The sequence below is a fragment of the Cupressus sempervirens genome, chromosome 4, assembly GCF_028749045.1.
Source record: "Cupressus sempervirens isolate cs-2001-9-10 chromosome 4, ASM2874904v1, whole genome shotgun sequence".
Classification (NCBI taxonomy): Eukaryota; Viridiplantae; Streptophyta; class Pinopsida; order Cupressales; family Cupressaceae; genus Cupressus; species Cupressus sempervirens.
Genome location: NC_143121.1, coordinates 637,465,068 through 637,537,156, shown reverse-complemented (window position 1 = coordinate 637,537,156; position 72,089 = coordinate 637,465,068). Strand labels below are relative to the sequence as shown.

General features: G+C 34.3%; 1 protein-coding gene across 2 annotated transcripts; it reads left to right on the top strand.

Annotated features, from left to right (window-relative positions):
• The first annotated feature begins 50,801 nt into the window (after positions 1-50,801).
• LOC149562854 (very-long-chain aldehyde decarbonylase GL1-1-like) lies at positions 50,802-70,882 on the top strand. 2 transcript variants are annotated; one of them, XM_089823931.1, is made up of 11 exons: positions 50,802-50,917; positions 51,268-51,356; positions 51,917-52,152; positions 52,728-52,947; positions 53,706-53,833; positions 53,983-54,245; positions 54,446-54,553; positions 54,808-55,014; positions 55,106-55,216; positions 70,376-70,549; positions 70,635-70,882. In XM_089823931.1, the coding sequence occupies exons 1-11, from the start codon at positions 50,858-50,860 to the stop codon at positions 70,806-70,808; spliced, it is 1,770 nt and encodes a 589-aa protein (XP_089680057.1). In that variant the 5' UTR covers positions 50,802-50,857; the 3' UTR covers positions 70,809-70,882. The 2 variants fall into 2 exon arrangements, with proteins under 2 accessions (XP_089680057.1, XP_089680056.1); XM_089823930.1 differs by having other exon boundaries at positions 51,139-51,356.
• The last annotated feature ends 1,207 nt before the right edge of the window (positions 70,883-72,089 follow it).

The following is a 72,089-nucleotide window of genomic DNA, read 5'->3' as shown; positions in this document are numbered from 1 at the left end:
GTCATCAAGAGAGAAGAATTTGAGAATTTCAAATTCCACCATTACTCATTGTTAATGCATATGATTTTATACAAGAAAATTTCCTACTTCCATCTAGATTTCATTGATCAAACTTTTGACCTTAATGAAGACTTTCTAGTTTAGGTTTGGACCCAAGTATGGGATAGAAATTATCCTTATTCTAGTTTTGTGTCATTTTTCAATAATTTTAGTTTTTTTGTTATGAATATGTTAGGTACCCCACTAATTAGGTTTCTAGAAACTTTGAAGAGATTTTTGAGGCTTGTCATGTGAGATGATACCAAATTAGATCATGACTAGGGGGATGTGTTTTTGTTCCAAAAATAATAATTTATGGGATATTTTTCTTTTCCTTAATCCCCACACATATTTCCAAGATACATATCTACTAGGCTGGGGATAATTGATTTCATGTGGTAGATCATTATGATGGATAGGGAATTTTCGAGCCCTAAGTTGCTTATGGGAACTTTTCTATGTAGATGTTTTAAGATTGGCAATTTCTTGATTGGAGGTTTCTTATCCTTTCAAACTAGAGAAATTATTTTAAAATTATTATCATATAATGTCTCAAATGCCACAAGACCCAATAGGAGAAGAGGAAAGTGTAAACTGAGATTCCCCTTTCCCAATGTAGCTCTGGAGGAAATATATAATCAGTGTGAAACATCCACCTGGATAGTAAAGGGTAACAAGAAGTAGAAACTTTTTCATATGCCTAAGAAGATCAAGGAAAGAACTTTGCAATTGATACCCAGAAAAAAATTGATATTTTGTTGATATGAGGCCAAATTTCTTGCAGGAAAGGATTAAAGAAACTAAAAGTTTTTTGATAGATTTACAACTAACTATTGCAACACTGGATGATAGGATTCATCAAGTCAAAAGAAATTTTCTTATATAAAGTTAAGCATGGTGAACTAACACTGACATTAAAACCAGAAGAGTCAGAACAAAAGGCTAAAGAACTCATTGAAAATTTACTAGCATATGACCCTGATAGTGAAACAATGAAAGTGGATGAGGCAAGAGACCTTGTGTGAAGAAGTGAGATGTTAGTTGTGTTGAGATGGGACTTGGGAACAACATTTTTGCTGGACCAAATCAAAATATAAGAAAATCCAATTTCATATGATTCATTTGGTATACAGGGCTTACAAAGAGGCATTGGTTAAGACATTAGTTGTGTGGAGCATTTCTCTTAAATTAAACAATCCTAGATTGATGGATGTGCAATACAACTCAAGGAAATGTAATACTATAGACATTGGACTCAACTATTGGTAAGGATATCTCAAGTTCTTTGAAGCATTTCTCTTTTATGAATGAGGCCAAGGTTGATCAAATTAAGGAACAACTTTCTCAAACATTTAGGGAACACATAGACACCAGAAAGCTATATGAAGAAGAGATCAAGAAAAGATATGTGATAGAATAGAGGATGAAGGAGATTGAAAATAAAATACAAGAACTAGAAAGTGAGGTTGATTCTTCTAAGGATAAACTAAAGGCTCAAGAGGATAATAGAGTTGAGATGAGCATTGAGGAACATGAAAGGGCAAATGAATTAACTACTCTTGTGCCTAAAGAAAGGCCAGTTGAGATTAAACAAACAATTTCTATGATGGAGACTGAAGCTCCAAGTCAAAGAAATCAACTAAAGGCAGATGCACTGAAGGAAATGTTATCTCATAGATCGGAGGTATTGAAGAAGGTATCCCAAAAAGTTCATAGTGTTTCCATTTCCTTTCAAAGTGTAGGGAATGTGTGTGATGAAGCTTTGACATGGATTTCCCCTATTTTTAATCAATGGGGACCATACATTCAATTTTTTGATAGATAATTATTTTGACAGCTAAGAAATTGGAACTACTTGATAAATTTTTTGCTATATAAGAAGCATTGAAAATGGTAAAAGAGTTAATTGGTTTCTTTACAATTAAGTTACAGATAATCCAAGGGAAGATGAAGATAATGAATGAGGGTATTGATAACTTTTTTCCTTCCATTTTTGATGAAGAAAATAAGTTAAAATATTAGCAAGAGTGGTCAACATCCTTTTATCATCTTCTAACATTAGAAAAAGTTACAACAATTTTTTATGGGGATGTTGATGAGGACTTGCTTATGATTTGATTGATGCCATGTTCAAAGTGGAAGTGGATATGAGTAGGTTTGTTATAGAATCAAAGGTCATTATAGGTTCTAGGTGGAGAAAATTTGTTAATGATTTGGAGGAAATTAGAGGCAACAAAATGTCAATAAAGAGAGAGATTTACGTATGGGAAGAAATTGGTGAGATCAAGGCTCTACCCATGGGAAGTAGTTAGAGGATAGCTAATGAGGAAAAATAAAAGACAAAATGGAGGAAGGATAGAAATTATATCAAGGTATCTTATCTTTTCATTTAACATGTTATGGATACACCTGCTCTACAAATTGAGACTATGCCTAAGCATAAAGATTCATCTATCAAACTTTAAGCTACTTCCTAAAAAAATTTCCTTGCAAAGGATATTTGTAAAACAACATTTTGTCTTCTTTGTAACTTATTTTTTGAGTCATGTAATGACATTAGTCCTCCCAAATATGAAGCTTGTTACTTTCCCTTCTCTATAAAAGGATTATCAAGATTGGGAAGAGAGGTTTGAAGTCCAATTATGTAAAGAATATTATCATCTGAGTTGGTCCAATTTTTGTGTTAAGTCCAAAGATGTTTCATCTTGTTTCTTTTCAAAGTTTGAAGTTAATAAGTGGCTAGTATCAATCTTATATTTTAACATAGTCTCATATCAGAAATATGTATAATTTTCAAGGAGATTAATACAAGGAATGTTCTAGGGTATCTATGTCTCAAAATTTTATCTCCATTTTCATGATTTTGTGATTTTCAGAATGAATGAACAAGTTTCAATTTATTAAAATGCAATTCAAGTGGGTTGTATATCATTTAATTATTGCTTATAATTCAAGGAATTGAATAAATGCTTCTATGGAATGACAGGGTCATTATAAGTGAGAGGGATATTGTAAGTAGAGAATTTGGAAGCCAATAGTTGATACATTTAATTGCAAGTCAATTAAATAGATTTAATGTTGATTAATGTGACTCTATTATGAAAATGGATTAAGTCACTAATCATTTAGTTCAAGAATAAAACAAATCAGTCTTAGATTTGCATGAATTAAATTTTACAAATCAAAACAATTAAATATTATTGTCAAAATAGGGTATAAAGTTGGTCATCACTTATTGCAATAGTTTGTCAAGTTTATTGTTGGCTACTATAATTTTTTTGTTAAATTGCAATTACAAGAATTTTCAAGACCAATATTCTATAGGGGATTTATGAGATAAAATATTATACATGAATTATGAAATCCTTAGGTTGACCCACCTTGGTTTAGTAGAGCCAAAAGAGTATAAAGCATCAATGCTTTGTTAGTTGGTCCAAAATCAAATAGGATGTACTAACAATGGGAAGTACCTAACCCCTAGGTATTATTTTATTTTTTATTTCCATTTTATTATCAAATTTGTTAAATCATAAACTATTAGAGTCAAAGGGTAAAGAGCTATTTGTTATGAAGCCTAAGGCAACCAAACACAATGAGATTGTAATTGTTGATCCTAAGGTGAAGAAGGATCTAAAGAAGAATGTGAAGAAGGTAGTTACACCCCCTAAACTTGAGCCTAAGAGGAGGATAATAAAAAGGTCTAAGAAAGCATAACCCCTAGCTTCTAAAACAAAAAAAATCTTAGCAAAGAGGGAACAAATAAAAGGAACTATACAAAATCTACCAAAAAGGCCAAGAAGAAAAATAATTGTCACACTTTATGATGGGAAGAAGGAAGAGGAGGAAACTGAGTCTAATGATTTGAGAAAGCTTTAGATTCTACCTAGATGACCTCCCATGAAAATATATTAGGTGTGTGAAAATTTTTGGAAGGTTAATTGGAAAATTGAGATACTTAGAGGGGGGGTTGAGATACTTAGAGGGGGGGGGGGGTTGGTTTGAATTAGGATCTATAAGAAATTTAACCTTCAAAAAAACTTTGCTACATTCACCACATTAACTATCTCATATCTAGTTTATGCATAACATAAGTTGAAAATATTGTAATAAATTTAACTATGCATGACTTCCATGAAATGCAAACACATAAAAAAATATATGGTAACCCAAAAATCCTCCAAGATGAAGGTAAAACTAGGGCGGGGATGACACCCACAAATCTTCACTACTATGGTAACAAAGGTACCCTATTAGGGTTACAATTCTAATCACTTTTGATGATCTACCTTTTGAGGAGTCTACCTTGTTAAAATATTTTAATATTGTTAGGTCTTACCTTGATTAAAGGATTTTACACTTATAATTAAGTAAGGACTTTGTTAGGATATTTACAAAGGTATATTAAAACCACTATGTTAAGAGATTTTCCCTAATTCAATCTATTGAAAATGACTCAATACCTAGTCCTTTGGTCTACACTTATAATTGTTGATTACATATCTCCTCCTTCTAATCTCTAATCTAATCTCCAATCTGATATGTCTTTATTCATTCCTTCACTACTTCATTATGTCATTAAACCTATTCTTCATAACTCTCTCTTGCAGCATCCAAAACTTAACTCTTTCACACAATACTTTTCTTCCTTAGTACACTTTGCACAATCTTCTATGATAACTCACTCCTCTCTATCATCCATGTTGTATATCAAAATAGGGTTTTTATCTTCCTATTTAAAAACATCTATAGAGTCTTCTATATACTTCCTTTTTTTTCCTTTTCATCTAATTGGTTGTTCTTTTCTCATAGGGATCGATGATCCATGTCAAAATGTGTAACAACCTCTATATAAAATTCTATTATTATTCAATTTTGAGTCCATGTTAGCTCAAAATGGTTTACCTCAAATTTTGTATCATCCTAGACTTTTATGTTCTCTTTGTATTAGTTGTCATGCATTGTCTTTAATGCTTGGTCATAACTATTCTTTCTTTTATTACTTGGCCTTAACTGTACTTGGCTCCTTCTATATAACTTGACATCTATGTGCTCTATCTACTCAGCATTAACTAATATTGGCTTACACTAAAAGTACTTGATAACCAAAGAATTACTCTTCTCCTATAGTGCTTTGCATATACATGATTATTTACAAGTCTTTACGTGACTCGGCCTATATAGAGTAGCTTAGTCATAGTGATGATTGATTAACTCTTCCTTATATATGACTAAGTGTTTGACACTAATAGACAACAAGGCTAAGAGATACCAATAGTCTTTCCCTTTGACATTAGTGGGAAAAACACTTTGTCGTGATTACATCTTTACAATGAAAGAATAAGAGTACCCCACCTAAGCCCATGACTTAGTTCTTATATAACTTCAAAACTTTTTCTTTACAATACAATATACAATAAATACTTGGCATGACTCAAAATAGTCTAATTGTTTCTTTGTCATACCTTGTCTTCTTTCTACATTTCTAAGCTCTAAATCTCTATATCTTTCAATTCTCACTTGTAACTCATCATTCTACCTTATTTTTTACACTTATATCTACTATTGGGGTGTTTATTGTTGGCATTGTTTGATGTTGGGGTTGTGTAGGTGGAATCAAACCATATTTTTCAATGAATGGTTTATGAGTTTGATTGATCATGGAAAGATCATGATCCCATACGATTCTTACTAAATTCAAAACATGAATCTTCAACTCCAAATTTTCTGCCAAGTCAATTAAGCTATTAGCAATTGAAATATTATGATCTTATTGAACTAGATCTTTTGTTGAAATTAGCTCTCATTGCATAACCTCAAAATGAGTTATCAACATTGACTAGATAGAGATAAATTTGGCCCTCATTTTGCTATCTTTTATTTGGAGCTTGACTAACCTCCCTTGTGCAAACAATAATCTATTATAATGCATTGAGCTTGATTTAGGTGATTGAGAGATAGAACTACATGATTGCTTCATGATAGCTTGAATCATCTGAATATTTTCCTAAAATTCATTTGTAAACCTTGGCACATCACAAAGTATATTGTATAGATCTTTTATCATTTTCACAAGTTCTAAATTTTGTACAAGTACCTACAACTCCACTTTTCTAATTGCAATGATAGTATAACTTTCTCTAATACTCTCTTTTCAAATTTCTTTTTAGATCAAACTAATAGTTTTTCATTTTCCTTAATATCTTCAGTATTAACTTTTTCAATAATTTGAACCATGTAAGAGATAATGTGGGTCTATTCATCAATGTTCTAAATATCAAATTCATCAACAAATATGTCATTTATATCATGCAACACTTTTTTTTTGTTGTTCTCTTTTCATTTCCTCTTCTTGTTTCTTTCTTGCTAGGATGTCTTGTAGGATGAAAATTTGCTCAAAAGTGAGATTGACCAGATCCTATTTTGGCATATCAATTACTTCATCTAGACTAATAGTATTATCTAGAGAACTATCTTGTTTATTATTTCCTTTAATTTTCTTAGGAGTGTTGTGTCTTAGCACTGCTAGAGTAAGAGTGGGTGATTGGGTGTCACCACTTAATCTTTCTTGTACTTTAGTTCTTGTAACAATAATGGCAGCACTTGAGATTACATTTTATTTTTATGTTTATTCTTTTTCCTATCTAGTCTACTTATTTCCCTCATTATGAGGTCCTAAGACATGTGGTCCTTTTTGACATATAGTATATACCTCTTCAATTGTCTCCTTTTTTTATTCCTTGGCTTCTAAGGTTTTCTTTTGTTGATCAACAAGAGTGTCAAGTGTAGTGGCATGAATAGGAGATATGTTGCCTTGTGAGCTTGGCACACCTAAAATTTCTTTATCACTTTGATCATATTCAATGGTTACTATATCCACTATTTCCTCACGTTCAACTCCTTTTGTGATTAATCAAAAAATTATCTTCCATAACAATTCATTTTGATGTATAACAACCTCAATCTTATTTTGTAGAATCATAAATGTTCTAAATTTAGGAACAAATCAATTCCTATGTTTCTCAAAAAATGTTGTTTTTTTCTTATTTGTCAACTCGGGTATAATCTTGGCCAATGTAACTTCTCTAATCTATTTCTCAACTACTATTTCACGTTACCACTTTTTGTCAAGTCTATTATACAAATCATTTGGAATCTTATTTTCAAATTCTATAGGGGCAAGCTTATTGTTATCCATCATTTCTATCATAGACTCTTCTACCTTGAATCTATCATCATTATTCAATGTATCATACTTCACATATCTAAATCCTAATAGGCTCGCATAGTTTCTAATGTTGGCACATACCTCATCAATATTTTTTGTCTTTGTAGGTACACTGACTCAATGATGTCCAGGTTCATCAAAATCATTCCTCTCTACATCTTCCTCTTCAATTTATTTCTTCTTCATTATCCTTTTTCTCTTTGTCTAACCCATAGTAGCTAGCACTTTTGTCCTCTTTTCACTTATGTCACTATGTTTTGTGATTTTAACCACTTCTTTCTTCATTGGTGGCTTAACACTAACTTTTGTTGCTTCCTTGGTTCTTGGTCTTTGTGGTGAAGGAGGAGAGAGAGGCTTGAATTTCATATTATTTATAATTTCCTCATCGTAGGCTTAGTGGATTTCACTATTTTAGCCTTCTTGACTAGTGGGATGACAAGTGCTAAGGCTTTTCCCTATTTCTCTGCACTTTCTTCCTCTTCCTCTTCCTCTTCCTCTTCCACTTCACCATGATCATTTTCATCATCTTCTCCAAGACCTTGTATAATCATCAAAGGTTCTTTTCCTTTGCCTTGTGTGCCTAGCTTCTCTTCTAGGTCTTCAATAATTTTCTTTCTTTTCTTATTTGTAGAAGAAATCTTGATGACTACTATATTTCTAGCTTTTTATTCTTCAAATTTTCCAAAGGGCTTGACCTTGGCATCAATTTCTTCCTTTAGTAGTATAGCAATACTTGCACTCACATGATCATCTCCAATTTCATAGCCAAAAGGTTTAAGCCAAGCTATCCTTGGCTTAACTTCATGTACAAATATGTTATCTGTATTAACTAGAAAATACATAATTGTAATATTTCTCTACTAAGGATGCAACAATCATTAATCTCTTTCTCATCTTTAGTTTGAACTCTTCAATATATCCATCTAGAATATCTTCAAAATTTTCTCCCAACTATGTTATGTATTCAATAATCTTCCTTGTAATAGGTTTCTTCAATTCCCATACAACATTCCTAATAGAAGGAAAATAAATCTGAATGTAAAATAAAGAACACATGATCAATTATCCAAACTTACATATTGAATTCTTCACTTTCCTAATTAATGTTAGGTTCTTTTCTAGTTGTAGCTATTGTAACTTGGCAAGATCATATTCATGATCCTTCATCATGATCTTCCATACCTAATCAACTACCACAAACAACACACTATTCAACTAGCTCAACCGATAAAACTTATGAAAGATTACTCTCACAAAAAAACTTAATTAATAGATTGGTTATGTTGGAAATAGACAGCTCGCGTCCATTCCACTTAGCTTTAGTATTTGTCTCAATAGCTTCATTGGTTTGGCACCACATTGTCTTCTTTTTGTCAAATTAAAGGTAACCAACAATAGCATGGATTAACTTATTTGTAATCTATTGGCATGGCTTTTCACCTTGGTAAAATTCTAAAATTTGTTGTGAAAAATCAAGTTTTTTATTTGAGCAGTTACGATTTGTAATTTTCATGTGCAAAGTTACCCTAGAAAAACCCTAAGTTCATTATTCCTAGCCTTGTTTCATTAGAAACCTTCTCTCTTTTAAAATGTGTTTTCATGCTTATAAAAGACCTTTGAAATTTTTTAAGGTGATCACATGGTCATTATGTGGTTAAGCTCCTAACATTTTTATGGTGTGATTATACAAAAATAGTTTAAAACTATATGATCGCTTGATCATAGTGGTTTATTGAAAAAGTTCATACTAGACACCAAATGTGCAAAAAAATTAAGAGAGCAACAGTTGCATAGCCATACAGTTAATTCTAAGATTAAATTTCAAGTCATAATTGCACAAAAAGGGGTTATCACTTAGTCATAACCATCTTAGCATTTTAAAGATTTGATATGTGGTGGCATCTAAGAACAAATGAGTTATTGTAATAATCAAATTATGGTGTGACTGTACGACTAAGGTTAACAAGCACCAATCAATGTTTTGTTACCTAAAGTTCAAAAGGTCAAAATGATGGAGCGACTCAGGAACTAGTTGTGATCACATTGTCGGAAGCATAAAGATATAGAGTTCAAAGATAGCCACAACCTAGCAAAACTATTGGTGCTAATAACAAAAATGCTTAACCACATTGTCATGAGGCTTAAAATATAACAAGGATTACGAGTTACGATCATGTGACATGGTTAAAATCTTGTTAAGTTTTTCTTGATTGCACAGTCGCACAGTTCGAAGATATGAGATGAATCAAAGTCGCGACCTAGTGAATCTTCTAAATAGGATACTAAAGATGCTTAGTCACATAGTTAAGTGGTAAAAGGAAAAATGTAGTTATGACCTAGAAAACTCTTTGATCACATAGTCACAAGTTGAAAAGGTAAAGTTAAATGAAAGATTGTAAATTGGCAAAAAAGTTTTATAACCTTTGAGGGATCCTTTGATCATGTGGTCACAGCATGAGAAACTTTAAGTTAAAAAGGAACTTGAGACTGAGAGACATAATTAAGATCATATTTTTAAAAACCCAACAATCACATGGTAATTCATATGAAGAAATAAAAGGAAGAGAAGATAGTGACAAAGCAATCACTCAAACCTAACAGGTTTGGCCTGGTCACAAGCCTTAAGAGTTTTTTTTAAAAAATTGAGTTGCATTCATATGATGCAATCAAAAAGATGTTAAAATTTATGTGGTCACCTAGTCACACGGTTAAGTACATGAAGAAGAAATGAAGTTGTGAAGTAGTGATAAGGCTTTTGAAACAAGTGATCATTGGGTCACAAGGTTAAGGGGTTAAACTCAAAGGTAAATAGCAAAGTAGTGACGAAGACATTTGCACAACTACAAGCATAAATATAAAGTGGAAAATAAGCCTTGTGAAGTCATGAGTAGCTAGAAGTAATTAGTGTCTGCATGGTCACAACATAAGATTTTAATGTTAAAGTGACAAAAAGATATGTTCTATCTAAAAAGGTGCAAAAATATTTTGAAAGCTAGCAGTACAAGCATCGTAAACCTAGATTGTGATGCTTTTGGAGATTTTGAGAGTTCTTATGCATGCTAACTTAAAGACACCATTAATGATTTTCTTTTTCTTAACTATGATTAAAAATATTATGTAGAAGATTTATAATTATAGCATTCACATATTCAAATAAAAGAAGATTGAGTGTGAAATTGCTTTTAGAGTTTTCAAAGTTTTTGAGTTGTAGAGAGAGTGCTTGAAGAAGTTAAATTAAGAGAAATGGCATAGGAAGAAGGAAAGGTGGCCACTCAAGTTAATGTGGAAGAAACCTCTCAAGGCATTAAGCAACCTAAAACTAAATTAGTCAATTTCTATGCTGAGGAATGGGTATATTTTCTCCCAAGATCATCCCATGTGCAAACAACAAATTCCTACATTTTCAAGAATACATATAGCATCTGTAGGGATGCCACCATTCCAAAAACCAAGGGAAATAAGTTGTTCTAGTATTTCTATAATAATAGAACTGAGAAACCACTAATCTACAACCCTTCAATTAGAAACCAAGAAAAATTAATCATGTCAAAGGTAATATTTGATGCAGACCTAGTACAAGTCTTGATAAAGTCCTATAATCCTACCACCCATGGATTTCATAGGAAAGATATGAGTATATTGTGAAAATTGGATAGAGAAACTTTAACTAAAGTTTTCAACCTTGGAAGACCAATGACAAGGCCTATTGAGTAGGAGAAAATGAATTATAAATTCAAAAAATTTAAAAGTTTATTTAGCAAGAAGGTTATGTGAGGGCATATCCCTAAGGCCAAGAAGGAGAAGGGTGAGCTACCAAAGAAGGTAGGAGGTTTCATGCCTCTGGAATTCTTTAGTGGATACTTCTAGTATATTATGTTTGGAGTGAATAAGTTGATTGGACTGGATGGTACAATGAATGCTCCTGGCTATATATACATCATGGTCCTAGATATCTAGGACTCACACCATAATGCAGGGTATGACTTTGTGGCACACATAATCAATGTGATGTACAATGAAATTGTTGCTACTCAGAGGGGAGGGATGGGGAACTTCAAGTTCTACCATTACTCATTATTGATGAACATCATCCTCTATAAGAATAGAAGGCACATTAGTTTTGATTTCATTGAGGTGACTGAGGAGAATGGAGAAAACTTGCCCATGCAGTTGTGGACAAGGTTATGGAAAAGGTTTTACCCTTATGCTAATGTTATTTCTTTTTATAATGATTTTGTTCTTCCTATTTCTAATATGATTTCTTATGTAATAGATAGAGTTCCCAATGGGGTTTAAATGCTAATAAGACATTCTACATGCCTTAATGGGTATAGAAGATTAGGCCATGATTGGGCTAGTTTGTTTATTTTTGACAATTTTTCCTTGATAAGGGTTTATGGATGCCCCCAACCCCCTCACGTCTTTCCCAAATATATTTTAGAAAGATTAGGGCAATTATAATTTTCCTAGTAGCTTATAATGATGAATAGGGAATACCTAGGTCTAATAGTAAAGAAGGGTTCCTTTGTCCCTAGAAATGTAAAGATGGGAAATTTTATCACTAGGAATGATGATTCAGAGGAGATAGATGCATATATGAGTGAATTCCAACTGCCCACTACTATTGCTAGGATGCATGATCCTAATGACCTAGTCAGGTATGCTCTAAAATAAATGAGGAAATACACTCTCCCAAATAGAAAATATTACTAGGAAGAGGATGTAATAATGAACTATTTAGAGATAGGATATTGTGAAAATAGGACCCTAAGATGGAGAGAGATCATGAGGGTAGAAGAGGAAATGAAGAGAGTAGATCCATCTTTCAAAGGATCTTACCATGAGGAAAGATACTTGGATAGATACAATAAGTACCTAAACAATTTTGATACAATAATGTCTCAATTACCTACTAAAATAAAAGATAGAGTAGAGCTTGAACCCCCAGACCAAAAGGATGTGATACAAATTGATGTAGAAGTTGATCAGCCAAAAATTTCATCGTGGGCCCAAGGAGGTAGGAAAAAGAAAAAATTAATAGAAATCCTAGATAAGGCTAGGGAGTAGGCATAGTCAATATTGCCAAGGAGCACAAAGTATTTTTATAACATTAGGCATAATTTCTTAATCAGATAGGCTAGCCCAACATGAAGGAATCCCTAATAAAACTAAGCTTCAAATAAGAATATTGGATGAAAGGATAGTCTAAACTCAGGAATTTATGAAGGATGATGACTTCATAAATTCAGAAGAATTCAAGTCATTCATGTTTAAGATTAAACAAAATGAACTTACCTTGCAACTGTAGCTAGGAGATTTACCAAAGAAGAAAGTTGAATTGGTGCAAAAGTTGCAAGAGTATGATTCTAATAGTGGAACTCTAACTATGGATGAGGCTAGGGAGATAGTACAAAGAAGTAGAATGTTACTTTTCCCAGGATGGGAGCTCAGCTCATCTTTCATGCTTGACTAGATTAGAAGATAAGACAAATATGTCTCATTTAAGGAGACAAACATTACAAGAGTTTTGTAGGGGTTAGGATTTAATATGGAATGATTATGGGCCCTGGGTTAGACAAACTAACTCTGACAGAGCTAAGAAACTCACCCCAAGGAAATGTGATATTGTGAAATGTCACTATTGTTTAAAGTGACTATATTCACAATTTTATGAATATTACATCATCAATGGGGAAGAGTAAAATGGATATGCTTGAAGAGAAATTGCACCATGCATACAACATATCCATTGATGAAAGGAAAAATATGAGGAAGAGCTTAAGAAAGCATATGTGCTAGAGCAAAGAATGGCTACCCTAAAGGATGAAGTGAGGAATCTAAGAAATGTTACTAGGCCTATTACAGAGGTCAAGGATCAAGAGACCCAATTTGAAGCTAATACAATAGATGTGAGTATGGATTAGTAGATGGAAGTGGATGAGCTAGATGTTAGGAAAGAGATAGAAGTCAGAACAATGGATAGCATACTCTCACATAATATCAATGTCCTTGAACAGGTTTCTCAAGGTATTCATAGAAATTATATTGCACTACAAGGAGCAGAATACCAATGTACAAAATCTCTATCCATTCTTTCCCCCTTGTTTACTAAATGGGGTCCTTATATACCATTCTTTGATAAAATATTTCCAATTTTGCCTCAAAAGAAGTAATTTCCTAAAGAAACCATTATTTCCACAAGGAAAATGGTAAATAGAGTAAAATATTCAAATGCATTCTTTTCTAGAATGTTGCAGTTAATAAGAAATAAAATGAAGACCATTTCCAATGGTAGACCTATTTTTATCTAGAAGATAATTGATGATGAAAGTAATATAAAGGGTTGGCAAGAATGGTCAGATTCTTTTGATTGTATTTTGAAGCATGAGAAGTTTGTTCCTTACAACAATGGAGGAATAGATATTGCAAAAGTATTTGATATTGTTGATATTCCATATAAGTTGGAGGTAGACATGAGAAAAATACTTGCAGAGGTTAGAGCTATAACTGATACAAAGTGGAATAAATTCCTCAATAAATTAAATGTAGTTAGGGGAGCCACTTGGCTAGATGAAGTTGATATTACCACCTAGGAGGTGATTGCTAACATAAGGCCTATTCCATTTGGAGATAGCAACTAAGCATGCAGAAAAGTCAAAAAACATCAGGAGGGAGGATAACTATCTGATAGAGACATCTTAGCTTTTTGGTTTACCTATTATGGATGTGCTCTAATTACAAATTATAGAGTTGATCCTAAACATCAGAACTAATAGCTACTCAAATTTTGGCTATCTCTAGTATTCTTTTTGTGACTATTTTTTGTCTCATTTGAAAAAGTTGTTGTAAATCAATTTTGAACATGTGTCCTCCCATCTAAAGATTTTTGCAATCCTTTTTTCCATGAAATGATTTCCAAGATGTGGAGTGAGGGTCTAAGTTTCATTCTGGCTGAACTAGGTTTTGTACAAGTTTTAAGTCAATCCATGTATACTGTAATTTTGTTCCAAAATTGAATAGAAAGTTAATAGTTGTTGGATTATTTGAGTTATTTTTTCTGATAGGGATGGTCATTGAATGTATACAATTTCAAAAAAGTTGATACAAATTTAGAAATTTGGATGTTCATCCCAAATCTTCTCTCTTCATTTATTTCTATTTTGTTCTTTGAGATTTGATGGAAAAGTTTATTAATTTTTTGTTGTAATTTTCTTTGGATTATATTTCAATTTTCTTTTGCTAATAATCTAATGGGTTATTTAAATGCTTAATGTAAATTGAAAGAACATTATGGTTTTCACTAAAGATATTGATAAGTATAAGATTTGGAAATGAATATTGATAATCTTTTCACAAAGTGTCAAGATAATATCAAGAAGTTGATGTCTAATTCATGTGAGTTTATATCCCAATAGATAAGACATTGGACATCCTTTGAAGTTGATCTAGTTGGAAAACCTTATAGTGTAGAAATTCATATAAAATCAATCATTTAATGTTTTATTATTGAAGTTTGAAAATGTCATCCTATTCTTGATTCATGGAGTTTATGGTCTAATAAAATAGCAATTTATCATCTCTTTACTATCTTTGAGTTAGAATAATTGGGGATAAATCATCTATTATTTGGGATTCATGTTGATAATCTAAGTTTTAAGTAAATAAAGAATGAATTCCTAGGTATACCTACCTAAATCTTGTAGAATTCAAAGTGGAAAAGACATCAGAAGTCTTGTTAGTTGGTCCTTTTATTTTTCATATTAGAACACCCATTATGGTATTTAGCTAATTTCTAGGTTTTCTAATCATCTAAAAGGTTGTTGAAATTCTATCAAATCAAAAGCCAACAAAATGGTGACTCTACTAGGGATGTGCAAAGAAATTCATTGTTTAAAATACTAAAGTCTCTAGTACAAATTATATATCTACAATTTTTTTCAATTATGTCTTGCACGTGCTTGTATTGATCTATTTTAAGTGACAAACCTTGAGAATCTAAAAAAATCCCAATACAACAAGAAGTACATGATGTGTGTTGTGTTTGAATAGTCTCTTATCTACAAAAGAGAGTCTCCATTTCTCAAGTGTGTCATATTGAATTCATTCTATGTTGGGCCCTTATGTCAGATTTGTGTTCAAACATACTTTTCCCATGATTTTTTCTATCTTCTGGCCATATTAATTTTTCCATTCATTGGGTGGCAGCTCAGTCAAAGGTTAAGTAAGCTAGTACTATATATTTTTAAAGTGTTTTTTTTAAATGGAAGATAGGAGAAAGAAAAAAAAATGTACGCAAAGGCAAATCTAGAAATTCCTTTGTATATTGATTTACCTGAAGATGATAGGAAAAATCAACCCAAGAAGAAAGGTGATCCTAACCACACATGGAGACCACGTGAAAATACCTCAGCCCGCTCCTAGTATCATCATGTGGTAGATAGATAATCTTCATTCTTAAATTCTAAATCTAAGAATACTAAGATTTTAGGTGAACTGTTCAATACCCCATTTCTAGAAGAAAGAATCTTCTAGGTTAAAATTGTCTCTTTTGTAGAAGATACCATTTTCAGACCCAATTTGTCTAAAGAAGTAAACCATTGGTGGGGGTATAAGAAGACCTTGAATGTTGGACTAAATATAGGTCAAGTCCCATATGTTGAAAGGAATCTCATAGATTTAGATGATCCAGTAGATTCAGAAACTACTATTGTAGACCTAGATGAATTATTGTTAGAAATTGAAACATTGAAGAAGAGGGTTGCAGAGGAAGATGCCAAACACATTTTTTGGAAAAATAAAAGGAAGCTATCACCATGAATGCTCTCATAGAGAGAGAAATGAAATCTTTCTTATAAGAATGGAAGCTCTAAAAGAGCATAATAAGAAGTTGGAAGAGAGATCTTCCACTCTGAATTTAGACATCTTTGGAGATGTAGGAGATATAAAGTCAAGAATGAAAGAGAAAGAATGTCTTACAATAGAGAAGGAAGGACCTATCATTTTCCAAGTCCAAGCCTACAAACCTATTGAAGATTGTGTTATAGATCTTACCATTAAAAATCCTAATAAAGGTAAGAAGAAGGTTGTAGGCATACAAATTAATGAGCCTCTTGTTCCTCTTAAGAACAATGCCATGTCAAAACTTGACTTAGAATTGGAGAGAGAAAATAAAGAGAGAGAAGATCTAGCTAAAGAATTGGAAAAGGTTGAAAATGAAGTTGAAGCTGTAGATACAACAAGGAAGATCCATTTCCTTAAATCTACTTTTGTCTTAGCATCTTGGCCTAGTAAGACTATACAAGTTGTACCTTATGTTCCAACTTGTAGACCTATTATAAATAGCCAAAGTTTTTCCTAGTCAATACCAACTTCTTCTTCGACAACTACAGGCCAAATAGTTGTAACCCAACAAGTTCAAATCCCTACATAGACCCAAGGGGCTAGACCAAGTACTTCAAATGTCTTAGTTTTCCAAAAGAGACCTATCTATATGGAGAGGTACAAACAAATGTCCTTTGCAGGTATCCCTAGTTTTCCCTATCCAATATCCAATTACCTAAGAGATAAGGTCACTAAACTCTCAGGAAATAATGTTATAACTTGTGAAGAGCATCTCAAAAAAATCACTGATATGCTAAATGACTATTAAGTAGAGCATGAGGATGTGGTTATGAAATTTTTTATGCACTCACTCACTGAGATGCAAGGGGTTGTTCAAAATATTTCATGATGATAGTATTGGTTCATGGGATGATTTAGAAAAGCTGATCAAAGAGAAATATGGTGATAACACTAATGCAAGTTTCATGTTGAATGAATTCAATAATATTAAGAAAAATAAGAATGAGTCAAAATTTTATTTTAATGTAAGATTCCAGAAAGGAATGTATAAATTATTTCAAGTTATGAGACTAGGTGAGAATTTATGTCTCACTACCTATTTCAATTCCTTTGATAGTCAGATGGCTTAAATTACAAGAGTTAAAGATCCCAAAACATTAAGGGGTTCTTTCAAGATAGTCGTCAACATTGAAAACAATAGAAAAACATCTGGTAAGCTTGGAAGGAGAGATGATCCAAAATTGTTCAATATTAGAGGAAATAAGAAGGAAGGTGACAAGTTTGTCATAACCAAAAAGCCTACGAATGATAAAATGGATCAGGTTTTAAATCTGCTAAAGAATTTGAATCCTTTACTAAACTTTGTGAATAAGCCTAATTCTAGTGAGAAATCACAGTTTAACAGTAGTTATAATAGGCAAAGTAGAATGAAAAACTATCCATATAACACATAATGGAAGGATGGACAGCCCATTCCTAACCCAACCTAAGGCCCAAAGGATAAAAATACACTAGATCCATTATAGAGGAATTCTATAAATATGATGGAGTATATGCCTTGGTGCATTATTTATCAATCTCCTTATTCTCCTGATTATTGTGTTGTTGCCCAGTCATTTTTTTGCAAATCAGCACACATATCCTAAAGAAGAAGAGGAAGAGAAGAGCCATGAGGATATAACATCTAATATGGTTAATTAATGTGACAGTGATGAAGAAGCTGAGATTGATGTCAGTAATTAGAGAAGCATGTAATCACTACATCATCAACAAGTATTTTTATATGATGAAAATTGAAATGATGATAGGATGTACAACATGATATCAGATGTTGAACATATGAGCTTGAGGAAACCTTCCAAAGAAGAAATTGATAGAATAATTGCATAAATGGTGGCCCAAGTTCATAGCACATATAATTTGAGAAACAAGATAGTAAACAATTTTGTTGGAAAAACATCTGGTATTTTCATCAAAGACATAACTCATAAGATGGATTGTGGAAGTAATGAAGAGAATCCAGTGGTTTTCAAAGCCAAAGAGAGTAAGCCCAAGAATTGAAAACCTAAGAAGAAGGTGCAATTTCAAGGTGTAGAGGTGGCTAAGATTAATAAACAAGAAAAAAAATAAAATCTTGATGTTGCTAGATGAGTAGAGGAGCCTACCGTTCAAACATAGGTAATAAAAGGTAATCTATGTAAACCTCTTGTATATGATCATGTTGACATAATTTCCATGCTATCATAAATTAATTCTAAAGTCCCTTTATCTGAAATGTTTAAGATAGAGGAACATAAGAGTAAAGTCATTTCTTGGTTAGGAAGAAATGGAAATAGTAATGTTATTGATACAGAGTCATTAGTAGGGTAGGAGGTACCACTTGTATTAAAAGAGAAGGAAGATAAAGAAGTCATGTCCCAAATACCTCATATGTATTTGGATAATTCTTCTGTAGCCTATATATAAAACATTGACCCTTTCTTTCTTAGCCTAATCATAAATGGCAAGACCTTGAAGAATTACATGATTGATTCAAGAGACTCAAATACTGTAATGCCATTTAACATCATGGAATCTCTTAGTTTGAAGGTAGATACAAAATAGGGTGCATGTATAGCTATGGATGCTAGAGAAGTCCCTAGAATAGGTACAATTAATGCCTTGCCATTTATACTAGTTTCCTATCCTTATGTTGACCTAACTATGATTATCCTAGTAGTTGATATTCCTCCACAATATGGAATGTTTCTCTTAAGACAATGGAGAGTTGCAATGGGAGATAGCCTACAGTGTGATTTTTCTTTTGCCACATTTCACATGGGAGATAAAGCCATCAAGGTTGACAAAGAGCCAAGGGTTATCCACATGCTGGAGAATAACATTGATATAGATTCCACTTATTTTCTAGACACAAAAGTGAATACTTTTAGAGATAAGATCACCATTCAAGAAGTTGAAAAGATATTCCCATTAATTTCATAGGAAGTAGCAAAATGCATAGATTCTTAGAATCTTTAGACTATGTATTTTGATAGGGCTAGTTCTAAAGATGGGTCAAGGGCTAGAGTAGTTTTCATATCTCCAAAGAAGAATACATTTAGATATTCATTCACCTTAAAATTTACTTGTACTAATAAAATAGCAAAGTATGAAACACTTTTACTTGGATTAAAAGTGGCAAAAAACTATAGTATAAAGAAGTCACATGTTATTGGTGACTTAGAATTAGTTGTGTCTCAGATTAAGGAGACATGTGAATCCAAGAACAAGAGATTGAAATAGTTCAAGAATGTTGTTTGGGATTAGATTGAAGCATTTGATGCTTTTGGGATTTCTTGGATGGATAGAAGTAACAACAAAATGGCTGATATGCTAGCTAATGTAGCCATTAAGCCTAATGATATATTGTTTGTTGGTGTTTCCAAGATTGAAATGCTGAACATACAATCCATTCCTAAAAACAAAAACTAGCAGGTATTTGAGGATGATAAAGACATTTTGAATTTTATTCTAAATGAAGATAAATACCATGGCTAGGAACTGGATTAAAACACCTTTTTGAGAATATAGAAGGGAAAGACATCATCTTTGAACAAGATATCTTGCAAATGAAGACAAATAAGGTGCCTATAGGATTGCTAGAGATGGAGAGTGTGTTTGATAATCAAGATAGAGTTCACCTTGAGACCAAAGACAAGAAACCATATGAGCTTGAAGAAGTGAACCTTGGAACAATTGAATCACCTAAGAAGGTGTACATAGGTAAGACTTTATATCCTGTAATTAGAAAATATTTGATTGATTTGCGGAGGAAATTTAGACATGTTTTTGCATGGTCATATGATGACCTTAAGGCTTATAGGGAAGACCTTTTTCTAATAAGGATTTTCATTGACTGTATACAATTTCAAAGAAGTTGATACAAATGTAGAAAGTTGATTGTTCATCCCAAATCTTTTCCATTCATTTATTCCTATTCTATTCTCTAAGATTTAATGGAAAAGTTTACTAAATTTAAGTTGTAATTCACTTTGGATTATATTTCAATTTAGTTTTGCTAATAATCTAATGGGTTATGTAAATTCTTATTGTAAATTGAAATAACTTTATGATTTTCACTAAAGATATTGATAAGTATAAGATTTGGAAATGAATACTGATAATCTTTTCACAAAGTGCCAGGATAAGATCCAGAAGTTGATATCTAATTCCAATGAGTTTATAGCCCAATAGATAAGGCACTGGTCATCCTTTAAAGTTGATCTAGTTGGAACACCTTATAGTGCAAAAATTCATATAAAATCAATCATTTAATGCTTTTTTATTAAAGTTTGAAAATGTCAACCTATTCCTAATTCATGGAGTTTAGGGTCTAATGAAACAAAAATTTATCATTTCTATATTGTCTTTGAGTTAGAAGAATTAGGGCTACATCATCTATTATTTTGGAGTTCATGTTGAGAATCTAAATTTTAATTAAATAAAGAATTAACTCCTAGGTATACTCACCTGAATCTTGTAGAATTCAAAATGGAGAAGACATCAAAATTCTTGTTAGTTGGTCCTTTTAGTTTGCATATTAGAAAACCCATTATGATCTTTAGTTAATTCCTAGGTTTTCTGATCATTTAAGAGGTTGTTGAAATTCTATCAAATCATAAGCCAACATAATCTTAACTAGTCCATTTTCTAACAACAACTCCATATCATAAATTCTTCTGAGCAAAAATTTAATCCATTTGATCTTGAAATTCTTTAGAAAATCTAGGGTGTGATTTAACCCTTTCCTCTTGACAATTTAAACTCATCTTTCAATATTCCTTCCTTGTACAATTTCTCATTTGCCAAAAAAAATTAGTAGTCTCCAACTTTGCCAATATTGCACATGTAACAAATCCTCACATTGTGAATCATAATGAATTTTGGTGGTATCCACGACAAAACACCCATTTAATCTCCTTTCATGGCAATCTCAGGTATAACACAAAATTTAGGTGGAGGACAAGTGTCACTCTTCACCAGCTGATCATTTCTTACCTCTTCACCTTGATTCTTTGCTATAGATGATGAAGATATCATTTTCTCTTGTTAGGGTTTTGAAATTTTTCTTTCTAAACAACTCAATACAACTAAGAATCAATACTCGATCACTCTTCCACTACTAATACGCTTCCAAACATCTTTAAAATTACTTTGCAAATTGCTCAAATTTTTCTATGCTCTAGAAATCTAAATTCAAGATGTGTAAAATACCTACAAATTCTTGATATATACCTTCAATCATTAGAGTTAGGGTCTCCATTAATGTTGTGTCCTCTGTTAGGTGGAATCCAGTCGTCTTAGTCATTATTGAGCTTTTGAACTTGGTCTCCACTATATAGCTCGGTCAAATCCATCTAACTTAGCATATACATCAGTTTGACACTTGGGGTACTCAATCCATATTCCAATGTTGGGTAAATATAGATGATTTTACTGATGTTCAACACCCAATGTGTAAATGATTCTTTTGCACTATTATTTCCATAGATTTGTTCTAATGCATATTTTCTCATGTAGATATGAACTTTTCTACAAGTTATGTTAGGATCTAATGTAATTTAAATCATTGAGTGTACAATTCATTACTTACCTTTCTTGATCATTTTGAGGTGGTGTGGTTATTGTAAGAATTTTCCTACGGGCAAAATTCACCGAGGAATTAAGAACTCAAACATGAGCACAACTATAGACCAAAAGAGAGAGTATGACCAGAATGATGATATATTCAACATGCCATGATAAGAGTACACTAGGAGTGCCTGTATATAAAGGCCTCTAAGATACATCTAGAATGCCTTGTAATAAGCATCATGATAAATCATACAACCAAGCACATGTCCATCAAATATGGCTTATCCTCCATTAAGCATGAAAGTATGTGTGATTATGTGAGGATAAGCCTACAAGGGTGTGACACGCAAAATAGTGTTGTAGACAACATGTGCTCAAATAGAGTTGCATACTCCTGTGTTGTCAACATGACAACTCAAAAAGGTGTGCAAACTTCTAAGTGTCTCACAAATAAAAATAATAAAATAATGCATTAACCTAAGTAAACTTAAGTAAGTGTAATAAGTAAATACTTATTTTCACCAACACTCCACCTTAAGTGCAACTTAGGGGAATGCCCTTAAGCTTACGAAAACTAGGATGAAGATGTAGAATGGGTCCCGACTACTAGGCCATATTAGGTACCCATGTACATAATGAAGATGCAAATCTCTCATAAAGTGGGGAAAGAGGGAAAACCTCATGGGAAAAGCCTTCCCTCAAAAAGAGAGATAAATAGGGATGCATGGATGGATGGAGTAATCAAGACCACCCCCCCCCCCATTATGACATACATGCAATATATACATAAGAGAATGAGAGAAGGAAGAGAGACAAAATAGGCTGCCCCCCCCCTGCCCCCGCCAAAGAAGAAGGCCAACAAGTGAAAGCTACTTCGAGGAAGAAGTTGGTCCATGAATGCAAAATGGTGTTCCTCCCCTTAGGAAGAGACAAAGGAGAAGGTACACTCCTGAAGATGTATGGTGGCCCTAAAACCTGCTCAAGTATCCCTATGCTGATGGTGATGTTCACCCCTTCTAACTGTGCTGAAAAGAATGAATGCAAAGTAGGCAAGTATGTCTATTGAACCTGTTCCACTAAACCATTTGCCTCCTCAACTGACAAAGAGACCTCCACTAATTGTTGTTCATAAGGATCCACAATCATGCCAACCTATGAAGATTGATCATGTAGAGAATGGACATGAGGGTCAGAGTGAGCCCTCACAATAACTATAGAAGGATCACCTTCATCAATGAGAAGATGTATGTCCTCAAGTCTATCTCTCAAGTCAACTGAAGCTAGAGCTGGAAGACTGGATGTACCATGTTGTAGTGGAACTTTCACTATGGCAATGTAAGCATGTGGACTAGACTGATGTGACCTCTCACTACAACTGTTGATAGAACCCCATATGTATGAACCTATTGAAGCACTATCGCTTGTGTCACTATTAGTTTCCACTGTGTATGATGTGCAAAGAGGAGTAGAGGATAAGCTGGGTGAACATTCCTCAAAGTGAACATCCTTCTCCATAAAAATCTCATGTGTCTCAAGATCCATAAGTCTATAAGCCTTTGCTTTGTCTTCATAATCAATGAAAGTACAAGGCCTAGGTGTTCATGCCTTGCAACTCCTAGAAGATAGGTTTGCCTATGTTGGACAACCAAAGACTCTAAGGTGACTCACAACTAGTTTTCTACTGCGCCATGCCTCAAAAGGAGTCTTCCCATCTAAGGCATTATGAGGAGACCTATTAAGTATGTGAGTAGCACTGCTAATAGCTTCAAATTCAAGTGTAGTATTGAGAGACTTGGCTTTGATCATAAAACTTGCCATGGTTTTGAGAGTCCTAATCCTCATAGCTACAACATCTATCTTGTGAAAATTGAATGCTAGTGAGTTCTAAAGATCAATCCCCTCAATTCTGTAAAAGTCCTTAAGTCTTTTGTCTACATATTTGTTCTCGTTGTCCACCCTTAGTACCTTGATGGCTTTTCTTAACTTGTGTTCAACATGAGTCTTGAAGTCTTGAAGCTTATGAACCAATTCATTCTTATGATGAAGGAAGTAGACCCAAGTGAATCTTGAAAAGTCATCAAAAAATGTGAGGATGTAGTGGCCTTGGCTGACTGAAGTCATTGTAAAGGATCCTACTGAAACCATGTGAACTAGTTGAAGAACAACTAGAGCTCTAGAAGACTTCCCTTTATCATACTTCTCCTTGAGATTCATATCCACTAAACATGATGAACATCATCCCTTAGAAAAGCTGATATTAGGTAGACCTTTGACCATATGTTTTGAGCAAAGTTGTTGAAGAGAGCGGAAGTCAAGATGACCAAATCGCTCATGCCATAAGTTGATGTGTGAAGTAGAGTGAATCAACATGGCTTGAGAAGGACTCTTAGGCACAAAGTGGGAGAAGGAGTAAAGCCCCTTGTCATCATTGAATTTCTCCACTGCAACCTATTGGTGTTCTTTTTGGTAAAGAACATACCAGGTAAATTTAAACCTAATACCAAGAAACAAAGACTAGGAACATGCCTAAGGACGAGCTAAATCCTATATTCAGCAAGGCTAACTCTTAGTTTTGGGCCAATTAATAGAGCCATATCATGACTCACTTCGCTTTAGGCTTTACAAAGCAAAGGTGGGCAAACCTGAGGGATTTGTCTAATTTATCTTGATACTTCATTACAAGACTACCCTCTATAGCAGATATGGTCAATATTCTTCTTCAATTTGCTAGTAAATCTCCTGATCATAGTAGCTAATCATAACCAAGGAAAGTAACCACAAATAAGCCATGACCTACACTTATAGTTCTTCAAAACATAAAATGGGAAAATAATATTCATTTTGATTTGGTTTCTCAGCATCATTAGATATGCAATAGCAAAGAACATGCATCCTTCAAGCTGACCAATCCCTTATCCATTGGGCACTAACTGAATCTTCACATATAGATGGATACCTAAAATATACTCGTATATTCAAGTATATGGTCTATCTGCTCGACTTGCAAACAGACATCAATATTCATTAAAACTCTCGTACTTATGGTGATATCCTTTTGGTGTAACCTGCAATCCTATTAGTATAAACAAGCATTTACTTGGAGCTTTGTTCCAATAGCAAATCTATTCTGATATACAACCTTAAGGGGATGTAACTGGGTTCAAGCTCTTAGTTCTTAAACACAGAACATTGCAAATAACAACAGCAGGAGATGAGAATCATAATGAAACTAAAAGATGAGGCTCTTTGTATTAATTTCATTGAAAAGAATACAACATCTGCATACAAAAACTCAAAAGATACACATAGAATGACTGTGTAATACAAATGCCTCAAAAGGAATACAATATGATGTTCATAACAGGAAGAATCACTGAGAAAAATGGTATCACAGATCTGAGAGAACTCAAGATTGGAACCATGAATGGTCTCTTAGTCATAAAAAACTGGAACCCCTCAAATGGAAGAAAGAAAGAATAATATATCCAGGAGATGAATTCTTGGATTGAAACTGAAGATGACAAGTGTCCATTTGGAATCCCATCTTGTGCAACCGAAAACCTCTGTTTCATCATTACATTGTAACTAATTGAAAAATATCTCTGTTTAATGATGAAATTCTTTGAATCACCAAAATATCTGATATCTTCATGAAATGCTGAAGGAATCAAACTTTAACTGATTTGAAATTAGTTCCATTCGACCCCAACTGCATTTTACTATCTTTTATGCATATCCAAGTCATTTCCATACTACAAATCAATTTTGAACTCTGATACTTGAAATCGGTTACAATCTGGAAACCTAGGACAAAACCCCCTATAGCAGGAACACATTACTACCTGTGCAAAATTTGACTCCAGAAATGGATAGCTCATCTTTTTTTGGTTTCGATGGTATATTGAAGTGCCCATTTTCGATACCAAAAACTCTTAGAATCTAAATTTGAAAAATACCCCCTCTGATATAAAAATCATGTCTGCATTCCTTTGAAATTTAAATTTCCAAAAATTTAAATTATTCTAAAGTAAAAACTCTAGGCTAAATGTCCCCTTCTGCAATTTTTTTTTTTTTTAAATTGAACCTACCCACTTGAAAAACAATAAAAGATATATTTTTTTTATCATTTTCAAACTTTTAACCTTGCCCTTCAAATCTGGGGTCAACCCACGGTTGACTGAGCCTCTCTGCCACATGGCAATTTTTGATTAGTCAATCTCTGATGCTGGACTTCCTCGTCATCGCCTTGTCTACAGTACCACGTCAGAGCCGCAAGGATCGGCGCTGCCACATGTCAGAAATGCACTTCCTCACATTACTTATCGAGTGCGCACTTTTTATTGCGGCGAAGTGCCAATCGTTGGATCGTGACACATGTCACAATCCTATGTGTCCCATTTGAACTGCTCGTCCTCGCCATTTCATCATCCACGGGACTTGTGGTGCTACGTGGCGCCCAGGCGCATCCTTGCATTATTTAACTACCTCGCAACTTCATATTGCGGGGAAGCGCCATTCGTCGATCTGGCCACGTGTCGACATCTGCTGCGATCTCTAGTTGCACGCCAAATCAACATATGAGAAACTTTGATTAAAATATTGCTCTGTGCGACCCCGCTGATGTCACATCTCCATCTCATCAACTAGAGCCCTCTAGCGCGAGCTTTGCATTCAAAAGGCACTTTCTTTTTAGACAACATATAATATGTTTCTTTTTGTATTTAAAAGCCTAATAAGTCCCCCGTGTCAACAATGTGGGACAAAAACTTTGAATATACATCCTTTGCAAGTCTGCCCGGGCGTGAGTTATCTTTTGCATTTGAATTGGCATGATTTCTCTTTAATAACTACTAGCTTCTTTCATTCACATTTTTTATGCTGCTTTGAATGTGTGGAAGCTTTTATTGTGCTGGTGTGTGGCTTGATTATTTACATGAGCTCTGTTTTTCTTTTAAAATTGTGTGCTCTCTGGTTTATGTTGACTGTCATCTTTTCTACACCATGGCTTTGTGCTAGGTTTGCCCTCTTTTTAGAAGCCATGGACTGTTCCTTTCTATTGCTGGCTGCTCCAAATTTAATGCCGACCCTGCCTTTCTTACTATGGTTTCTTCTCTTTCCTATATGCATGAGACTGCTTTGAGCTTTTTGCTTTAAACAATAGTGAGCTTCCGTTATAAAAAAATGTGTGGAGCAACCTCCAGTTACATGTTTGAGGCTTTGCTGATATGGCATGGATGGCTTTGGCATGCTCCTTGCTGCAGATTCCCCTGTGAAAAATGTTTGAAACAATGTTCTCATCTTTTTGTGTTACTGTTGTGCAACCCATGGGATATATTAAAAACAATGAAGATGTTCATTCCCTTTCAAAATGAGAATGTTTAAGACAACGGTTTAAACATGGATGGGTGTACTTATTTGAAAATCTGCCTCTAAACATTATTGCAATGCCCAAAATGGGGTGCACGTGGCATTGGACTTGCTGTAATAACTGATTCTGCTCCACAATTCTTTACACTTTCTCTCCTTTTTGCATAGATGCCCAAATATATGTGGCTTGGATGATCTCTTTGCAGATCAGTTTTGTTTAAAATAATAGACTTGTTTTTCTTTATTGAGGAAGAAACCATTACCTTTGATGAAGAAGTAAAGCAAGTAATATCCACAATTATAATCATGAGAATAGGAATCCCTTGTTGTAATAACTGACATCCTCATATTTATCACATGACCCCACTGTAATGATTGGAATTAAAAACATTCACTCAAACATCACTTTAAAATTCCACTTTAGTCATTTCCGCACTAGCGTGAAAATTGTGCCTGGAGGCCTGCCAGCTGGCCTTAAAAACTAACTCAATCAAGTAACCAGGCCATAAAAATTTGCATGAGTGTTCAATCCTATACGCTTTATCATACTACAAATTTTCAACCCATGATGAATTCTCAGTCAAAATATTTTAATTGCCGAACATCCATATTTCAATTCTCCTACAGGCAAACAATGTTAAAAAACATAAACTGGGCTCGGGTTCGGCATTATAAAATTGAGTTATTGATCACTTGGGTTCTGAAAACTAGGATATAAGTTCTTTGCCATGAAGAGAATATAATTTCATGTTTTGGGCTCATGACGAATCACAGGGCACATTTGGCGAATTTCCAAAAATAGGTACTTGGAAATTTTAACTGGGAAATGTGTCAAAAAGTAATTTTTGGCAAATGTATGGACATATGAAAATATGCAAATGGATTCGTCATGACTTGGGAACTGGCATACTTCAAGGATTTTTAAGAGACAACACAATGATATAATCTATTTAGGCTCACCCATCACTGGATCAAAGTTATAACTTTCCGAACAGGGGTACAGATCAATCAGGATGCCTTAGCCGTAACAAAATAATATAAACTGGGTTTTTGATCATGTTAGCAAACTAATCAAATGGATTTGTTGTGACCTCAAAATTGGAACATATGAAGTGTCTGACCCCTGGAATATAATGCAAAAAGAATTTTTTCATTTGGGTCAACTGGGTCAAAGATATGATTGGTCGAACAGGGCTTCCCAGAATTGTGAACAACTAGTCAAATGCACAAAACAGTAAATGACCAACTTTGGGAGGTTTGAAACCTAGTCAAATGAACTCGAAATGACTTGAAATCTGAAACATAGGTTCTTTGTTATGCATACTAAACATCCCCAAAGTGGCTAGTTATGACACATTCCTGGGTAAAATATATTGAAATGCAAACTGGGCCTTTGGTCGTTATTTGACATTGGTAGAATTGCAAATTTTGACACTAGCTCAAAATGGGACTTCGCAGAATGGCTCGAAATGTTAGTTTAACTTCATAGAACACATAGACACACTAAATGAAAGGTGTTAAAAGCATTAAATACCTCTTAGGCCTCAGACTGACAACCAAGTACAATCTCATTTAAAAGCATTTAAGGGCTTGATTTTTTTTTTTTAGGTTCTCAAAATTGACCATGCAATTTTTAGTCCCAACAGTGGCTCTGTCTTGGGATGCATGCCCCTTGCAAGCATGGCAAGATTTTAGATCTCTGAAAGAAGTAGACCATACACCTGAACTTCAGAATTTCTCTCGAATAGCTTTATTGAAAGCAGGGAAACTACTCTAACTATATACACATGATGACCCCGGGCCACCAAAAGTTTACAGAACTTCTTACCTCTGTCAAAAACCTAATTCTCATTTACATCTTTCTGAGGTAAGCTGGAATTACTTCTACCCATTTCACCAATTAGATTAGCATCATGAACCGAATCACTTGGCAAAATGAAATCAATATCTTCACTTTCATAATGCATGTAAAAACTTGGCATAACTTTAACCTCTTGCTCACTATGAAAGAGAATATCAGCATGCTCTTGATTATAAAAATTAAACTGAGAACCATCATAAACATATGACGGGTGCATGCTATCAGGAGGAAACACAAAACATTCACACTCCACTTTATTCACCAAGTTGCATATGTCAAGAAAATACAACTCACCTTGTGTCTCCAGCTATGAAGGGTACATAAAATTTGATCTTTGCCTCTTTGCAGTGATATTACTCATCACATCAGATTTACTACTCACTAAAAACTCTTCATATTGAAATAACTAGTTAGTCACCAATTCTGAAAAACTGCTTTGAAAATGTTGATCCAAAATATGTTGATCACAATATTTATCTTCATTTAACATAGCATTAGAATCAACCTTTAACTTTGCAAAATTACCATCAGGCTAATTAGTATAAGACTTGTCAGTGTAAAAGGAAAACTCAAAATCAACATTATTTTCAATGTTTCCCTTTTCATCAGAAGTATCGAAACATATTTCACTGCAATCACCAGCATGAGAAGACCTTGTGATAGAAGAAAAAATCCCCTCAAACACATCCCCTGCATCTATCAAGTCATCATGTGCACATACATCTGAGGTATTACTATATGCACCTCAAAAATCTGATAATGATCTTTCAAATTGTGTATCCTTTTCCATATCAAAGATTGGGGAATTGACTTGACCAAATGAAGAAAAATTATGAGGGAAAATATGAACATCCTAGAATTACTTACATGCTTTTCAAAATCACGAGCCAAAAAAATAGAGATTTCATTAGAGCTCAAGAAGACTTCCTCACAAATCCTCTCCTAGTTGTAATCATTATCTGGATGACATGAAGAAATCATAGTAGCAGTAACATTAGTACAATAATCTGAAACATCAGAATCATTATAACATTCATTTTCATCATAGCAATCAACACTTCTACTGCTGTCACAAACTTCCTCAAACTCATATTCACTATCACAAGACTGATTTTCAATTTCATATACATCTTCTTGCTGGTCAAACTCTTCTGGTTCACTTGAAACTGAATCCATCTCTTCACACTCAGAAGGCAAATGATCTTTCTCTACGAATTCATTATACTCATTACTACCCTGACTTTCAGCACATCCATTATTATCATTAGGAGATATATCATGAAATCTATAATCACCGCTTTCCATCTCCTCAATGAATTTTTCAATTTGCAAAAACCTTTGTAATCTTACAAGTGTTGGCCAATTGACTGAATCGGGCACTAGAATATCAAGGAAAACACTAGGCAGGGAAGATTCCTCAAGTCTACAATGAAAAGGCATCTTACTGATTACTGATTTAAGCCTTAAATAACATTGTTTGGCACTTAAACCTTGAGTACTTCCTACTTGAATTCTTATAAGATTGATAATCCTTTTGTAGACCAGTCTATTCAACATAGCAATGTTATTATTCACAATTTTCAAACTCTCAGAATTTGGCAAACTAATCTCAGATCTGAGATCTGACTCCATTGTAAAACAAAATTTCTACCTCTTCTTTCTAGTGCTGAAAATCACTGAATATAGGCAACTTTTTTAAACACTTGACTTCCATGAAAAGAAGCATGAAAATCAAAATACCTCTAGTGTTGATGCTAAACTTTGATCTGCTGATTTGGCACAAGTGCAAGACTGGAATTCCTTCACACCTCTAATCAAACTTTGTAGAGCCACCACCTCTTTATAAGAGGAATAAAATAACCACTGTTGTGATCTACTTTTACATTTCAATTCTTTATAATAGCAGATTACAAACAACACTATAAAACTTTATCAAGAATTTAAAATTCCTTTTCAAAATCTATCAACAGTTTTAGATCTACCCATACAGCTGAAAGTCCTTCAAAATTTTGCAATGAAATCAACTAGGAACAACTGGTACAGAGATTTGAGAGTCGCCACTCACACTTGGTGAGAAATAAAACATGATTTGTCACTTGACAAATCTGAACCAGACCTTCAATGTAGGAAAAACTTGTAGATCATTATTATCTTGGAAAGAAAATATACTTTATAAATGAATTCTTGACTCTGAACTTTCTCAACAGTACTTGCAAAAATTGAACTGATTGAAGATAGACCTATAACAGTCATAGAACACAATTTTCATCCAGTTTTACAACATACTGTCGTCCATGAATAAAGCTTAACTGGGGAACATGAAACTTCAACAAAGAAAATAAGAAATGCCTCTCGCTATAGATTTGCTATATCCAATCTGTTTCATAGCAGAGATTTTGGTTCTTTCTATATGCAACTCCCCAGCAAAGTCACCATCTTGTTGGTGTTCTTTTTGATAAAGAACATACCAGGTAAATTTAAACCTGATACCAAGAAACAAAGACTAGGAACATGCCTAAGGACAAGCTAAATCCTATATTCAACAAGGCTAACTCTTAGTTCTGGGCCAATTAATAGAGCCATATCAGGACTCACTTCACTTTAGGCTCTGCAAAGCCAAGGTGGGCAAATATGAGGGATTTGTCTAATTTATCTTGATACTTCATTACAAGACTACCCTCTATAGCAAATATGGTCAATATTCTTCTTCAATTTGCTGGTAAATCTCCTTATCACAGTAGCTAATCATAACCTAGGAAAGTAACCACAAATAAGCCATTACCTACAGTTATAGTTCTTCAAAACATAAAATGGGAAAATAATATTCATTTTGATTTGGTTTCTCAGCATAATTAGATATGCAACAGCAAAGAACATGCATCCTTCAAGCTGACCAATCCCTTATCCATTGGGCACTAACTGAATCTTCACATATAGATGGATACCTAAAATATACTCGTATATTCAAGTGTATGGTCTATCTGCTCGACTTGCAAACAGACATCAATATTCATTAAAACTCTCGTACTTATGGTGATATCCTTTTGGTGTAACCTGCAATCCTATTAGTATAAACAAGCATTTACTTGGAGCTTTGTTCCAATAGCAAATCTATTCTGATATACAACCTTAAGGGGATGTAACTGGGTTCAAGCTCTTAGTTCATGAACCTAAGAGATGTAACACAGAACATTGCAAATAACAACAGCAGGAGATGATAATCATAATGAAACTAAAAGATGAGGCTCTTTGTATTAATTTCATTGAAAAGAATACAACATCTGCATACAAAAACTCAAAAGATACACATAGAATGATTTTGTAATACAAATGCCTCAAAATGAATACAATATGTTGTTCATAACAGGAAGAATCACTGAGAAAAATGGTATCACAGATCTGAGAGAACTCAAGATTGGAACCATGAATGGTCTCTCAATCATAAAAAATTGGAACCCCTCAAATGGAAGAAAGAAAGAATAATATAGCTAGGAGATGAATTCTCAGATTGAAACTGAAGACGACAAGTGTCCATTTAGAATCCCATCTTGTGCAACTGAAAACCTCTATTTCATCATTACATTGTAACTAATTGGAAAATATCTCTGTTTTATGATGAAATTCTTTGAATCACCAAAATATCTGATATCTTCATGAAATGCTGAAGGAATCAAACTTTAACTGATTTGAAATTAGTTCCATTCGACCCCAACTGCATTTTACTATCTTTTATGCATATCCAGGTCATTTCCATGCTAGAAATCAATTTTGAACTCTGATACCTGAAATCGGTTACAATCTGGAAACCTAGGACAAAACCCCCTATAGTAGGAACACATTACTACCTGCGTAAAATTTGACTCCAGAAATGGATAGCTCGTCTTTTTCTAGTTTCGATGGTATATTGAAGTTCCCATTTTCGATACCGAAAACTCTCAGAATCTAAATTTGAAAAATACCCCCTCTGATATAAAAATCATGTCTGCATTCCTTTGAAATTTAAATTTTGAAAAATTTAAATTATTCTAAAGTAAAAACTTTAGGCTAAATGTCCCCTTTTGCAATTTTTTTAAAAAAAAAATTTGAACGTACCCACTTGAAAAACAATAAAAGATATATTTTTTATCATTTTCAAACTTTTACCCTTGCCCTTCAAATCTGGGGTCAACCCACGGTTGGCTGAGCCTCTCTGCCACATGGAAATTTTTGATTAGTCAACCTATGATGTTGGACTTCCTCATCATCGCCTTGTCTACAGTGCCACATCAGCGCCACAGGGACCCGTGCTGCCACATGTTAGAAATGTGCTTCCCCGCATTACTTATCGAGTGCGCACTTTTTACTGCGGGGAAGCGCCAATCATTGGATCGTGACACATGTCACGATCCTGTGCATCCCGTTTGAACTGCTCGTCCTTGCCATTTCATCATACGCGGGACATGTGGTGCCACATGGTGCCTAGGTGCATCCCCGCATTATTTAACTACCCCGCAACTTCATATTGCAGGGAAGCGCCATTCGTCGATCTGGCCACGTGTCGACGTTTGTTGCGATCTCCAATTGGGCACCACATCAGCGTATGAGCAACTTTGATTAAAATATTGCTCTGTGTGACCCTGCTGATGTCACACCTCCATCTCATCAACTGGAGCCCTCTAGCGTGAGCTTTGCCTTCAAAAGGTGCTTTCTTTTTAGACAACATATAATATGTTTCTTTTTGTATTTAAAAGCCTAATAAGTCCCCCGTGTCAACAATGTGGGACAAAAACTCTAAATATACATCCTTTGCTAGTCTGCCCGGGCGTGAGTTACCTTTTACGTTTGGATTGGCGTGATTTCTCTTTAATAACTACTAGCTTCTTTCATTCACATTTGTTACGCTGCTTTGAATGTGTGGCAACTTTTATTGTGCTGGTGTGTGGCTTGATTATTTACATGAGCTCTGTTTTTCTTTTAAAATTCCATGCTCTTTGGTTTATGTTGACTGTCATCTTTTCTACACCATGGCTTTGTGTTGGGTCTGCCCTTCTTTTTAGAAGTTGTGGACTGTTCCTTTCTATTGCTGGCTACTCCAAATTTAATGCTGACCTTGCCTTTCTTACTATGGTTTCTTCTCTTTCCTATATGCATGAGACTGCTTTGAGCTTTTTGCTTTAAACAATAAATGAGCTTCCTTTTAAAAAAATGTGTGGAGCAACCTCCTGTTAGATGTGTGAGGCTTTGTTGATATGGCATGGATGGCTTTGAGATGCTCCTTGTTGCGGATTCCCCTGTGAAAAACGTTTGAAACAATGTGCTCATCTTTTTGTGTTATTGTTGTGCAACCCATGGGAGATATTAAAAACAATGAAGATGTTCATTCCCTTTCAAAATGAGAATGTTTAAGACAACGGTTTAAACATGGATGGGTGTGCTTATTTGAAAATCTGCCTCTAAACATTATTGCAATGCCCAAAATGGGGTGCACGTGGCATTGGACCTGCTGTAATAACTGATTCTGCTCCACAATTCTTTACACTTTCTCTCCTTTTTGCATAGATGCCCAAATACCTGTGGCTTGGATGATCTCTTTGCACATCAATTTTGTTTAAAATAATAGACTTGTTTTTCTTTATTGAGGAAGAAACCATTACCTTTGATGAAGAAGTAAAGCAAGTAATATCCACAATTGTAATCATGAGAATAGGAATCCCTTGTTGTAATAACTGACATCCTCATATTTATCACATGACCCCACTGTAATGATTGGAATTAAAAACATCACTTTAAAATTCCACTTTAGTCATTTCTGCACTAGCGTGAAAATTGTGCCTGAAGGTCTACCAGTTGGCCTTAAAAACTAACTCAATCAAGTAACCAGGCCATAAAAATTTGCATGAGTGTTCAATCCTATACGCTTTATCATACTGCAAATTTTCAACCCATGATGAATTCCCAGTCAAAAGATTTTAATTGTCGAACATCCATATTTCAATTATCCTACAGGCAAACAATGTTAAAAAACATAAACTGGGCTCGGGTTCGGCATTATAAAACTGAGTTATTGATCACTTGGGTTCTGAAAACTAAGATGTAAGTTCGTTGCCATGAAGAGAATATAATTTCATGTTTTGGGCTCATGACGAATCACAGGGCACATTTGGTGAATTTTCCAAAATAGGTACTTGGAAATTTTAACTGGGAAATGTGTCAAAAAGTAATTTTTGGCAAATGTACGGACATATGAAAATATGCAAATGGATTCGTCATGACTTGGGAACTGGCATACTTCAAGGATTTTTAAGAGACAACACAATGATATAATCTATTTAGGCTCACCAATCACTGGATCAAAGTTATAACTTTCCTAACAGGGGTATGGATCAATCAGGATACCTTAGCCGTAACAAAATAATATAAACTAGTTTTTTGATCATGTTAGCAAACTAATCAAATGGATTTTTCATGACCTCAAAATTGAAACATATGAAGTGCCTGACCCCTAGAATATAATGCAAAAAGAATTTTTTCATTTGGGTCAACTGGGTCAAAGATATGATTGGTCGAACAGGGCTTCATAGAATTGTGAACAACTAGTCAAATGCACAAAACAATAAATGACAAACTTTGGGGGGTTCAAAACCTAGTCAAATGAACTCTAAACGACTCAAAATCTAAAAAATAGGTTCTTTGTTATGCATACTAAACATCTCCAAAGTGGCTAGTCATGACACATTCCTGGGTAAAAGATATTGAAATGCAAACTGGGCCTCTGGTCGCTATTTGACACGGGCATAATTGCAAATTTTGACACAAGCTCAAAATGGGACTTCGCAGAATGGTTTGAAATGTCAGTTTAACTTCATAGAACACATAGACGCACTAAATGAAAGGTGTTAAAAGCATTAAACACCTCTTAGGCCTCAGACTGACAACCAAATACAATCTCATTTAAAAGCATTTAAGGGCTTGATTTTTTTTTTTTAGGTTCTCAAAATTGACCATGCAATTTTTAGTCCCAACACAACCAACAAATCATCTCTTAGACTTCGCACTATCACTGAATCTAGAAGGAACTCAACTTTATGACCCTCTCCAAGGTGAGTGATTTGGTAAACTGATAGGAGATTCGAGTTAGGTTTGGAACATAGAGAACATCCTTGAATTCCCCATTTTCCATTTCCACATGTCCTTTCCCTTCAACTTCCATTTTAGTATCATCTCCCACAAAGATGTGTCGTACCTTTGACTACTGCAATAAAGAGAAATCTCCCTTTGAAGAACCCATATGGTAAGAGGCACTTGAGTCAAGTATCCATTCTGAAGAAGAACTTGTGTTTGCGATAAGTGCTTTCCCTTTACCCTTTGAAGAGGTTGGAGTTGAATCCTTGGAAGTACCTAGCACTTGAATCTTGTTCTTCTCGAGTAGATTTTCTAACTCATCGATTCTTTTAGTCTTGCAATGATGCTCGTCATGATTTGGCTTTTTGCAATATGCACAAAAGAGTTTGTCCTTTTCATTACTTCCCTTCTTGTTTGAAGAAGAACTGTCTTGTTGTGAGGAGGATTTTTGTGTCTCAGATTGTGTTTTTTGTTTCCACTACTTCTTCTTGTTGTTGTTTTTCCCCCCTTGACTTGATTTGTGCTCATTACTAGCCACCAAGGCATTGGTCTTTGATGACTTGAGAAGTCCTAAATCCATCAAGTGAGATTGTTTAGTAATCAACATCTCTATAAATGCATCAAATGAAGGCTTCTAGTAAGCAGATCCCATGGTCAACATGTGAGTATTAAAACTTGAAACAAAGTTAGTGTACTTAGAAGGTAGCCTCTTTAGGATGTTATGAATCAACCTGTCATCCTTCATGGGATTTTCACAATCTTTAAGAAGTGCCCTATGCTAATTGGCTTTGATGATGTAATTCTAAATTGTGTCAAAATTCTTTGGATCCAAGAGAAGTAGATCATCTTCAATCTGAAATCCCTTTTCTTCATCCACTTTACCATACAACTGTTCAAGTTTATCCCAAGCTTCTTTGGATTCTAAACAATTTTTAATGTGAAAGAGAAGATCCCCATGTACACAACTCCTAATAGCTCCTAAAGCCTGTTGGTCTTGAATTTTCCAATCAATGAGTTATTTAACATCAGTAGGTTTAGGAATTTGGCCATCAACATAAAGACTATATCCTTTTTCCATTAATCTACTACATGCAATACCTTTTCATGTAGAATAGTTGTGTGAAGTTAGAGGAGGACATTTAAAACCCATGATGTAGAAATGAACAAAGTGGACTTTCTAATTTTTCTTTTACAATAGCCTTATAGGGCTTAACTCTGTCACTTAAGCACTATAGTTCAAATTTACAACAATTCTGAAAAAGAATCAAAGCTTTACAATGTCAAAAAAGGCCTAATTCTAAAAGTGAGAAATTAGTCCACACAACCCTAGAATCTAACTTAAGATTTGGAAAGTAGACAAAAAATTATGCACTTTCAAAAAAAATGGGACCTAAAAAAGTGACCAGATGTGCTCGTATAGAGTGTTTGAAGTTGCAAAAAGCATGATTATGAAGGTACAGTTGCCAAAAATTACAATTTTTGCAAAATCTGTGCACCAAAACTAGAAAATAACACCACCACTAGAAAATTTAGGAAATTTTACCCAATTTCAAAAAAAAATTGCACATGAATCGGAGTCTAGATGTCTGAGTTATGGGCTCGCAAAGTTAGGCTGTCAAATTGAAAAGCAATCTAGAGAGGGGTCTGGAGCAAAAATTGCGAGTCTAAATTTGATGGTCAAATGGTTGTTGGTGCAATTGTACAATACCTAGTTTTGACAATCAAATGACCATCAATTTTAATCTAGCAAAAATGTGACGTCAACAAAAAAAGAGCCTCTACTGACATGTCAGGTGACTGGATGCTGACTTAGTGTATCTGTACTGTATAGAACATACAGATTCCTACTGATGTGGTAGTAAGCTAGGTTCCATGGGTGACATGGCAGTCTTTAATCTGACATGGCAAATAACAGCGTGTCAATAGGGACACATGTCAAAGGCAGTTTGGTCCACGTGGAGGACCAAACAAAAAAATGCCATGTGGCGGCTATTTGTGGCTTCCGCAATTTACCTTGGCATGGGCGGGAAGTTTGGAACATTCATCGTTTATTTTTAAAATACTGCCAAAATATTTGACTATGGCTAGTTTTCTCCAAAATAGTGAGCGCCAGAAAGTTTATGCAATTCCTAGAGTGGGTTATGCCACTATCACCGGAGAAGAACGCAGAGCTAGAGAAGTATATTGGTGGGGGCCAAAATCTGCTTGGCTGGGGGTTTTCAAACTAATGAAAAATTTTGAATACCGCTTACGAATTTTTGTGCCCTATCACCGGATTCAAAGCTCACAGAGTTATATTTGGCAGTGTGAGATTTTCCTCTACTTGCTAGAATTTTGACTACGGTGGACAAAACCAATGAAGTGGGTGCCGAATTCTCAAACCTTCGGGCTATTGAAAAACACAAATCCACATTGTTAGAAAAATTATACTAGAGCCAGAAAACAAACAGTCACCGATGGGAAATTTAAAAACTACGATCACAGGTTCGAAGCGAACAAGTTGGAATACCACTTGCAAAGGCCAAAATGCGAGTTGTTAAATAGGAAAGCAAGCGCTGGGAGATTGAAATAGGCCACCATATGTTATAGAAAAGATCCCACATGCAACACTTGGTTGGAATTTGAAGATTATATAAACCAAACTATGCGATGCATAACCAAAGTGGAAGTGTTGTCGGGGAGTTGAATGAAGGGGATGTCGATGGCTGTCCTATTCAAAAATTGTTGCCAGATTTTCGGTGATGCCCATTGCAAAATATGAATTATGTAGGTTTGTACAGCCTTGTTGTGTGGAATTTGATAATATTCATTGCACACAAAATAAATCCTGTAACCAATAAAATATACTGTACAGAGCTGGGATCTGACAGCCCGATTTTGTAAAAAAAAATTCTCTGCTGGGTGCCCAAAGGGCAATTTTTTTTTGGCAAATTTGTTGTCAAAAATATAGAGAAAAATAATATAGATCCAAAAATAAATTAATGAGATCTGCAAATGACCATACCTGAACTGCAAATCGGGGCCTTCGAGGTTCAATTTGTAAAAAAAATTGCCTCACAATTGACTTTGGGCCAAGGTAGCCGAATTTATAGTCAACTTTTATCGATTTAGCATTTTGAATGCAACGGCAAGGTCAGATATGGCTCTAGATGCTTCTAATTTTTGCAGTGTTCTAGATTTGGGCTGAGGTGTTGAAGCAAGCATGGTCTCAAATGACCATGTGATGAGAAAGTCTCCAAGCTCTGATACCATGTAAGAATTTGCCCAAGGGAAAAATTCACCTAGGAACTCAAAACTCAAACATTAACACAACTATAGACCAAAAGAGAGAGTTTGAGCAGAATGACGATATATTCAATATGCCATGATAAGAGTACACTAGGAGTGCCTGTATATAAAGGCCTCTGAGATACATCTAGAATTCCTCATACTAAGCATCATGATAAGTCATACAACCAGGCACATGTCCACCAGATATGGGTTATCCTCCATTAAGCATGAAAGTATGTGCGATGATGAGAGGATAAGCCTACAAAGGTGTGACATGCAAAATAATGTTGTAGACAACATGTGCTAAAATAGAGATGCGTACTCCTGTGTTGTCAACATGACAACTCAAAAAGGTGTGCAAACTCTTAAGTGTCTCACAAATAAAAATAATAAAATAATGCATTAACCTAAGTAAACTTAAGTAAGTGTAATAAGTAAATACTTATTTACACCAATAGTTACCTTTTCCATTGGATTGGGTGATCTCATCTTCATTTGTTCCAGATCTTTCTTCTTCCACCTTTTTCTTTTACTTTTGATTCATCTCCTTTGTTTGTTCAACATCTACTTTATTTTTACCCTTGTTGTGTTCATTGTTTGGTACTGGTGCTCAAGTCTTGCAATTCTTACTCACATGTCCAATCATGTGGCAATTAGAAAAAACTTTCTTAGGTGCATTGTTTTTCCTTCTATTTGACCAATAGGTTTTTGCCCGTGATCTACATTTATATTCTTTGTGTCCAAAATTTTGACAATTGTAACAATATTCCTCAAATCTATGCATAGTAGGCTTATTTTTCATTCTTGATCTACACTCATGTATTTGATGACCTTGCTTCTTGCAATAAGAACAATAACTAGTAAACTTAGGTTTAGGGTTTTGTATACCATTCCTACTTCTTTAAATGTTTGTAGTATGTCCAAATTTACCACAATGATAGTATGTAGGTATGTTCTTTGACTTTGTAATCAATAGATCTCCACTCTTGGATAATTCTCCTTCTTCAATAGATGAATATTTCGTTATATGTTCTAGTCCAGAAGTGTTACCAGATGACCTAGGTGTTCTCATCAATTATTCAAAGCATCTTAGTGCTTCACTTGAATTTTTCATTCTTTCCACACATTATTTTTTAGATCTTAACTCATTTATCAGTTGATCATTCTATGATATCAGATTTTCTATCTCCATGTTTTCCTATTCAATTCCTAATTTGTAAGAATAAGTTGATTCATCATGGCTAGTTGAGTGCTTGTAAGATTATGTACATCATATGATCTTTCTTTGACTCTAATAGCCATTTTTCTTTTAACTTCTCTAGGCACAACTTTTTCTTCTTTAGCTTTCTTCTTTTGTTTAGTCACTTCACATAGCCTTACTAGTTAGATTTCATGTTCTCTTTTCAATCCTCTAACTTTTTCACTTGGGATATTGTTCTTCTCCAGTAGATCTACAATAGCTACATCACTCTCACTAGAATTTCCAATGTCAAACAATCCTTATGTATAAAATTCTTCATAAATTGTGTCATTATGTTGAATGGCCATATCTTTTCTATTTCTAAGGGATTTCCTCAGCTCCTCTCTTGCTACTTCAAGTTGTTGCAGTATGAGCTCGATGTCAATCACTTGATTGTAAATAACCTTTCCCAATTTGTAAGCCTCCATCTCCAAGATCTAAACTCTAAAGCTATTAGACTTCCTTCAAGAGAAAACATAGATCTGATACCAATTATTGGAAGTTTAATTGGGAAATTGAGATACTAAGAGGGCAGGTGAATTGAGATCTATAAAACTTTTAACCTTCAAAACAACTTTACTACATTTAACACATTAACCATCTCATAATTATTTTATGCACAACATAACTTGAAAAATGTTGTAATAAATTTAACTATGCATGACATCCATGAAATGTAAACACATAACACAAAATATTAAGTAATATAGAAACCCTCTAATAAAACTAGGGTGAGGATGACACCCACAAATCTTCACTACCATAGTAACAAAGTTAACCTATTAGGGTTACACTTTTGATCACTTCTAGTGATCTACCCTATGAGGGGTCTACCCTATTAAAAAAATTTAAGATTGTTAGGTTTTAACTTGATTAAAAAAAATTTACACTTACAATGAAGTAAGGACTCTATTAGGAGATTTACAATGGTCTGTCAAAACTACTCTGTAAAGATATTTTCCCCAATTTGATATGTTCAAACTAACTCAGTACTTGATCCTTTGGTCTACACTTATAATTGTTGATTATGGCTCTCCTCCTTCCAATCTATGATTTGATCTCCAATCTAATATATATTTATTCAATCCTTCACTACTTCATTAGGTTGCTAAAACTTGTTCTTCATAACTCTCTCTTCCAGCATTCAAAACATAACTTCTTCACACAATACTTCTCTTCCTTGGAACACTTTGCACAATCTTTTTTGATAACTCACTCCACTATCATTCACATTGTATATTGAAATAGGGTCTAGATCTGCCTATTTAAAGACATCTATAGAGTATTCTAGACACTTCTCTTTTCTTCCTCTTCATTCGATTGGTTGTTCTTTCTTCATAGGGATCAATGATCCACATCAGAATGTGTAACAACCTCTGTAACAAACTCAACACTCTATATCTCTAATGCTTGGTCATAATTGTTCTTTCTACTATTGCTTGGCATTCACTAGGCTTAGCTTATACTAAAAGTACTCAGTGACCAAAGACTTGTTTGACTCCTATAGAGCTCAACATATACATGATTATTTACAAGTCTTTACATGACTCAACCTATATAGAATAGCTAGGTTGTAGTGATGACCAAATGATTCTTCCTTATGTATGACTAAGTGTTTAACACTAATAGACAACAAGACTAAGAGATACCAACAAAAATATTAGGAACTTAGCTAGCATGGTAGGTTTCAAACAAATTAAATATGATTCTTTAATTTGTTTGAAAAGGTCATGATAGATATGATGGAAAAATTTAAGTACACACATATAGAATTAGGGAAGGGTATTTCAAAGGATTTATTTAATAAATTAGATGCAAAATGGAATTGGGCATTATCCACTAAAAGGAAAATAAGGGAGACCACATTGGCCAAAAAAATGCCTAACATAGGGAAGACACATATGTCTATTACCCTAAGATATTTTGCCAAGAAATTCATGCCAATAGTAAGGGCATATAGAATTTTGAAAAATAAAGAAGATGAGGTTGAAAAAGAAAGAATTTTGATATGGAATAAAGCATTTAGATTACTACTTCCATCAACAAAAGAAGAAAAAGAGGAAGAGGATGGAGATGCTATTGAGCTAGATAATTAAGAAGGTGAAGATGAGTCAAGAGCTTAAAAGAACAAGTGAGGAAGTTGGTAGAGGGGAGTGAACAAAAATATTTTGTTACTATAGAGGATATTCCTGATTCATTGCCATAGAATCATAATATATTAATTGAGGAAGATTTGAAAAATGCAGAATCAAATACCTTAGAGACCTCTCTCCCATGCACCAATCCAATTTTGTCACAAATACATGATTATCCATAGATTAGTAGTGCATCAATTGAAGGTATACAAGTTACATCAGTAATATTTTTTCCAAAAATGAGTGTCGAGCAACAAGGGAAGGCCATTATTGTGCTACCCAAGTCTACACATGAAATTGATGGGAAAGAAGAAGATAAAGGTGAAGTTGATCAATCTACTTAAGATGCCTTAGAGGGAGCCAAGGAAACAAAACCATAGAAGTTAGTAGAGACCAAGTTGCCTAAGGAGCGAGAAGTTATTTAATCTCTTATTAATCTACCAAGTGTTGTTCACATTGATGCATTAACTATTACACTTTTTCAACAAGTTACATCAACTCAACAAAAGAATACCTCAATTGAACAACATACACTCAGACTAAGTGCTAAGGGGAAACAATTGCAAATATCACTACTGAGTGATAAAAACCCTCAGTCAAAGACAATGGAGCAGAATTTTGACACACCAAGGACTCCAATGTGTCTAGATGAGTTCATCACACTACCTAAGTATGACCTTGATAATATGACACTGGAACAAATGCAGGATCTACAAGATTTGATGACCCTAATTAGTTTATATAGTTGAGAAAGTAAATAATGAGGATATAGAGACCAATGAAAAGATGATGGGATGGTTTGATAAAAAGTTTGAGCACAAAGTTTTGGAGAAAGTCTCAATAGAACTTGCAATAAGATAGGTTGAGCTTTCTAACCTTGCCACTAGTTTGGAAGGAATTTTTCAAATTATTCATTCATTGTATATAAAATTGTTTGATGTTGATTTCTTCACCATAGAGAATCAATGCTCCATTGATCAAATACAAGAAAATTTGAAGGCTTGTGCTAATTATTTGAGCAAGAACTCAAGTTCAAGCTCCCATTCATTCAATAAATTGATATTTGGTCAAGGGAGGTTAGTCAAACTGATGGCTAAAGACAACAACATCAGAATAAAATGTATTTCAATACAAACCATGTTGCTACCTCATATCAAGCTAATACATAGGGAACTATCAGTTGCCATAGATTTAGTTAAGAGAGGTCCTCATCTCTCAACTACAGATAGTTTAGTTGATTTAGTTACCTAACTAGAAATCCATATTCAAGTCCTAGAATTAGCCAAATCTAGATGGAATCATGGATTAGAGGTGATTTTATCAAATCACAAAACATATTTGGACAAATGTCAGTTGACCACTGCAAACCCCAAGCCATAAAGTGTCAAAAACAAGGGGAAACTTAGACATGCCACCACAAAAAGGGGAGTTATTACTTGTGACCTAAGGTAAATCAAAATCACTAAAGGAAAGTCAGATGAATCAACATCAAAGATCTTAGCTCAGAGGTATGTAGAGATGTGTACATATAATGTGTATAGTAGAATCGGGTTTTTGAAGACCAAATCACAATCTAAGGGGGAGTGTTATTTTTGAAATTTTGAATGGATTACTAAGTCATAACAAAGTGTTTTTGCCACTAATTTCAATGGGGGATATTGTTGACCTTTAAGCCTTGTTTCCTATTAGTCTCTAACACTTAGTCATTTTCTAGTCAAAGTTGGTCCATTATCACTATGACTGAGCCACCTAATGAAGGCCAAGATACATGGACTTGTTTATATTTTTGCTATATGTCAACAAGTCAAAGGTTTCTGACCACTATAGTATAGACCAAGTCACAATATTTGTTGAGTGAGTTAGTATTTTCCAAGCATATAGAAGCCGCGGGACAAGATGAATGTTAGTTATGACTAAGCGTCGAAACTTTCAATTGCTGAGTAAATCAAGTTTCACATATGTATTTGTAATAGCACAAACACTTATGTAAATCAATTTAGATGACTTCTATGGGATATTTATGGATTCTAGAGATAGTTAAGGAGCTAATTACATATTTTTTCAAAGGACATCAGTCCCTAGGAAGGCAGAGTGACCAATCAAAAAGTTAGGACTAAGAGGCAAAAAGTGAATCCTGGATTGTTGATTATGATCTAGAACCTTCCTCAATTATCTATTTAAGAAGCGATCAAACCCTAAATCTTTGTGTGTGAAGGAAGATCATGAATGTGCAAAATGGCTAAGGATAGAATGAGGAAGGCCAAGTTTGCTAAAAGTGATCAGATAGAGAAACCTAGAAGTGAAGGAAAAAACATAGCAAATTAGATAAGGAGATCAAATTCAGACAAGGGAGAGAGAAGATATGTAATCAACTTCATAAGAGAAAACTAAAGGATCAAGTAGTGAGACATTATAACTAGTATATCAGGGAAAATCACTTAATAGAGTGGTTTTAATAGACCTAGTTAAACCTCCTAATAGAGTGCTTACTTCGTTGTAAGTTTAAATTCTTTAATCAAGGTAGACCTAACAGTCTTGTAAATCTTTTAACTGAGCATACCCCTCATAGGGTAGATCATCATAAGTGATCAAATTTGTAGTCCTAATAGGAAAATTGGTTACTGTAGTAGTGGAGATTTGTGGGTGTCATCCCCACCCCAATTTTACCTTCACCTTCGAGGATTTCTAAGTAACCAAAATCTTTGTGCTATGCATTTACATTTTCATGTTGATGGATGTCATGCATTGTTAGATTTCTTTCAGTTTTATAGTTCATGAGTATATGGTATATGATCTAAGATATGAGATGGATTGGGAGTGAATTCATTTAACATGTTATTTTGTTCAAGATGTTAAAAGTTTTACAAATCTTGATTCAACCCCCCCTTAGTATCTTGCTTCCCAATAAGGCTTCCAACATACATGACATCAATGCCAAGGGAGAGATGAAATATTGAAGAAAGGCATATATTTTAGATTAAAAGAACCATGGGAACAAGGTTACAGGTGTGGAAAAGGGAGACAAGTCCATAGAATTGAAGCAATACAAGATAAAGAAACACCATATAGGAAAATAAAGTATGATCACAAAGATCTCAATAACATTCAAGTGAAAGACCAATTGACATTTGAGGAGGTTAAATCCTAAATATGACAAGAAACTAAGGAAGTTGTGTTAGCAAGTAACACCAAATGAAAATTAATATATTTATGTAAATGTAATTTATTGTTAAATAAAAAAATAATGAACTTTGATTAAAGACATTCTTGGTGAGTGTCCAAATATGGTTTCGACCATCTTGGTGAGCGTCAAGTCTTGATCAAGGACATTCTTAGTGAGTGAAAAAGCTTGATTGAGGGAGATTCTTGGTAAGTGTCAAGGCTTGATGGGATATTCTTGGTGAGTGTTAAAGTACGGTTTAGACTTTTTTGGTTAGCATCAAGGCTTGATGGGACATTCTTGGCTATTGTCAAAACATAGTTTATAGTCATTCTTGGTGAGTGTCAAAGCTTGATCAAGAAATATTCTTGGTGATTTCCAAACTTAATAATGACATTCTTAGAGTGAAGTAATACTTAATGGGGAAGAACATAAGTGCTACAAAAAATTAGGATAAGTTTTATCTTTTTGAAAATTGTTAGTAAGCTTTTAAATTAAATAATATGGAAATAGTTTCAAAGTTGATGTTTCTACGAAGGCATTACAATTCTAAACTAAAGTTGAAATTTTCATTTTAGAGTTAGTCAAAGTTCCAAGGCAAGATGATCTCAAAGGAGTGTTGAAGAATCCCCTTACGTTGAACTGGTAATTTCTTGAGGACAAGCAATTTTGGGAAGAGTGGATTGTCATAACCCCTACTAAAATGAAATAGTTATAAATGATTAAAATAATAAATAAATATCTAATAAAAATATAATAATAAGGGAATATACTATTACATTAATGAGGGGATGAAATCATTGAATAATATTGAGTTGGATAAAAAAAATTTAAAAAGATTGGGCAATAGCGAAAAACCTTTGTCATCACAACACCTTGATTGTGCTATACAAATCATCCCATATGGCGGGGGGGGAAGAGTTGTCATTGAATAACAGCATTTATATAATAAACAAACATATGTTAGTATTTGAATACACTCTATTTATATATTCAAATCTGATGCAGGAGCATCTTGGTCTTGGAGGAATCTTGCATCAACCAAAAATATGTCTTATTTTTTGTCCCAATCTATTGTTTGTAAAGTAGTCGTTGTTGCTTGCAATTTTGTTCTATGCACAGTTAATGCCATGCAAAGGACTTATTCTAGATCTTCATCATAAGTGTGCAAGCTCTAATCATTCATATGTTTTGAGTTGTGTGTCATTCTTTGTGGTAATTATTTCCTATGATTCTTTCTCGGGAGGCATGTTATTTATTTTAGTGTGGTTTTGTAAGTCATGTTGGCTTGTTGTGAAGTTAGGAGCCAACTCCTCGGACACATGTAGATCCGCCTTAAAGTATGTGTCCCTTCATGTTTATATTTTCTTTCTTTTTGGTTTACACCTCCAAGGATGGAGCTATAATGTAATTAAATGTCTGACTAGTTGACTTGTGGCATAGTTTGCTAAATAAGAAGCTTGGCTAGTGGTGGTTCATCATTAGTAGCAATAGGAGGAAATTGAAAAAGAAGATAAGAATGTGAATATGGATTCTTATTCCATAATTTTATTGTATATGGCCTTAACTCGAAAGGCCTCACAATTGAACATGTTGTTTGATTTCTTCTAATAATTACAAAAGTGTCGCGACTAGTTATCATGCCTTATGTTCAACGTGTTGCTTATTAATTACACTCGAGTAAAAGTATGGAATCTTGCCTTATGTACATTGGTTTATATGTTTCTTCCATGTGTAACTTTGCGCAGGGGATGTTTGTAATCTTAATTTGGGTTGTTACTGCTTAAGACTGCCTTATCCCTATGTCAAAATCCAATTAGTAATAATATATATTTTTTGAAACTATAATAATATTGATAATATCATCAATTTATTATTAACCATTGATATAACTAACCAAATATTTAATAAATCATAATCTAAATATAAAGTATGATTACATCAACTACTTTATAAATAGATATCCCCACCCTTGGATTGGTAGGGTCGTGTAAAATGAAGTGTGATTTTCTTTAAACACTTTGCCTCACTTCTAAAGTTGCCTCCATTAATACCTGAGGGTTCCACATGAATGGAGGTGATGTTGCCACCTAATGCTCGACTGCATGCTTAATAAATATTGTCATCCAAAGGCATAAGGGGATATACGTGGATGAATGGAGAAGAAGAATATAAACCCAAAAGGGATAAGACATCATAAGAGGATGACGATAGCATCAAAGTCATAAAGAAGATAGATGGTTAAACATACACGAGTAACTGATGAGACTTGGGAAGAAACAATAAGCACGTGCCATATTGAATTCATAGTTAATTAATCAAAGTTAAGACATTCAAATATCTATTAACCAATCAATGCTTGGAGCATAAAGGAGAATATGAAGCGAGGGATTAAAAAGGCATTGAGGGAATATAGGGAAAGTTAGAAATAATAATAAAAAAGGTGCAATTAAAGATATTAAGCCATACTTAGTATTGAAGGGGAGAATATAAAGATACTAGACCCTATTCTTATATATCAAAATAATCATAATGTGAGAGCTTGCATATTTGTCAATGAATTGACCTCATTTATATATACACACATTTTTAAAGAAAGAAGTTTTAATTAGATATTTAAAAATCATTTGCAACATCTAACATCTTAAGTGCGAGACATAATCAAATCAAGGGCGAGTTCGATAGAGGACATTACAACTAGGGGGAGACTAGATCTCATTACCTTGCATGACTACTATTGGAATCTCTCACCAACCAAGTAAGGACCTAGTCCATTTATCTAACCTAATTTAGTTTCTATTTGATTACATTTACTTGCTTAGTCTTAAACATGATTTATAGGAGTGCTTTTTCCGTTACATGGTTAAATCAAGTTACTAAAACTTAAAGCTATGTGGATAAAATAATTTTTTTTGTTAAAATTTTTAAATTATTGATATATAGTTAGAAAAAATATTATTAAAAGCTAATAAATTCAAAAAAGTAGTCAACCTGAAAATCACTAAAAACTCATCTAACTTGAGTGCTATCTACCTTTCTAGTCTTTAATGTGTTGAATTTACTTTTTGAGACATAAATATATTGAATTTATTGGTTCAAAAATATAGCAAACTTTTCTAAATGCATTTGAAGAGTAATGACAATTTTTTACAACTTGTGTTCATTTATTTTGGTAGATAAGAGATATGGGTTTAAGAACTAATGTTGATTTCTTATATGTATATTTGAATTACTAAATATATATATTTTGCCAATTTAATCATCTTGATCTTTAATGTCAGATGACCTTGTAATGACCATGATACCTACACACCACAATTATTAATTATTGGAAGCTAGTATTGATAAGCATGTAATAAATGCATTCTTAAATTAGAATGGTCCTAATTCTCTAACTCTTGTAATTGTGCAAATAAAAAAATTCAAATATCAAGAAATTGTAAAAGGAAATAACAACTTTCTTGAATGTCTTGGAAGCGTAATGATAGATTTTAAACAATGTTTGTTCTTAAATTTTTATAGATCACCATTAGAATTGGGGGTTTAATAATAATTGTTGTTGATCTATCTACCTGTTCGTAATTAATTTGTGACATGTAAATTTGAACTACTAATCATAGATTTTCAATACTAGTCATCTTAGTCTTTAATGTTCATACATTTTTTAATGATTATGGTCTTCACAATATTTAAAGCCAATTTTTTGTAGTCAACAGTTGTCAAATCAGCCATACACTTAGAAGTCAAAGTCAATATTGGCAAGTGTGTTGTAGGTTTACCTTTTTATGCATAGTTAATTTGTCACATGCAAATTTGAACTAATTTTTTTGGCACCGTCTACGGTGCAACTTATATGCACCCGTTTTCAATGAAAATATAAGTTCTTAAGACTATTTAACACTTGATACGAGTGCATACAAGTTGCCTCGTATCCATTGGCTATTTTTTTGAACCTTGGTATAAACTTGTACCAACAATGATATTTACAATAATTAGAGACAAATTTACTCAGTTAACTTGTCAAATAAGTGAATTAGCTTGTCCTTCAACTTTTGGTATTGTGGAAAGTCTTATTTAGATAATTCATTTGAAGGATTAATACAAGTCTTCAATTGCTTTGGGTATGAAGCTTTTTCGTGCAATGATTTCTCTACGTAATTTTTGAGTTACAATTTATAGTTATTATTAAATATGTTGGACTAACCCCAACATTCTCCTTCAGAATTCAACACGTCTAAAACGTGTAATATATTTCTAAGTCTAGTGGTTGTATCTGATATTAACAAGTTGATCTTTTGATATAACCCAGCCCTAACTTACAACAAATTCTTTTCTATTTATAATCTATTTCTATCTATTTCTTTAAATGCATAGAACCAACCATATTTTAACTTTAAATTCTATTCAATTTTCAACAACAATTATAAAGTGACAACAAAAACTGGAATTAACAAGCTTACAAGCATCGTAGATGGAAATAATATATATATATTTTAATATTGACGTATTTAATTCTTAAATTACAATACTAACTAATTCCCAACCTGCATTAATTGCAAACAATACAAATCCATACAAATCTCTTGAACAATTCCGCAACAATTACCACCTTGGCTCTTAAAAGCCAATCTGCCAAGCCACATTCTTCCTCATGAATGTGCATCTAACAATTCATATACAACTCAACAACATTCCAACTACTATAAATCGATTAATGCAAGAGGAAGTAGTTAAATATACAACTCAACAACATTCCAACTACTATAAATCGATTAATGCAAGAGGAAGTAGTTAAATCCAATTTAAAGCTTACAGCTATATGTCGACTGTTAGCCTATAAGTTGTATTCATACATTAACAATAAAGTCGACCTTAATCACCCATTAATTATAAAAGGCACCCACCATTCAATTTTTTTCCTCTTATAGCTCCTGTGTTCAGCTTCTTTCATACACCAAATTTGCTTCCTTCATAACTCATATTTCAACATCGGTTCAGACTGGTCATGGAGCAGGGCAGAGGTCCTTTATTTGGGTGGCCTTGGGAAAGGCTTAACAACTACAAGGTGAACAATTAGATTTCTCATACTCATGTTTTGTTTCATTTTCCATTCATTGTGTTCTTGTGGGTTTATTTCCTTGTGTTGTTGTGTGCTTACTTCATTGCGTGCTTGTGGATTTGTTTCGTTGTGTTCATACTCTTGTTTTGCAATTTGTTCTTCCATTCTTTTTGTGCTTATTTCATTCTGTTCTTGTGTGTTTACTTCTTTGTTTTATTGTGTGTTAGTACTTTCTGTATGCACCATTAGTGTTCAAGGCAGCAGATGAAATATGGGGAAATGGGGGAGAAGGCTATTGGTTTGTGCACATTCTTGTTATAACCTTCTTAAGATCTTTTCTCTACCAAGTTTGGCAGTCTTATTCCAGAGCTGAATTCCTCTCACGAAGACATCAAATCCACTGGAATTCCGTGGATTTCGATCAGGTCGATAGAGAATTTCACTGGTTAGTATGTTCATTCATGTTCTAGATTCTAAATATAATTGTCGGCATGTAACATATTTGTAGTTGATCTGGCATCACATGATTTATTGCATCTTAGATTGGAAGAAAAAATTTCATCTAATTATAAGTAGTTAAAATTCAATTAAGAGTATAATATTGTTCGATAGACATTAAATCAACAGGAACCATAACAACTTATGGAAATGAAAGAAGCTCAACTACTAGTTTGGTTTCTGGAATAGGAAGAGAAAATTTGGAATACATTTTCTATTTTCCATTTGGTTCGTCAATTAGAATAGGAAATAGGAATACATATTCTCATTTTGCCTGTAAAATGAGCTTATACCCATTCCAAAAAATAGCTGTTATTGGAATAGCCATTCCTATTCCCAATATGCATTCCTGTTTTCTATTCCTATGCTTGCAATCAAATATGCATTCCTGTTTTCCATTCCTATGCTTGCAATCAAATGAGCCAATCTGAAAGCCAAATCTATAGGAATTTATTTCAAAGTGTTAACTGTTTGATACATTAAATTGCTTTGTATGTACAATTACAGGGACAACTATATGATATTACAAGCATGGCTGGCAACTGTGGGACACAAATTGGTTCCTGGGCTTGTGGGCATGCTTCCCATGTGGAATTCCAGAGGGGTTTTAACAGTTTTGTTGTTGCATATGGGCCCAACAGAGCTACTTTATTACTATTGTCATAAGGCTTTTCACAAGGGTTATTTGTTTCAAAATTACCATTATCTTCATCATCAATCCACTAGAACTGAACCCTCTACAAGTAAGTAAGCTTAGTTTACAAATTCAGCAAGTTATACTTAATTACTTGATTCTTCCTAGATGCTTGCAGGATATGCATCCTGTACATGTCGATGCTCATGCAACGAATCCACCAAGCATCCACAGGCCCAGGATGCGCTTCTTGCTAGAATCGGGAAAGCATCCAAGCTCATCCAAGAAACCGAAGCGAAAAATCCATTCTCACCACAAAAATCACTTATATGTCTATTTCAGCATGTGCCATATTGCTATAACTATTGTGTATCATGCTATGAAATGATTTATTTTTGTATATTTCTTTCATTTCTCTGTAAAGAAATGAAAGAAATATACAAAAATAAATCATTTCATAGCATGATACACAATAGTTATAGCAATATGGCACATGCTGAAATAGATGTATAAGTGTGTGTAGATGTATCCAAACACATCCAAAATTGAAATAAAAAATTTGCCCATTGATGCATCTGTTTCTCACATCCACATCAGCATCAACACCGGCAACTTAGCTTAATTACAGTTTTTTAGTTTAGCATGTTTATTGACGTGGCCCTGGGGATGGTATGTTATTTGCAGGTGGGACAAGCAGTTTCTTGGAGCATTTGGTAATGGTGGCTTTGATGAGCATTCCAATTGGTGCAGCAGCTGCCACGGGAGAGGCATCCATTGGCATGTTTTATGTTTATCTTCTAGGGTTTGATTTCCTCAAATTTATGCAACATTCTAATGTGGAGGTGGTTCCAATTTGGCTTTTTGATAAGCTTCCATTTCTTAAATATCTCATCAGCACGCCCTCGTAAGTACACTCATTCATTATGTTTGTTTGAGCTGGTTTCATGAGTAACCCATTGGCATTTTTATATCAAGTTTTCTTTTCGTAAGGAAAATTTAGTGTCATTTTTTGTATATTTGATAATAGATATATAAATTGTTAACTTTGGATATGATATTAAATAAGTTGTAAAAGAGACAAAGTGTGCATCAGCCATGGTCTAATACAATATGGTATTGTGAGAGAAGTGCAGAATGACTCTTCACATGTATTCACAGTTTTACAATGTGGTATATAAAGACATTCATTTTGCACTTCTTACATAAGACCACACTTACCATGGCCAATGCACCCTAAATCTCTTTTGCAACTGGTTTTGATGTTCGAGTTAAAATTGTGAACAATGAAATCAGAATTTCAAATTATTGTTATGAATCTGAATTAGTATTATTGTTATTATTACACTAATGCTCTATTGCCATAATTTGTTTTATTACTGATAGACTGTTGTTAGAGAGTCAATTCAAAACTTGATAATCAATGAAATGTTAATATTTCAAATTTTAATCATTTGACATTTGTTTTATTACTGATAGACTGCTGTTAGAGAGTCAATTCAAAACTTGATAATCAATGAAATGTTAATAATTCAAATCTTAATCATAAATTAAATAGTATGCAAACCCAGATAACGGACCAGCATGTGATATTAATTCTAAATGTTCATTTCAATATTTGAATGAGGCTTAAAAGGAACATTATAAACTTTTATCTCATCTCAGGTACCATTCTGTCCATCACACCAAATTGGATTGCAACTATTGCCTCTTTATGCCTTTATATGACTATCTTGGAGGAACAATGAACAGAAAGGAGACCTCCATTCTCCATTCAAAGTTGAGAACCCAAGGTGGGTGTGTCACTGGATTTCAATAACTACAACTCAAGTCTATAATCCTCAAAAATAACAAATGCCAAGCTGGTTTTTGGATCAATTCCTGAATTATTTGGATTGTTGAAATGTGAAATATTTAATCAGGCAGATCATATTGGATGCAGGGCAGGAGAGAAAAGTTCCAAATACTGTATTCTTATGTCATTTGGTGCACTACCTTCACACTCTTCATCTTCCTTATTTTGGGAGAACATTCGCTGCAAGGCCATGTACTTATGGAGCATGGTATCTATGGATCTACTTGCCACTTATCTGGATTGGTTTCCCAATTACATCGTTTTTGGCATATGCTCATGCAATTTCCAAGTATCATATCGAGGAATCATTTTTTGTAGAGACTTGGGGCATACCAAAAACGGGTTTTCAGGTAATAATTTGATCTTACAATCATCTAATTATAATGATTCTCAAACATCATTCAGTTCAATAATCAAAATTATAGATAAAAGTGATCAATTTCTTTTGATTTTCTTTATAGCAATATGGAAAGCTACCATACATGTTCTTCATCCCAAGGTTTGCTTAATTCAAAAAGAAATTTGATATAAAATATATTGGGTGCTGCAGTTTTTCCTTCCATTTGGAAAGAAGCATATTAACAAGCTTATAGAGGATGCAATCCTGGGTGCAGACAGATTAGGAGTGAAAGTCTTTACACTTGGAGCTTTAACTAAGGTGCCATTTCAGTGAGAAGACTTTTTTCATTATAGTAACATTGTGTTGTGTTTTTACTTTTAGACTAAATGGTATGTATCAATATTTGAATCATATTCTATAATCTATTATAAGATATCAGAAAATTCAAGAACAAGAAAACATTCCGATTGTAGATTACAAAATTACATTAACAGTTATATTTAGAAACAACAACCATTGTAGATTGTAGAAAACTGATACCATTATACGGATTTCCTTGTCATTCAATGCAGAATGAGGTTTTGAATGGAGGAGGTGAATTGTTTGTGAGGAGGAACCCTAATCTCTCAATTAGAGTTGTGCATGGCAATACATTAACAGCAGCTGTACTTTTACATGAACTTCCAGAAAATGTTGATCAAGTGTTTCTATCTGGATCAACATCCAAAATTGGCAAGGCTATTGCTCTTTATCTCTGCAGGAAGAGAGTCAGAGTTTTGGTGAGATCACTTCTATATTGAAATCGTTCTCTACTGAAGTGTAATATACAACTGCATGATAAATATGATAACGTTTTTCACATTTTGGCAGATGCTTACTGCTTCTCTGGAACGCTTCAAAGCAGTTAAAAATGAAGCCCCTGCTGAATACAGAGATTATCTGGTTCATTCTTCCTCGTATGAAGGAGGCAGTAGATGCAAGGTATGTCTTGTCAACTCTATCAAATGATTCGATCACCATTAGTCTCTACAGTTGCAAAAGAAAGGTTATTAAGTTTCTATAGATTTAGATTTTATTTTATTCCTTTAAAGGCATCTAGTGAAAGACTAGCTAAGGGTGTAAGAGAGGTAGAGGGGAGGTGAATGTTAGCTTTTGCAATAATGGTACAAGAGATGGTAATAAAGTTTAGGGTCATATTGCAATAATGTTTAACAATCAAACTCTAAAAATTTAGGAAGCAGAAATAGAACCAAAAGGAGAGGCAAATCCAAAGTAAGAGAAAAGTAGGTATGTTTCCAACAAGTTGAGGAAGATACTCCACAAACTCTAGATGGATTTCTTAATATTGCTAAGAAAAAATTATAATGGTAAAAGGGCAAATTCAATTTAGAATACATTAATGGCTGAGCACTGGATTATGGATTATATGATAACAAATATTCTTAATAAAAGGAAATTGTTCAAATATTGATCACTTAAACTCAATTATGTTTCTGAATAGATAAGCAGCAAGAGGGTAGTGGTCCATGGTGTAATTGTAACTAGAGTATTAGTAGCATATTAGTAGTAGCTAGCACATTAACAGCAAAACAAAACAACCATTTTTTGTCTCTATTACAAACATAAAAACCAGAGTGTTTTGGAAAAGAAATTAAAACTAGTAGCATCATACTTAACCAAATAGTTAAAGTAGGAGATGAGCCGCACAGGGCCATTAAAGATAATAGTCTTTTTAAACATACTCTCAAAGCCCCTAAAAATACTAGTAACTAAGGACCAAAAAATAGAAAAAGCCATAGTATCAAAACTCCTAGAGCTGTCGTGAACTAGATACCAATAAATAGGAAATCCCATAAACACTAAGGGGATCATGAGGAGGGGTAGAGGGGTAGTGTCTTCATTTGCCAGGGGCGGGGAGACCTATTTTTTCTCATTGGACAAGTGTTTGGATGAATTATGAGTGGCATGAACAATAGACTCATCAAAACTCAAGGACTCGTTGTTCTTGACGACCTATTTACACTTTTCCTTAGAAATTTTATTAGACTTACGGGCACCAGGGGTTTCAATACAATCCTCCAACTCCATAGTGTACACTTCATGTTTGCATTTTTTTTGTTGGTTTGGCATGGGTGGGGGGCTCTCAACTTTTTTCTTGTTATTTTTGGACTTAGGAGGTGAAACAAACTCTTTCTTTGGAGGGTTTTTTATCATCCTTATCCTACTAGTCCCAAATTGTTGGGTGCTAACATCCTAGGTCGAGCTAGATTGGGGGCAAAGAGAAAGGTAGAACTTGTAAAGCCTAAACCTAAGGCCCTGAGTTAGAATGATGAACTCCTTGCCAAACCCTTTGGCTTCCTCAATGGGCTCAACATTACTTCCAGGGAATGAAGGACATAAAAAGGAATGGAAATGAGGTCATTATTTCTAAGATGATTTAGAATTGATAGAAGTAATAAATAGTAAATTTACCTTCCAAAATGAAATACTTCATGATGATATGGAAAAGTTGGAGCTAGGTGCCAAGGAGATCCTCTCTACTATAACCACCTTCTTTTTGATAGGTTGCTCCAACATGGGTCAAAAGAAACAATTAATATTGTCATGGTAAGAACTTTTGCTAGTTTTCTTTCACTTGGGTCCCTCAATGGAAAGCCTTGTTGCCTTTGCAATGACATCCTCATTTATCTCAAAGCTAATGTTGTTCATCATGACCCTGCAGTCGTTCCAAGAGGACATAAATTACTTGGACACAGTCTCATCATACCCATCACACATACTCTCCATGAAGGGAAGAATGCCTCTTTTGTGAAATTAAAAACATCACTTTAGGGCTCTTCCCAAAGGATTCATTGATTTTTTTGCTCAATACAAAGCTTATCACCACCCATGTCAAATAATTGCATAGTAACATACAAATTCAAAATGTTAGCATCGATGGAAAAACAAAACCCTCTTAATTCCAAGTTGAAGCCCAAAGTGTCTTTTCATATAAAGATGGTTGGCATAACTCCTGTAATTGCCATAATTATGGGCATTATGAAGCTTAAACCTCTTGTTAATCATTAGATGCTAGCACACATGTGAACTTTTAATATAAAAATTTCTAGTGATTTTGCAGGATCACCAAATCTTATATTGCCTTTGTACATGGGAATGCATATAGAGTTATAATTATTACAAGGACATCCAAGGGATTCATAACATGTCATGAAATTATCATTCCCACTTGTAAGATTTTTCTAGATCATTATTTCCTCCGTCCATGTCACCATGATGTACCAAAAACACGTCCTATTTGGTATAGGCCTTCAAGTTTGAATCAAAATATTTGAAGGGGGACAATTGATGTAACTCTTATGATTAAAGAAATCATGGCCCCAACCCCTATCACTATTATGGGAGGTGTCAAACATGGCAACTATTGTTGATGATGTGTTCCTCCTACCTTAACAAGCTCATGGTAATTGGTAGCTAATTGTCAGCACTCCAACATCTAAGGCCATCCAAATGCAAACCAACTGGAGCCATAGAGTTTTCCATGCCATTGTCTCCTTGACAAATATGGCCAACTCTTATTTCTACAAAATTGATGTAGCGGGAGATGATATTGATGCAAGGAATGATGGGTAAAGTAAACCAATAACTTACTAGTCACCATGCTAGAGTATACACACGGAAGCCAACACAAACATGGAAGAACAACACTTTATAATGATTCTAATGCAAGTATACTAAGACAATCTCCATACGATGTGCCAGGTGTAAGGCCCACGTGGTTACAACCATATACTACATAATTACAATCACTGATCTTAGAATTTCAGACTTATTGAGCCAAAATCATGTTATCCTTCTTCTAGTATCTTAATTATAGTTACTTACTCTAATCCTAGATCTCAAGTATATAGTCATCAAAAGCACAAGTTGGCCTATCAGATACAATTCTTGCAAAATATAGGTTCTTCCCCAAAGGGGAAATCAATGACCACATAATTACAAAAACTAAAATTTGTGGAAACAAAGATATGTCCACATGTGATCCAAGAAGAGATCCCTAAGGTTGTGGAAAACCTTGAAACCACAAAAAACCTTGCAAAAGAAAATAACCGCACATTACTCAACATGTTAGGATTTGAAACATGCTTCGAGCAAAAAGAAAAGATAACTCTTTGGCAAGATGAAATGAAGTTCCATGAACACAAAAGAGTGACCCATGATAGGTTCATGTTAAGATGCAAACTGCATGGAAAGGAAGAACTTGAACAATAAGAATTGTTCCTAGAATAGTAAATGGGAATACAAAATCATAAATATTTCTAGTTAATGCAAGATTTCTAAAGAACCCAATATGCTTCTACATCAGATATCAAGGAGGATAGAGTTAACTTTCCATCTAGCTTGGCCCATGCCTTGGACAACCTCCATGATGATTTTAGAATCACCTTCAATTTCCATCCTTGTGATAGCCCTAGAGGTGGTAATTTTTAGCCCCATAATAGAGTCATTCCCTCACCTTGGTTGACCATGTGTTCCTTTAGAAGACCATCATAGACATCTCTGAGTTGGCCATAGTGAATTCTTACAATCTCGCCCCCAATCTTCTCATTTTGATGGTAGCATGACCCAAGAACATAATGGAAACAACAGAAAAGGGAAATTATATTAACTGAGAAATAAGCTAGTACAAACAATATAGGAAAATAAACTTCAAAACATGCCCTAAGGGCTTACAATAGCATAAATCTGGAGATAATTTCTCCTTATGGTACCTCCTCTCAAACTCCACTCCGAACTGCCTTTTACAATGCCAAAAATCTCCTTAAATAGACCCCAGAGGGTTAAGGACTAGGAGTACATTCTAGAAAGTGCTAGTAGGCATCCACCGACCAAATAGAAGGTTCCGGAAGCTGCGTTAGAAGTCGGTACAATTCTAGAAGAATCCAGAAATGGTAACCGAACTTTCGGGAGGCATAACTTTTGAACCATAGCTCTGATTGACGAACCGTTTACATTTTTGGAAAGCTCTCGAAGTGCTCTATAGCCCTATGGACTAGCTTTTCTTGTCCCCCATTTTTTGGCCCTTTTCGAGGTCATTTAATGCCCCTAACCTGACTTCAAAGCATTCTTAGGGGGTCTCCAAAACCCAAAAAATTGCAATAACTTTCAAACCGTGGGGCCTTTTGACCTGATTCTTTTTCTGGAATGCTCTAAATCACAATTAAATTCATCTGGTCAATTCACACCTTCTAGGTCACTAGAATGATGGCCAAATTGCATGCTCCTATTTTTTTGGGATTTTCAAACGCATTGATAGTGGAACTGTGAGAGTTGGAACCTTTATTTGACCCAAATGGGTATCCAAAAATGTAAAGACATGAAACAAAAACTAAGTCTAAGTACATTTTTTTGGGTGACACAGGATTGCCCTTATACCTCTGGATGCTCCTGCATCAGACACCCAGGGTAGATTGAAAAGTGACCCTGTCACTTTATGGATGGTAGAGGCAATCCAAAATGGGAAACCTCAGCTACTAAAATCCAAGTTGAGTCCTCGATTGGCTGTCCTTTCCATTTGACCAAATACTCTTCATACTGCCTGTTTTTGGTACTCCTACCCACACGATGATCTAGAATGTCTTCTATCTCCTCCTTCTTAGAAGCAGGAATCGAACATGGCTCTAACACCAGCTCCTCATCTGCACCATCATCATGATATTCTGTTAAATATGCAATGTTGAAAATGGGAGAAATCTGAATACCATCTGCCAGCTCTACTTCATATGCATTTCCTGAGTCATGTTTCTTCAAAATTTTGCAGGGGCCAAATTTCTTCATTTTCAGCTTGTTGTAAGTACCGGCTGGAAATCTTTCTTTTCGTAAGTGTACCATGACTAAATCTCCTACTTGGAATTCCTTATGTCTTCTCCTTTGATCAGCCCTAGCTTTATACTCTTGATTCATCTTGGTTATGTGTGCCTAAACCTCCTCATGTAGACGCTTGATATGTTCAGCAAATTCCTCAGCTTCAGCACTTGTCCTCTCCCCTTGTTCTATCTTCCTCAGCTCTAGTGCAGTCCTTGGGCTATTCCCATATACAATTTGAAATGGTGATTTTCCAGTACTCCTATTTATAGAGTTATTATAAGAAAATTCTGCCTGTGGTAGAATCAAATCCCATCCCTTGGGCTTATCCCCAACTAAACATCTCAACAAATTTCCTAGACTTCTGTTTACCACTTTTGTTTGGCCATCAGTCTGCGAGTGATGCGTGGAACTGAATTTCAAGTCTGTTCTCAACTTTTTCCACAATGTCCTCCAGAAATACCCCAAAAATTTAGTGTCTCTGTCAGAAACTATACTCGTTGGAAGACCATGTAGTCTTACCACCTCTTTGAAAAACAAGTCTGCAATATGGACATCATCATGAGTTTTGTGGCATGGAATGAAATGTGTCATTTTGGAGAACCTATCAACCACCACGAATACTGAGTCATTACCCCTTTGTGTCCTTGGCAATCCAAGAACAAAATCCATACTTATGTCCTCCCATGGCCTTGATGGAATAGGCAATGGCTGATATAGACCAGTATTGTGACTAAACCCCTTGGCAACTTGACAAACTTGGCAACTTTGTACGAACTTCTTCACATCCTGTGAAATTTGAGGCCAAAAATAATGTTCTCTAAGAATGGAAATGGTCTTATCTCGACCAAAATGTCCTACCATACCTCCACTGTGTTTCTCCTTAATCAGATTTTCCCTCATGGAACTCCTTGGAATGCACAATTGACTACCTCTGAACAACATGCCATCTTGAATCAAATAATCTAACCACTTGGTTCTATCTACAGCAACAGGCTCTTTACAAGCTTTCCATGCTTCAGCAAAATCAGGATCCTCGGGGTACAAATTCTTGAGTTCATCAAACCCAACTACTTCAACCTGCATTACTGTAAGCAGTGACTGTCTCCTACTCAGTGCATTTGCAACCCTGTTAGATTTTCCACTTCTATGCTTCAACACAAATGTATAACTCTGCAAGAATTCTACCCACTTCATATGCCTCTGATTCAATTTACCTTGGCTATTTAGGTACTGTAATGCCTGATGATCAGTATACAAAACAAATTCCTTTGGCAATAAATAGTGCCTCCATTTCTTTAAGGCCTAAACTATTGCATAGAATTCTTGATCATAAACAGAATACTTCTTCTTTGCATCATTCAATTTTTCACTAAAATATGCAATAGGCTTACCTTCTTGGCTTAATACAGCCCCAATAGCACTGCCACTAGCATCACAATCCACCTGGAACACTTTTCTAAAATCTGGAAGTGCCAACATAAGCTGTTCTGTCACCTTCTTCTTCAGCAATTCAAAACTTCTCGTAGCTGCTGCAGTCCATTTGAACTCTTTTCTATCCCCTCTTATTGTATCAGTTAGGGGTACACATATGCCACTGAAATTCTTAATAAACTTCCTATAAAAACTAACCAGACCATGAAATGATCATACCTCAGTAGCAGACCTTGGAGTAGGCCATTCCAAGATGGCTTTTACCTTCTCTGGATCCATTTTAAGACCTTCAGGTGATATAACAAACCCCAAATAGACTAACTCCCTTTTTGCAAAGATACACTTCTTCAGATTAATTAACAGTTTCTCTTCTCTTAGCCTTTCAAGGACACTACGAATATGTAGTAAATGTTCTTCCAAAGTCTTGCTAAAAATATCATCCAAATAGACAATAACAAATTTTCCCAAGAACTTCTTAAGTACCTCATTCATGAGCCGCATGAAGGTGCTTGGGGCATTCGTCAATCCAAAGGGCATGACTAACCACTCATAAAGACCCTCCTTGGTCTTGAAGGCTGTTTTCCACTCATCTCCTTCTCGAATCCGTATCTAATGATAGCCACTCTTCAAATCTATCTTTGTGAAGTACTGAGCTCCACTCAAGCAGTCCATAATATCATCCATCCTTGGCAAAGGAAACCGGTACTTGATGGTGATCCTATTTATAGCTCGAGAATCTATACACATCCTCCATTCTCCATCCTTCTTTGGTGCAAGTACTACAGGTACTGCACATGGACTTAGGCTCTCTCGAATCAAGCCCTTCCTCAACAGCTCCTGAACCTGTCTATTTAGCTCCTCTGTTTCAGTAGGAGTCATCCTGTGAGAAGCCTTGTTAGGCAAACTAGCTCCTGGAATCAGATCTATCTGATGACTGATTTGCCTTACTGGTGGCAATCCATCTGGAACATTATCAGAGATAATATCTCCAAATTCCCCTAGTAAATCTGAAACTTCAAATGGTATTTCACTACTACCTTCTTTATCTTTCCTAGGAATCAAAGCATAACACATATGCTGATGTTTCATGCCATCTAAAAACTTCCTTCCATCAACAAGACAAATCCTAGCACTACTACATACCTTTTCATCTTCCTTTTTCATGGGCTTCAATTTATGGCAAACTCCATCCTTTGTGAGAGAGTATGTGTTTGCATGTCCATCATGCACTGCATGTCTATCAAACTGCCATGGTCTACCCAGCAATAGATGGCAAACATCCATCGAAATAACATCACAGAGAACTTCATCATGGTAACTCCCAATTTTGAATTTTACTAAACATTGTTCACTTACCAAGACCTTATGATCATCTTTTACCCAAGAAATCCGATAGGGCTGTGGATGTTTCTCCCTCTTGAGCTTCAGCTTAGAGACCATCTCTTCTGATACCAAGTTATCAGTGCTACCACCATCAATGATCACGTCACAACATTTATCCTCACACTTGCATCTGGTATGGAACAAACTCCTCCATTGTCCTAGTTCAATCTCACCACTTAGTAGGACTCTTTCATTTACCAAGGTCTCTCCTCTTTCTGCATCCTCTGAATGTGATGATTGTGCATCCTCATCCACATGAGCAACCCTAGCTTGGCCCTCAACTCTCCTATCTGTCCTTCCTTGTCGTTGAGGGCATTCAAAGGCACGATGACCTTCTTCATTGCAATGGAAACAGGTACCACGGAAGCCTCCTCTTCCTTGTCCACGTGCTCTACCTCTTCCTCTTTGATTTCCAAAGTCTTGATCATGGGAGCGGTTGAAACCCTCATTCCTCTGGTTTCCGCTAGTACCCACATCTTCATTTTTCTTTTGGGTTTCATTGCGGCCTCCAGATGATCTACCGCTTCCCCTTCCTCCTTGACTGCGCCCTCTTTGTCTTCCTTCAAACCTTTTACTTAGCTTCTCTTCAACTCGTAGGGTAAACTGGTATGCTTCTTCAACGCTGGTCATTCTTACCAGACTTAATTCCTCCTGGATGCTAGGTCGCAACCCACTAATATAATGAGCAACCTTCTCCTTATTTGCTTCTGCGTGCCCCACTCTAATCAAGAGTTGATAAAACTCCTCTGTATATTCTTGGACTGAGCTTCCTGCTTGCTTTAACCCATGCATCTTCTTAAACAGATCAAGCTCGTAGTCCACAGGAATGAACTGCTTCTTCAATTTGTCCACCATGCGATCCCATCTTGTGATCTTCTCCTTTCCTCTTCTAAGTCTTTCCAGTTGAACCTCTTGCCACCAGATTTTGGCATGGCCTTTCAGTTTGGCCTTTGCAAACTTAACCCTATCTGGGTCCCTTATATCCTCATACTCAAAGTATTCTTCCAGTTCATTGATCCAATCGATCAACTCATCTGGTTTCAAATTTCCTGAAAATAAACCCACTTCAATTGTAGGTATTTTCCCAAACTTAGTAATGGCCCTAAAAAGCCTTTCCTCTATAGAATTCAAAACTTCCCCGTCAACTTCCTCTTCTGGTCCCATTACTTCCTCTTCATTGTCATCCTCACTGTTGTCACCTGCGGCAACATTTTCTCCTCTACGAAGCTCCTCTTGCAATGCTTGTACCTGCCTCTGGAGGGCTCTAACCTCCTCAAGATCAATAGCTCTGGCCCTTCTGCCACACTCTCTTCATGGAGGCATCTTCTAACTCGAACCCACAACCGCACAGTCCTGGTGCAAATTGCCTCACAGTCGGCGCTCTGTCTACACACTCAGGAAAACCTGCTCTGATACCACTTGATGGTAACACGACCCAAGAACAGAATGGAAACAATAGAAAAGGGAAATTATATTAACTGAGAAATAAGCTAGTACAAACAATATAGGAAAATAAACTTCAAAACATGCCCTAAGGGCTTACAATAGCATAAATCTGGAGATAATTTCTCCTTATGGTACCTCCTCTCAAACTCCACTCCGAACTGCCTTTTACAATGCCAGAAATCTCCTTAAATAGATCCCAGAGGGTTAAGGACTAGGAGTACATTCTAGAAAGTGCTAGTAGGCATCCACTGACCAAATAGAAGGTTCTGAAAGCTGCGTTAGAAGTCGGTACAATTCTAGAAGAATCCAGAAATGGTAACCGAACTTTCGGGAGACATAACTTTTGAACCGTAGCTCCGATTGACGAACCGTTTACATTTCTAGAAAGCTCTCAAAGCGCTCTATAGCCCTATGGACAAGCTTTGGTCGTCCCCCATTTTTTGGTCCTTTTCGAGGTCATTTAATGCCCCTAACCTGACTTCGAAGCATTCTTAGGGGGTCTCCAAAACCCAAAAAATTGCAATAACTTTCAAACCATGGGGCCTTTTGACTTGATTCTTTTTCTGGAATGCTCTAAATCACAATTACATTCATCTAGTCAATTCACACCTTCTAGGTCACCAAAATGATGGCCAAATTGCATGCTCCTATTTTTTTGAGATTTTCAAACGCACTGATAGTGGAACTGTGAGAGTTGGAACCTTTATTTGACCCAAATGGGTATCCAAAAATGTAAAGACATGAAATAGAAACTAAGATTAAGTACATTTTTTTGGGTGACACGGGATTGCCCTTATACCTTTGGATGCTCCTGCATCACATTTTCTCTGGTAGCACTATCAAAATTTAGCTTGATCCAATAAGGAGGGAGTGGTGTCCATCTAACTTTATCTCTTGTGACTCATTTGGAATTGTCAAATTTGTCAAGACCAAAGTGCAAGTTCTGGTCATGTGCAATGTGTTTCTCTAGAAAGGTTGGGGGTGACTTGAGACATTTCCATTTCATGTAGAAACATTCTCCTTGAGAAATTTTTTCCCTAGTTGAAAGGTGGTTTATGGGGGGGGGTGCTTCAATTTCTCTTAAAAGTTGTTGTTCCTTTCTTTCTAGATGTACCAATAGATGTGAAGGGGTATCATCTTCCAAAGTGTTTTGAGTAGGGCATGATTGAAGATGCATTCCCATTGTGAGATCCCAATTGATTATTAATTTTTTGAGAACTTGCTACCAAATGGTTGAGGCATAATCACAATGGATGAAGAGGTGGTTGATGTTCTCTTTTTCCTTGCATAGAGTGCATCTATTAGCTAGGTGTAAACCCCTTTCAGTTGAGTTACCCCATGTGAATAGTTTTCCATGCATAAGGGTACACAAAACAAATTGACTTTGGGGGTGAGATGCGGGTCCTAGCTCTTGGACCATTCTAGTGTGTCAGTGATGGTGGTGATAGTCAAGTCACAATCCAACTTGACAATGAAGAGGCCTAACATGGTAGGAAACCAAATGATCTTTTACACCTACCCAAACAAAGGGATTCTAGTCTGTTGAAGTTTGGCCATCAATTCCCTGATGAGATTGTGGACCTCTAGGTGGTTAATGATGAGGGGGAGCAAATTGGTCCATCTCCCTAGAGACATGTACTCATCCACTTTTTTTCCAAGAATATGGATTAGCAGATTATGCATGGATTGGAATCTATTTGCCTCAACTATAGCAAATACTAGGTCAAGCCATTTGTCTTTCTAAAATATGAAAATTTCCCTATTTCCTAGCTGTTATTTGATACCTTTATGAAGGAGATTTTTTCACTTGAGAATGTTGCTCCAAAATTTAATTTATTTTGCAAAGAGATCAAACTTATAAAGATGGGTTTTGACCACATTTTCTTATCCTTTGGTAGTGATTGTAGGGATTTGACAATTGAGGCTAAGAGGCCTTGGAAGGGTTATATTGTCTTTAGAATATAACTTCTTGCTAAATTATCTGATAGGGTCTCTTTCTATTTCACATTATTTTATTTTAAACTTTTAGTTATTTTCATAAATATGTGTGGTCCTATAGACAACTAGCAAAGGTTAAAGGTTAATATGTTTAGCTACTTGGATCTATTGCAATACAAGAGTGTTTCTTTTAGTGTAGATTTTGATGTTACAACTAGAGCATCCAAAATGAGACATGGATCCTTAAGCAACCAAATATTTGAGTTTGATTTCTTATTCTTTTGACAGTCAATGATCTTCTCAATATCATTCCAAAAATAAGGACTCATAGTGGAATAAGTCTAGAAACGATTTCTAGTGTATTATTTTAATCTTAGATTTTTGGTCTCTCTAAATTGGCTACAACGTGGGCTCATTGTGACCTATTATTCCAATGGTTAGGTGTGATTATTATTATCTTAAAACATTAAAATCATGTTAGATGTGGATACAACAAACCATTCTTTAATTTTGAATTTGTATGTCTTTCCCATCCAAATATCATCCTACTTTTCAAACAGTTTTGGTGGCAAAATCTTCAATATTTTACTTTGCATCTAAGACAAATTATATCAATCAATAGTTTCATTCATGGCAAAGAAGTTTTTGAAAATACTTTTTAATGTAAAGTTGCAATTAAAGCATCTCTAGAATAGCTATCTATGTTTTCCTAATTAGATCATATGTTGGATGACCTTATGTAAGAAGATACACGACTTTCTAACACTTCAATAATGATGTTCGCTTTGAAAGAAATCCATTGGAAGATAAAATTGTAGGAAAAGTGTCTGTTTAAAAGGAACAAAACTTATTCATACTTTTATATAGTGATGGTTGCTAAATAAAAAGCTAATTTAACCTGAATCATGTTTGAGGTGGATAGGAAAATGAAGTAGAGGAGTATATGATAGAAATTCATAGTGGACTACTTCTAGCTACTTATGATAGAAGGTCCCAATAAAAAATAGTGTGGGAGAGTTGCACTAACTAGAAAACATCCAAGTATTGATTGTAGAAGAGGATTTAATGAATCACTTAATTCCCTTCACCATATAGTAAAAATGAAAATGATAATGTTCTATGTTCTATTGGGAGGCCATTGGCTTAAATTTGAAAAAATTTCATAAGTCTACATGTACTTCACCTATCATTAGTACTAAAAATATAGAATATTTAGTTTATAAATGATTTCCCCCCAATATCCCTATGCAATATCTTGAATAAATTGATCCTAAGGTAATCTCTAAGAGTTTCAAATATCTCTTATTATATCTCATTAAAAATGATAGAGTTGGTTTTTTCGAAGTAACCAAATAGTAGATGGAATTTGGATCCCACTTGAGATTATATTTTGGTTTCTAAAATTAGACCAAATAGTAATAAAATTTAATATAATAAAAAACATATGAGAACCTATCATTGAGCCTCCTTTGCAAATATTGTTTTATTTTGGTTTTGGTATAAGATAGGTGCAATATTTAGTTTATGTAGTTTCTAGTGCATGATTATTAATGTTGTCTAACTAGTTATTCCAAAGGTTGTAATACCTTATGCAAGATTACCCATTAACACCTAATGCAAGAGCATCTTGGGTAAATGAGAAATCTTGCATCACCCAAAAAAATTTCTTGTTTTTGTAGCTATTTGTTATTTGCGGTGTAGCTGTTGCTACCTTGAGTTTTGTGCTATGCACAATTATCATGATGTTGAGGACTTATTTTCAATCCTTACCCTAAAAGTGCAAATGCTAATGTGTCATATTTCTTGTGTTCTATGTTGTTCTTTCTGGCCATTATTTCCTACTAATTTAATCATGAGAGGCATGTTGTTTCTTTTGGCATGATTTCCTATGATGATGTGGCATCTTGTGTAGTTGGGAACTGACTCCTAACTTTTTTTTGGACCTATCCTTAAGAGTCTGTGAAAAATTGAATTGCATTGCTTGGGTTATGGTTTACATCTCCAAGACTAGGCCTATACTATAATTAAATGCCTGACTAGCCCACCTTTGGGTTAGTTGGCAATATAAGTGCTTGGATTTGAGATAGGAAAGTAAGCATGATAAAAGATAAAATTTGAGTAGTGGCATGATCAGTAGAAGGAAGACAAAGACCACATATTTGGGATTTGATGTTGTAATTCATTGTTTAAGGCTGCAACTCAAAAGAACTCATAGTCGAGCATGTTGGTTGTTGAATATCTTATCAAATCAATCAATAAATCTATGAATCCAATGGTCTCTTTGTTGCAATTTTGTGTTTGGCTTCTATGTGTGCTCTGAGTAGGGTGTTAGTAGGTTTAAGCTGAGTTTATTCCACTTATGCCTCCTTACATCCCTACATCAACATCTTATGAATTCTCTTGGTGGGTTGGTTCCTACTTCAGATTATAAGTGATTCATTATTTTTGAGGTTGGATATGTGATCCAAGAGACTATTATCAATGTGTTTTTTTCTATCTTTCGATTTTTTTTTGGTGCAAATGGGTATTGTCTAGTTGCTACAACATTAATGAGATCAATGACTATTTATTTAAGGTTTTGAGGCTATTAAAAAATTAATATATGATAATAAAAATTCAATCAAGTTAAAATTATCATACATTGATTCAATCCCACTTATTATATTCCATGTCCTTCAATTGGTATTAGAGATAATTTCCTCAAAAGAAGCTTAGCAAATTTAGGCAGATCTAAGAGGGTGCACTCGATCACCCTAATAGACATGTTTTCAAATTGGGATCCACTTTTTGATGGATCTAACTAGTGGAATGATGGAATATTTTTCAATAACTCTAGGATTTGATGCTTGGCAATGAATTGTGACTTAATATGAAACTCTAGACAATCCATACAGAATTAGGTTGGAAAGAAGGTTTGTGAGACTAATGCAAGAGCAAGAAATGTTACTATAAGTTAATTAAATAATTCTAAGTTTTTGAAATTCATGCATTGTAAGACATGGAAGGGAATATGGGTAAAATCATATACTATTTATGAAGGAGATGAAAAATGCAAGGAAGCGAATATTTTGACTTGTAGATCTCAATTTTAAAGTCTAAAAATGAAAGAGGATGAGATGTTGTTTTCCTACTTTAGGTGGATGAGATTTTTGAAACTCTATTAAAGTGCCCAATGAAGAAAAAATAGAAAATGGTTGTGAAGAAGAGACTTAGGTCTATACCTCGAGATAGCTACAATTGAAGATACTAATGATCTCAACAAACTAACTATGGATGACTTACATGGATCCATGATTGCTTTTGAGATGAGATTTGATAATGAAAAATCATCAAGAATAGATGCTACTTTCAATACGTCCAAAAATAAATTAGGTTTCGATCTTGACAATGATAGTGAATTAGACCTTAAGGAAGCAAAGTTTGTGAGAAGATTGCCAAGAGGTTCCAATAAGTGTGATATTTTGAGATAATACTTTCAAACCATAAATTTTGAAATGAATAATCAAATTTATGTATTCTATTAAATTTTCCTAATCAAAGATTTTTTTTACTTTGAATTTTTATTTTTAATAAATATTAATTCAACATCCTTTCAAGTTTTTTTCCTTTCAAATATATAATTGTGTAGTAATATTCTTTTAGTTATGCATCAATACTTAAAGTTTGAAAATGAACAATGTTTATTTGTACTAATACTTAGAGGCCTTACTAAACAAATTCTAAAATACTAGTTAGTGCATTCTTTATAGAGGTGTTAAATGGTTCATCCAGATATTAGTATTTTAGAGAATTTAAATCAAGAATAAAATAGTGTAGTTGTAAGTATTTTATAAACATAAATGTCATGATAGTATAAGTTCATTTGTTAAAATTTTTTTTATTGCGATTACATAGAAAATAAAATATCACATTGTACCATTTTATTTAGAAGTCAATGTTTTATTTATTATTTATGAAAATTCATTTCATACTAAACCTTATTTATGATAAATATGTATGAGATATACACATCTTTTGAAAAATGATCAATGAAATTATTTTATATGAGTAATATAATATGTAAACTTTGTGCAGACATGGATTGTAGGAAAATGGGCAAGTTATAAAAATCAAAAGTGGGCACCAATGGGAACTCAATTTTATCAATTTACCTTGCCAAAGATAATTGAATTCAGGAGTGATTGCACATATAGAGATTCAATATCACTTATACTTCCACAAACAGTTAAAGGACTCAACTGTTGTGAGGTAAGATAAGTTTTATTTTATATTTTATAAGTCATGATTATTTATGAAAGACAATATCTCTCAATTATTTCACTTTCACTTGTAGTACACAATGCCTAGAAGAGTAGTACACGCTTGCCATGCAGGAGGAGTTGTTCATGCACTTGAAGGATACACGAACCATGAAGTTGGAGCAATTAATGTTGATCACATTGATCTTGTATGGAATGCAGCCATGAAACATGGATTTACTCATGTTCCACAACCTCTAGTCAAATGATTCTCTTGCATGTATACATACCATTACAATATTTTATTACAACTCTTTGAATAATATATTTGAATGGTTTATCATATTATTTTCAATTATCATCAATTATGAATTATATTATGGAGGTATAAATTTTCATTCAAACTTAAATCTAATATGAAACTAAAGAGCATAAGAGTTCACAGCTTTAACTCTTCAATATTAAAATGTTTTTTCTTAAAAAATAAAAATATAACTAAAATTGATATATAATTTTGATATTATTGAGCTTATAAATAAATATTACCACTAATAATTTAGCCTCATAAATTAATTATTTTCATAAAATATCTTTAAAAAATAATAATTTATTATCTTAATAATTTATATAAAATATAAAATCCTAAGAAATTTTTTGGTGATGAAAATGTATACTTATTTTATTAATTGTTAAAAAGAGTATATATTGTGCTATGCCCTTAATATTGGTGTATATAGGGTTATGAATAGTCAACTTGTGGCTATCTTAATCCTTAATTAAGACATGTTACCATTATTACATTATTATTTAGGTAGGTAGGTCGGCCTAAGTGTTATGTAGGCTTGTGCCTATTCAACCTAAGCATAATTAGGTATATATATATGAGGTTGCAAGTCTTATTTCAACATCATATTGTGAGGTGTGTTCTCATTGGAGATATTTGGAGGTTTCCCCCTCAAAGTGGCATATTACTCTTAGTTATTATCAAATATTTATATAATATTTCATATTATTTCTTCTATTGTGCAACTTATTTCATTACAACTGGTATCAGAGCATGATCTTGGCACCATAGAGGTAAGACTTTTTCTCAACATTGGGGTGATTTTGGGAAGAGCATAACTTTAATATTTTAGCGAGTTTTAAAAAGATTTTTAGAGGGTTTTTGAAGGATGAAACTTGACACATGTGTCCAGATTATAGAGTGCTCAACAAGTACAACATTAAAGATAAATTTTCTATTCTAGACATTGATGATCTTCTAGATGAATTAAATGGAGCTATGTATTTTACCAAGTTAGATATTAGATCAGGTTATCACAAAATTTGGATTAAAAAGGAAGAAATTTGCAAGACAAAATTTTGAACTCATGAGGGTCATTATGAATTTTTGGTGATGCCATTTAGTCTTACCAATGCACCACCTACATTCCAAAGTTTGATGAATTCCATTTTTAAGAAGTTCTTGAGAAAGTTTGTGTTAGTATTTTTTGATGATATATTAATTTATAGCAAGATTTGGGAAGAACATTTGCAGCATGTAGATCAAG

What these genes read in the sequence shown, in the direction of transcription:
- LOC149562854 (XM_089823930.1), top strand. Translation starts at nt 50,858, where the DNA reads ATGGAGCAGGGCAGAGGTCCTTTATTTGGGTGGCCTTGGGAAAGGCTT. An exon ending in TACCAAAAACGGGTTTTCAG is followed by an intron (nt 54,246 to 54,445) that starts GTAATAATTTGA and finishes TGGGTGCTGCAG; the next exon opens with TTTTTCCTTCCATTTGGAAA. An exon ending in AAGGACTCAACTGTTGTGAG is followed by an intron (nt 70,550 to 70,634) that starts GTAAGATAAGTT and finishes TTTCACTTGTAG; the next exon opens with TACACAATGCCTAGAAGAGT.